The following is a 62,783-nucleotide window of genomic DNA, read 5'->3' as shown; positions in this document are numbered from 1 at the left end:
CCTGGAATCGAGTCCCGCATGGGGCTCCCTACTCGGCAGGGAGCCTGCTTCTCCCTCACCCACTCCCCCAGCTTGTGCTCTCTCGCCTTCCCCGACAAATAAATCAATAAAATCTTAAAAAAAAAGAAAAAAGACAGTAGCAGAGGTTGGAACTTCAGATTTGGAATAGACTGAATGGATGCCCACTGATCTTTTTACCACTATTTCCTGTTAAAAATTGGGACAAGCCTCTTTGTTGGCAAAACTGAATATTTTCCTGCTCAGCTTTATGGTCATCACCTCCTTTTAACCAATGACATCAGAACACATTACAACGCTGTTACTGAACCAAAACAAATTTTCATTCTTTTCCAATTTTTTTGGTGACATTTCCACCTGGATTCCCCAGTGGTATCTACAAACTGATATATCCAAACCAAACATTTCCTTCCCCAATCCTGCTTCTCCTTCAGTGATTACCTTGATAGGCTTCCCTCCAATTTTCCTATTCCCTTTGTGGTTGTCTACTCAAAAGCCATTTCCCCTTTTTCTCTTATTAATAAAGCCCTTTTTTGGGTTTGGGCACTAGTGTGCTCAGCCAGAAAACTGTATTTGCTAAACTTCCACGCAGCACAGTCTGGCCAATGGGATATAAACAAGATTGCTGGGTGGCATGTCTATAAAAGCTCTTTTAAAAGAGGTCAGCTTACCTGGCATGTGTTCTGCCTTTTGTCCATCTTCTTCCTGTCTGGAATAAAAAAAAAAGCTGGTGGGTGCAAATCCATCATTGCTGTAACATTAGGGACAAGCAGAACAAAACCCCATGTGAAGAATGCCTGAGCAGAAAGAAAGAGCCGGGGACCAAATTCAAAGGCTTACATACCAATCCGTTTCAGGGCCCAAGCCCTTTTTCATAAATGCACGATTTTCAAGAATTCATGACCCACTTGTGGGATTGCAATTGCTTCAGTATGGTTGGGACTGAAGGATAGAGTTTGAAAAGGTGCCTGCCAAGAGACAGGGAGGAAACTGAGGCAAAAATCATACCATGCTAAGGGTTTTGAATGTAATCATTATAGCACTGGGGAACCACTGAAGAGTTTTCAGGAACAATGTGAAATAATAAAAGGGGCATCTGGGTGGCTCAGTCAGTTAAGTGTCTGACTCTTGATCTCAGCTCGGGTCTTGATCTCAGGGTTGTGAGTTCAAGCCCCACATTGGGCTCTACGCTGGGTGTAAGCCTACTTAAAAAATAACAACAATTAATAAAAAAAAATGAGTTAAACAACATATTTTGACCATATATCTTCCACCAATTAACTTATGTTTATTATCTTATTTAATCTTCACAACGTTTCTTTGTGGTAGATACTATTATTAATCTTCATTTTTCAAATGAAGTAACTGGGGCTTAGAACTATTAAGTGATTGTCCGTAGTTACGCAGTCAATAAGAGGCAGAGTCAGGATTTGAACTTAGATTCATCCTAAGCTGAAGCCTTTATGCTTTACTTCTGCGTCGTACTGTCTCTTATATGATCCATTTGCATTTCAGGAAATCCCTTTGGCCACAGTGTGGTTAGGAATGGAGAAAGGCTGGCGGAAGGAAAACCATTAAAAGGTCGTTTTTTAAAATCTTGGTTAAAGATGACGAAGGCTTAAACTGAGACAGTCACCGCAGAACTGCAGTGGGCAGTGACAGATGTGACCTGTTTCAAGGACAAGACCATCAAATCAAATTGGATATGGGGGCTGATGGAAGAGGAGTTGTCGAGAATAAGTCTCAAGTTTCCTTGTGAGTGATTGGTATGAAGTTAATACAAGGGAGTAGATAGGATTAAGGCCAAAATCAGTGTATCTGGCTTAACTCATCAGAGTGGACGTGTCCAGTCGGCAGTTGGATATTTGGCTTTGGAGCTCAGGAGAGAATCCTGAATGGGAGATAGATTGTGAGTCATCGGCAATGATCGTGGCTAAAACTCTGATAATCAGTTTCATCACTGAGACAGAACCTGTGCAGAGAAAGAGTGGAGGGCCATAGATAGATTCTTAAGGAAAACCAGTATTTAAGGATTGGATGTAGAAAGAAAAGACCACAGAAAGAGTTAAAATGATGGGGGGAAGAAGGAGGAGAAGTAGAAAATACTGTATCGTGGGGGCGCCTGCGTGGCTAAGATGGTTAAGCATCTGCCTTCGGCTCGGGTCATGATCCCAGGGTCCTGGGATCTAGCCCCACGTCTGGCTCCTGGCTCAGTGGGGAGCCTGTTCTCCCTCTGCCTCTCCCCCTGCTCGTGCTCTCTCTCTATGTATCTATCTCTGTGTTTCGAATGAATAAATAAAATCTTTAAACAAAAAAAAGAAAATACTGTATCGTGGAAGCTATGGGAGGAAAGCAATCTGAAACTGAGTCACAGGGTTTAATGCAGTGAGACTTCACGAGAGGACAGAAAACAGCTCAGGGGCAATCAGGAAAGTTGGTGATCACCGCGCATCTGTTCAGGTCCTTCAAGAAGATGCCCAGACGGAATGGGACATACAAGAGGGGTAATGCCTGTGAAGGATAAAAGAGGAGGGAGCCGTAATCTAGCAGCGAAGGTCTTTGGACCATGGTGCGATGCAGATCTGACAGGTGTAAGAGGAGAGAGGGAAGGAAGGAGGGTGAGTAGAGAGCGACGCAGACCGTAGTCTGGGAAAGTCTTGGCCTGGCCAACGGGGAGTTTCCCACGAGGATTGCCCATTCCAGGAGTCCTGTAGGGAGCAGAATTTGTCCAACTCTAGTACCCCCACCACGTTCGGTCACTGACTGTGAGATAGGGAGGGTGGCTACTGAGCGTGGCTTCAGGATTGCAGACGAAAAGGTGTGGAAGCTAGAAGCTGTCAGCAGGCTCCTCAAAGCAAGTTCAGAGCTTCTTGTCGCAGCTCCGTAGTCATCACACTTAGGGAGGTTTTAGAGGAGGCTCGATGGTTGTGAATTGAAGAGTGGCTGGGGGATAAAGAGGTGGAGACCTTTCTTTCCTAATGATGTTGGAGGGTGGAAGGAGAAAACGCAGAATGATAGGGAGAGGGAACTAGGGTCAAGGGCCAATATTTCTAGATGGAGGAACAGAACCATAAACAGAGAGTAGACACTATAGGACAGAACAAGTTTCCAGTCTCAAAGGACATGGGGAGAGGGGGGAGTAAGACCCAGGTGGAGGAAAAACCTCGAAAGAGGAGAGGACTTTTTCTTCTGAGTCTGGAGTAGGGAAAGGGAGAAGAATGCAGAGAGAGACATTGTGAGACGTGGGGGTAGTATTTGGGGCATTTAAACCCTGTATTATTTTTATATTCCCAATTCACTGAATAAATGAATTAATGAATCCAAAGTTGTTAGCACATAGAGATGTCCAGAAAAAAGTTGGTAGGTGTAAGTAATGGGGAAAAGAGAACAAATTTTAAGTCTTTACCATCAAGTTAAAAATGAAAAGATCTTGAGGTGCCTGGGTGGCTCAGTCAGTTGAGCGGCCGACTCTTGATTTTGTCTCTGGTCAAGATCTCGGGGTTTTGGGGTCGAGCCCCATGGGATCCGAGCTCAGCATGGAGTCTGTTTCTCCCTCTCCCTCCCTCTCTGCCCTTTTCCCTGCTTGTGTGCACAGGCACTCTCTCTCTCTTTCTCCCTGTCAAATAAATAAAATCTTTTTTAAAAATAAAGCCTTTATTTTTATTTATTTGTTAGAAGACAAATAAGCTGGGGGGAGAGGCAGAGGGAGAAGGAGGCGCTGCGCTGAGCAAGGAGCCTGATTTGGGACTCGATCCCAGGACCCTGGGATCATGACCTGAGCCGAAGGCAGATGCTTAACCCACTGAGCCAGCCAGGCATCCCAAATAAATAAAATCTTTCAAAAAATGAAAAGATCTTAAGAGACTTGTCTTTTGGGGAATTCCACCTGATGCAAGTTTGAAAAATATGATCCATTATACTATGAGGAATTTCTAAAACTGCATATATTCTAACATTTAGTGGTTTTTTGTTTTTTGTTTTGTTGTTATTGTTAGAGAGAGCATGAGCAGCGGCGGGGAGGGGCAGAGGGAGAGAGAGAGAATCCTAAGCAGGCTCCACACCCAGCATGGAGCCCAATGAAAGGGGGGTTTGAGCGGGTGGTGCTCAATCTCACGACCCTGAGATCATGACACCAGCTGAAATCTAGAGTCTGTTGCTTAACCAACTGGGTCACCCAGGGGCTCCCTAACATTTATTGTTTTTTTTTTTAAATAATTTACAACTTGTTTGTTATTCCATACAATTTGAAGTGAATTTGATATAAAAAAAAGAGAACCAGTTCCTTGATAACACTCAATGTTTAATACATGGGAAAACAGACCCTCACATGGGGTTGGTGTGGATGTGTAAGATTTTAGTCTTTATGGAAGGGAATTTGGCAATACATTTATCAAAAACTCTTAAAAAGTATGCTTATCTATTGATAAAACAATTTCATTTTTATGACTTTATTTTAAGGAAATTGTTATACAAGCACTCAAAAATGTATTTCAAAAATGTTAATGGCAGCTAAACCGTTATAAGAGCCAAAAAAGTAGGAACAACTGATATGTCTGCAGTATAAGATTGATTAATGTATGGTACAACCATCACATAAAATACCACTTAGTAATTAACATGATGATGTGAATGAATACATATTAACATAGGAATCATTCAAGAATGTTATGTGAGAAAACATAGTACAAAGATGTATACATAGTATAATCTTGTTTTGGTAAAAAAAAAAGAAAGAAAAAGAAAGGCATATTTTAATTTAAATATCACTATAGACATTGAAAAGCAGCCCAGGGAACTTATATGAGTGTTCTGTCTGGATAGTGGGAGGATGGCGATTTTTTACTTTTTCCTATCGGCTCATTTCCATTTTCTACCACGAAAAAGTATTGTTTCTTTTTTTTTTTTTTGAAAAACTATTGTTTCTATCATAAGAAAAATAAAACCCGAATTTAAAGGAAAATCAAGTAAAACAAATTCCGATCCTATCATCACCTGCAGCCTTTAAGGGAAGGCCCCAGAAGTTTCCTTCAATGGGACAAGTCTGTATCTACTCATTCTTTTTCTGTAATTAAACTTGCTTTTCTTTTTTAAAAATCTTTTTTTATTTTATTTTTTTGCGAGAAGGAGAGTGAGCTGGGGTGGAGGGGGGAGGCGGTGGGAGAGAGAGAAACTTAAGTAGGCTCCACACCCAGTATGGAGCCCCGACTTGGGGAGGGTGGTGGGGTGGTGGCGCTCAGTCTTACCACCCTGAGATCAGGACCTGAGCCAAAATCAAGAGTTGGATGCTTAACCAACTGAACCACCCAAGTGCCCCAAGCTTGCTTTTCTTCAAGCATCAGTATATAAGATAAACTAGTCTTGTTCAACTCTATTTTTCTTGCTTTAGTTTTTAGGAAAAAAAAAAGGTATTATTTTGTTTTCTTTTAAAAACTGTTAACATGAATATTTCAGCTATACTATGGACTACATTGGTTGGAGCTAACCTGGAAACTAACCATCATTTAGAACATTATTCCAATGAAAAACGTCCAGAGTTCCAAATAACAAATTTATAAGTATTTTTTTTTAGATTTTTAAAAATTTTTATTTATTTGAGAGAGAGAATGAGACTGAGCATGAGCTGGGGGTAGGGGCAGAGGGAGAGGGAGAAACTGACTCCCCACTGAGCAGGGAGCCCTATGCGGGGCTCGATCCCAGGACCCTGAGATCATGACCTAAGCCGAAGGCAGACGCTTAACCGACTGAGCCATCCAGGTGTCCCTACAAGTATTTTTTAAAGGGCGAAATCTCTTGTATTTCATTGAGTTAGAGAGATCTGTAACCTGAGGTTGTACAGGAAGGAGATGACAGGTACTTAAGGTGAATCAGCTATACACAGATCCCTGCTGCCTGCCTTTTTTTTGTCTACAAAGCCCTTCTGTTCTGCTAATAGCAGGTCTCCCTCCCTGCTGTGAAACCTGCTGGGAGCTCCCACCCCTTTCCAACCTGCCTTTCATCCCACCCCCTCGATGCGCTCCATCCCTCTTGGTTCAGAGATACGAAAGCCGCCTATGGGGCTCAGGGTGGCCCTAAGTACACTTTCAGGATCAGCTTCATCTTCTCTGTTAGGTTGCCTCAGTGAAAGCCGACTTGGGGTCATTACAACTTTTGGTTTGGGAATACAGCCCTTTTGTGAACAGCATCTATGTACTGTTTTTGTCACCCTGTTAGAGGTATGTAAAAGTTACTTTATACCTAAGTAATCAGTTTTTGTTTGGAGTATAATGAAACCTGTGGAATTTTACTGGATTCAGCCTCATTTTCCTGTCGGTAATAATTTCCCATACATGCCTAAAAATAAAAAAGTCAGATTTATAAGACTCATCCTTTTCCATGAGACAAACTGACTTTATTTCCTGTCTATTGAATGGAACTGAAATTCAGCAATTTGCTTTTAACAAAACAATCTAAACTTAACAGTGTACTGCTTTCTGTTTGAAGTGAGAGGGAGGCACGCTATGGGGTCTGTGCAGTGGTAATTGTGCTGAGGACTGTTCCAAGTTTTTGGTTTTTTTTCTTCAACATATGCTAATTCATTTAATTTTAACCATAGTCTTTTTTTTTTTTTAAGAGAGAGAGAGGGTGTTCATGTGCTGGAGGAGGAGTGAGAGAATCTTAAGCAGGCTCCACGCCCAGTACGGGGCCCACTGTGGGGCTCGATCTCACAACCCTAAGACCGTGCCCTGAGTTGAAATCAAGAGTCCATCCAGCATTGAACTGACTGAGCCACCGAGGCGCCCGTTCACAATAGTCTTTTGAAGAACTATTATTACCTCTGTTTTACAGTTGAAGAAATTTGGATACAGAGAGGTTGACTTGCCCAAAGGCTCATAGTTCGTGGTGAGTAGTAGCCCAGGCATTCTAGCTCCAGAGTGGGGATTCGGAACCACTGTGTTATATCTTGCCTCACTGTTGCTTAGTTGTGCAATGACCATGACTGTGCCTAGAGGTACTAGGTTCTGGCTAGACTCAAGGATGTGACCTAGTGATCCCCCATTGGTAGATGGTTGTAGAAGTGGATTGGTGAAGTCGAGTGCTGGTTGAACTTTTTCTTAAGGAATCTTCAGACTAAATCTTGAATGAAAGCCTAAAACGAAAAACGGATGAAAGTGGACTGCTTCAGCTGAAGTAGGGGGACAAGGAAGGGCTCCATCCACTCAGGCTTTCTCACAAAACTTCTTCAGAAGACTCGAAGGGCTTTGAGAAGCATGGTTTCAAAACTACCAAGTGAACCAAAAAGAGCACAGGATCTGAAATCAGGAGACCTGGGCTCAAATCTAAATAAATCCATCCATTTTTAGGAGATTCAGTAGTTTTTCTCACCAGTAAAATGGAGGCCATTCTGTATTACTTTGTTGTTGAGGATTACATGAGATGGGGTTGGTAACAGCACTTTGAACTTGCAAAGCAATATAAAGTTTCTGTTCCTATGGAGCCTTGACTTGAAAAGGAGACCCAAATGGCAATGAGGCACGAGACAGTTTCTGGTGCATCTTGGGTAGCCTTGAGCATTCTCAGAAAGACAGGGAAGGAGTCAGAGGGGTCAGAAAAACTGGGTAGAGGCTTTGAGACAATCACCAAATTCCAACTAAGAAATTTTGTTTCAGTGATCTCCCCTCAATAGAATATAAAAGATGAATAAGGGACCAATGTCTATCTGGTTCACTACTCAATGTCCAGAGCAGCATGGCGCCCAAGCCCATAGTAGGTATTCAATAAAAACTTGCTAAATAACTTAGGAAGGAAAGTCATAAGGAAAATTTGGTGAGCCAATGAACCAAATATATATATATTTTTAAAGATTTTATTTATTTATTTGAGAGAGAGAGAATGATAGAAAGCATGAGAGGGAAGAGGGTCAGAGGGAGAAGCAGACTCCCCGCTGAGCAGGAAGCCCGATGCGGGACTCGATCCCGGGACTCCAGGATCATGACCTGAGCCGAAGGCAGTCGCTCAACCAACTGAGCCACCCAGGCGCCCGAACCAAATATATTTTGTTAGGGCATGTGGCTCTGCCTCACAGTGGGATCCAAATGTGGTTCTCTAAGAGGAAATGTCAACACCACATACAAAATGATGGGGTGACACAGGCACAGGCCTTGGTAATTTTAGTTCATATGCTATTCTAGAGTTTCATTTTGGACTTTAATTATTAAATGTCAAGCTCCTCAAATTCACAGGCAAAACAAGCATACATTTATGAGAGGTCTTGATCTAACTTTGAAGAGGTCTTTAAACTTCATTCCATTGATTTAAAAAAAATCAGGGATGTTGGGTCTCAGTTGTAATTGTGGGGAATCAATTTGTACTAAGATGTTTCAAAATAACATGCAAGTTTTCTTTCAGACTTAAATCTTACATGTACCACACACATCTGTAGCTCCTAGAGAAAGGGTCAATAGGGCCAACTGTTACCATTTCACAGCACCCATTCCAGACTTCTTGTCCTGAGCTGGGTATTTCAGGCTCCTATGCTTAAGGGCTCCAGGAGGCAACGGCTCCCTTCCAACGACATCCTCCTCCGTCCTCCCCCAGTAGCAGCGCGGCTGGAAGTTGCCTCTATCTTTAGAAACATTTCATATCACTTTAACTCCCAACATTGGGTGAGTATTACTTCTTTATACACTCCCACAAATCAGTTGTACACTATATTTATACTGGAGTTATAATTTATACTATTTTAAGAAGAGACTAAGTTCATTCCTTCAAGTTGAAAAATAACATGCAGTAGGTTAATACAACTATTTTGGTGCAAGTGTGAAGTAAATCATGAATACAAAAAAATCTCCAGGGCGCCTGGGTGGCTCAGTTGGTTAAGCGACTGCCTTCGACTCAGGTCATGATCCTGGAGTCCCTGGATCGAGTCCCGCATTGGGCTCCCTGCTCAGTGGGGAGTCTGCTTCTCCCTCTGACCCTCCCCTGTCTCATGTGCTTTCTCTCTCATTCTCTCTCAAATAAAGGAATAAAATCTTAAAAAAAAAAAAAATCTCCAGATAAGAATGATCAATTCATGAAGTTTACTTCCAGTTCATGAATCTGAACTTTTATTGCCCCTCTTGGCACTGCAAAAGATATTTGTTTCCTGTATTTCGTATGTTCCTAGAGTTCCGGTTTGCTTTTATTGACCACATTTCATCACCAAGAGTTATTTTTAAAGCAATACAAAGCATATTTTCCCACTTGGATACTGGACATCGATCCTGTGCTCTCAAGTCCTGGAGTTGGACACTCTCTGAAATGTCTCTTAAGCAGTTTTGCAAAATGATCACTAGCATAGCCTCTTGGCCTTTACCCGTATTTATGGGTATCAAATAACTCATCTAACTATGTTGGCCTTTTAATGACCTTGAGTATTGCTTGTTCTAAGAACAGAAATCTTAACAGCACAGAGATGCATGGGAGGTCTCCACATATTCCAAATAAACAAGCTTCCCAGGCTACTTTTTCATCATTTGTCTCTTTGTAGCTTCACTTTGCCAAACAGAATAGCAGCCATCAGCAGAAGCCAGAAAACATCCTTTTCTCCTTCCCTGTTTCTGTTACTAGGGGATCAAATACTAGCAGAAAATAAATGACAGTAGGCACAGGTGATTGACTTAAGGGGGCAATGTTTTAGATATACAAAGCCCATAATTCTGTTTTTCGTTTACATTTTATGATCTAAAATGTTTGTACTTCCTAATAGTCCTATCTAGAAACAGTAATTTGCCATTTACATTGGTTTTCCTCAAGCTTAATTCAGCCAAATACTAATGATCTCTCTCCTTGTCCTCTTTTGAAGGAAAAGTGAAAGTAAAAATGATGTCTTTGGTAAAATAAACCAAGGTCCTCATAATTACAGTATGCCAGTGTTAGGTGGAAAATCCTAGGTGTAAAGTTTGTTTTGTTTTGAATAACTACATCTCCTTAATTAGGGTTGGGAATCTGAGATACACCAGTACACCCTAAAATTATAGTTGGAACCCATGTTCTTTGGCTCCTACACCGATGTTCTTCTAATGATACCGCTATTGGTAGACTGTGCAGTAATGCAAAAATAGGACAAAAGATTTCCAAAGATAGTTTCAAGCACTTCGTATTAATATGTTAGAATTTGGCATGTAGCTATGGATCATGGCTATGAATCACCCCCAAGGTAATAGATTAAAAGCAGGCTTTGACATATTTTATATTGGGATAAAATAAGGAACTTGGATGTTCCAAACATTGTCCAAATGTCACATCCAAAAGTCTAAAATTGGTACTTTCAATAAAGGCACTTCGGTGGAAAAAAGAATTATGACTAAGCAAAGAACTTCCAGTTTTTATTTTTTAAACATTTAACAAGAAAAACATTCAACCAAATTTTAAAAAATTAGGATGGATTAATTTACAATAAAATAGTCAACTTAAAATATCAGCCCTTTTTATTTAGGGCCAAGGAGGCCAATAGTTCCTGTTTAAACAGCAGAATTGCACAATTGGTATTTTCACCTATATTTGATGGCACAGAAATATAAAAGTCACACAATTTCCATTGAGATCCTCCCTTCCCCCCAGAGTAGAATTCATACAATTGCTTCTTAGGTCAGTTCTCGGGCCTTTAAGAATCACCAGTTATATTTTGAAACATATCTACAACTATTCTGACAAGAACACTTTTAAAACAATTCTTACAGGAAAAACCTTAAAAATAATTTTGTGGCACATTAGACTGCTTAAAGAAACAGCAAAGATGAAAAATAATGTACAAGAATTATAGTCCCTTGCTTATAGAAATCACCTAAATAAAATATTTTCCCTAATTAATTATCTTCACTTCTTATAATTTATTAGCAGAGATGAATTACAAGAAGCAGAATGCACCATTTTTTGGTTCTTGGTTGTAGCTGCCAGCTTGAGAGTTCATGACTGTAAATGTAAAGCAAAATATGATTATGCTCACAAATTCTGGAATGGGAAAAAAACCAAAATATCTCTTTTAAAGTGTTTCTCTATCCTTGCTTTCAAGTCAAGACAAAAAATTCACAGCAGTTTAAAGGATGATGAAAAACTAAACATGGGCCGACTAAAATACATACTGAGAATAATTTTACCTATTACACTAAAATGAAAACTGTAATAAGTACGATATTATATTACCAAGTAACATTCTAGAGTATGCTGCTGGAGCAAATACAGCACTTAACAGTTTCATTTACAGGTTAGGCATGGTAGCCTTTAGACAGAACATTTTCACACTCTTGAAGGTGTAACCTTTAAAACACAAACACACATAAAGTAGTATGTAATTCATAATAGCTGGCCAGGCACTTGACTGGGGGAAAGAGACTTTTCAGATTTTGAGGTAAACTAGAATTGTTTTCAGCAATTACAAACATATTCTAAAAACCACACTTTATTTCACACCAACTGAAGTTATTCAGCATTTAACTAAGTCTGTCACTCTATTGTGCCAAAATTCACACCTACATGTAACTTCTTAAGAAGCTATTAAAAGAACATTGTGAAGTCTAAATTCTGGCCCCATTTAGATATACAACTGTGCTTAGAACATACTTGAAAAAACTAAAGGTACAGCCATATAAGGGCTAAAATGAGTATCTTTTCCCCTAAATTTGATATTAACAACAACAAAAAAAAGAGTCCTACTGTCACTCACACAGAGCAGAGGAGGAGGAGGTGGAAGACAATGACAAGGATGGAGGTGACAAGCCTCAATCTAGCCTCGAGAAAATTACAAAGCGGTGTTCCACAAGAAGCAGAAACAGCAGCAGAGTTTCTGTTTACAGGTGTTGACAGTATGTGAAAGCTCTCAAAATTAATGCAAAGGAACACAACTCTCTGGGTTTATTCCACTCTGGGCACAGTCTATGTTTCTTTCCCTCTTCGGAATTCATTTCAAGGCAATGTGGAGTTTACTTAAAGGAAAACTCATTTTAGAAGATGGAGGACCTCAGGAAGTATCTACACATCAGAAGACAAGAACAGAAAGCGGCCATTTTGGAGCTAGTCTTTTATCAGAAGTTATCCAAGTCTAATTTTCATTAGAATTACCATGAAATTATCTGCAAACAGAAAAGCCCTACCTCCAATCCTCATAACAAACAATTGATTCTATTTTCCATTCTCTTCTTAAACAGCAATTTCGGTAGAAAGGCGACTTCTTGTTCTGAACAAACTTATCAGCTTATTATCTGGTTTGCACAGACTAATTCATCAACATCCTGTTTTGCACCCTTCAAAGAACACTACCAATATAGAAAATTTTAAAAATTTTGATCTGAGGCATCAAAATAAATTTCTCACAATAATGAAAATAAAAAATTCAAAATTCTCAAAATAATGAAAAATCATTGGGTTTAATTCAAAGTTTCCACATGGCTAAAAAAAGTCTAAATACTTTTATTTATAAAAACCTCTAGGCCGACCCTCCTCAAGATGGCAAGTTTTTCCAGTCATGGTGAAGGACTTGTGCTAACTGACCTCTTCCTTCCTTGCAGGACTAACAGTATACATCTGGCAAAACTACTAGCTGGAGTTACTGGTGCAATGAGCAAACGTGGAAGAACTTCTCTCTCTGTGATGCTACCTGGCTTGCTCAAGTTTTGACACTGTGACCCTGGTCTGTCAGCACCATGCTTTACTCAACTGAAATAAGCAAGCCGCCACTGTGGTGGGATGAGGGAGAGGGTGGGGTGAGAAGGGAAATGAGGGCAATTATATACATCATTAAAATACCACGATATACAGTGAAAATGTGTCTGTTAATACATCTGAGACTTGAAAATCATTAATCTTAGCTATTAAAACTACATTCAACTATTACAATTTCAAATACCTGCAAATGTAGAGCTTTCAGATATGCCCTAAATTTAAATATGAATGGAAGTTCATTATCAGCAAGCTAGAAGAAACAAATTGCATACATTTTGTAAGTGGTAACCTACCCCCTGCCCCACCCCCCCAAAAAAGTAGAAATTAGGTAAAAATTAATTATTCATAATTGTTTCCAGTTTCACCTTTCTGTTGGAAGAGACCCAAATTGGGTCTCTGGAAATCCAACCTCATACATGTAAGAAATGGCATCTGCTATCACATCGGTAAGTCTTTCCCTCAAAGGTAGACAGGTCATAGATGTATCTCAGACATTCATTTCCATGTATAATGATTTTTGAGACATCTATTCCACTGAAATATTATAAATCAAGTCTACAAACCACTCCTAAAAAAAAAAGGCACTTTGCTGCGAGTTAGATTTAATTATGTGAAAGTCGAGAACACTAGGAAAGACTCAAAAGTCAGTATTCACTTGTGTATTTATGAATGCAGAGGAGATGCCAATTTATAGAATATAGCCAATGACATTATAAACAAACCAAATGGCAACTTAATTATATTCTCAGCAAAACAGTAATTTATGACATTTCTCCAGAAACCATCATAGTTCCAAGTTCAACAATAAAAAGCAAAAAAAAAAAAGTCACCAGCAGTTGCTACTTTAGAGCTCAAGACATTGTTTCCTACAGAATTTCATGTCTACAAGTTTGGTTCTGTTTCAGAGCATGGATTACTTTTCAGATGAAAAACCTGGGATGGCAGAGGTTTGTGTGTGTTGGGGGAGAACCCAGGGTGGACAAACAGTGGGGAGTAACAAGAGGTTCATTTCTCTGGTCAGACAACCAAGTGAGGAGGTAGTTATTCAGAGAACTTCTCAAATAGAGAATATTGTACTGATCTACGGAGAGCTGGGGAAGTAGCAGGAGCTTCTTTGTGAGACTGAAGATAGCAACAGGAATACTTCTCCTCCAGGGAAGTCAGGACCAGGGTGTCAGTGCAGCTAAAATACAGACAGAATTTGTTTAAGTGGCATATAGAAAATGTAAGAAAAACAAGGTCAAGAAATCAACATGAATGATAACATATTCATTTCCAAACTTGTCCTACCTTGACAGTGGCTCTTTTCTGATGCTAGAACTTTAAAAGTATCTATAAGAAAAGAACACACACCATGTCATTATAATCATGAGTTTTGATGTAGTGATTCTTCAAACTCCTAATCAGTGCCAAAAATAGGGTACGGTATGTGTACTTTTCACAATAATGCCTTCTAGTTTCTAATATTATTGAAAGTGTAATAATGTCTATAAAATACTTAAATGCTTTTTTTTTTAAAGATTTTATTTATTTGTCAGGGAGAGAAAGAGAGGGAGAGAACATGCACAAGTAGGCAGAGCGGCATGCAGGAGAGGGAGAAGCAGGATCCCCGCTGAGCAGGGAGCCTGATGCGGGGCTCGATCCCAGGACCCTGGGATTATGACCTGAGCCAAAGGCAGATGCTTAACCAACTGAGCCACCCAGGTGTAGTCTACTTAAATGCGTTGAAAACAGTTTAGACTTCAGTACTCTCAGAAACGGTGCCATAAGGAAAATATTTTACAACTGTACAGAAATAATAACAGCAATCTCCTCCAAATTGCCTGATGCTAAATAATAAAATTTATAATTATGTAAGGAGACCACATGCTCACCTTGTTACATCACCACACACGGTAACCCCATACAACCTTGAGTCCCATCATCATTGCTGTTGAGTTTCTTCATTCGGTACTGACGTATTTCTCTTACCAGTGTGTAAAAGGCATCTTCGACACCCTATAAAAGAACATGATAAGGATGGCTTAATAGACATAACCCAAGTTGTAAGCTCTCTCACTTGTACTTCCTTAGTGGATTTAAAATTCCAACTAGCTGACGAAATAGGGTGATTTAGGAAGAGGACACCAAACTTAGCATTCCTACTGAATCACATCAACAGGCTGATACACAAATGGCATATTCTGCAAAAATAACATTCAAGCACAGAAAAATGGGTAACGTGGGACATACAGAACTACCAGATCTAAAGATTCCATTCAGCAGAGCAAAAGCCCAAAACACTGGCTGGTGTTGATGGAGGAAGGTCTAATGTTTGTACTTATCTTTAATCAAGGGTCCTCATTTTAGTAATATTTAGTAATAGTAGCATGTTAAGGTGGGAGTAAAGTGCCACACCAGAATATTCATCAGCTCATTTTGGGTTTAAACTGAAGAGTAAAAAAATAGAATATTGAAAATCCCTAATAACAAGGAATGCGGCTCCTATTTCTAGCAGTCAAAACTTCTCTGCATTAAATAAACCCTTGCCAGATGCTCAAAGCTCTGCTATACCTGTCTGGTCTTGGCTGAGGTTTCAATGAATGGAATCCCATAACTCTTGGCCAGTTCGTGGGCTTGTTTTGTGTCCACTGTCCTTGTTGGCAAATCACACTTATTTCCTACTAGCACCATAGGTACATCATCTGAATCTTTTACTCGCTTAATCTGTTCCCTAAAAAAAAAAAAAAAAAAAAAAGGAGTATGTTATCATAACCTAAGAGTAGGTCTTTAGGAAGGAACGAGCAGCTAGAATAAAAAAGGTTCTAATGAATTTTATCTAGCCCTATTAGCTTCTAGTATGGAGTTTCACTTTTTCCCCCACTAAATATAAAAGACCATGCATACTGGTAGATTGGTTTAGACTTGATGCAGCAGCCACAGGGAAGCCAAGAACTGGTTCACCTTCCAGTGGAAATGGATGGCAATTCTATCTTTTGACACATATCCTTGTTAGGCTCCTTGATTCACGAAAGAGCTTAGCTCCGGATTTAAAATCACACTCTAGATTAAGATCTGAAGTATAAAAAGTAAAGCTTACTGCCTCAAAATAACTTTTTGAGGTTTTCTTGAGAGTGACAGTATTTAATGAAAGACAGTCTATCCACTTCTCTAGGTGGGTGGTGTCCATTTTCTTCAAACAGTATTATAGCTGGAAGTCCAAGATACAAAACAGAAAACACCAGACCTGCTCTTACTAAAGGGGACTGAAGGATCTAGAACTCCCAACTTACAGCACTCCCTTCAGAGACATGGAAGACACAGCACACAGCACTTTGGAAACAATTGCTCTAGATTCTCTTGACCAATACTTTCCAATAGAACTTTTCACGATGATGGAAAGGTTCTCTATCTGTGCTGTCCAACTATATCTGCTAGTCATATGTAGCTATTGGACACTTGAGAAGTCAGTTGCTCTGTGGTCAAGGAACTGATTTTTCAATTTTATCTAACTTTAACTGAAATAAGCACACAAGGCTGTGGCCACCATATGGCACAGTACCACTCCAGACCCTAGCCCTGGATTACACATGAAGTCGTGTGCTGAACCGGTGTCACACTGGCTATCTGCAGGACTGACCTTTGCTGTAATGGCAGTGGCCTATTTTTTTTTTAAGATTTTATTTATTCATGAGAGAGAGAGAGAGCACACAAGCAGGGGGAGAGGCAGAGGGAGAGGGAGAAGCAGACTCCCCACTGAGCTGGGAGCCCGACATGGGGCTCGATCCCAGGACCCTGAGATTATGACCTGAGCCCAAGGCAGACGCTTAACCATCTGAGCCACCCAGGTGCCCTGGGAGTGGCCAATTTTAAAGCATAATATAAGACAAAACAGCCTAAGAAGAAAAACGACTTCTAGAAATTCAACAAATATCAGATGCTTGACAAGTGTTGGACATTTTATTACATATTGCTATTATCTCCAGAGAGCAGATGGAAAGTAGAGCAAGTTTAGATGGAAAAAACCCCACTGAAGTCAGTTTTGGACTAGCTTGCTTCTGTGAGCAGACATCATTGTATGGATGGAGCACAATCCAGGACTGCAGGCCGTAGGAAGAACATCTGCATAGCGTTGACTACATGGTAGGCACTTTTCTGGGTGATTAACATGTTTATTAACTTGTTTAATGTTCAAAATAACTTTTGGTAGGTACTATTCGCTCCATATTACTGATAAGCAGAGGCACACACATTTGGTAGTTTGTCCCAAAGTCCCATGGGTAACAGATGATGGAGCCAAGTTTTAACCTGTTTTATTACTCTGCTCAAAGAACATGGAGCTAAGAAAAAGGAGTCCTGGGTTTTTGGTCCTGGATCTGCTACTAGTAACAACCATGACTCCAAAGACCTAACAAATCACTTCCTGCAGCTCTACTTCTGATTCCGTGAAACAAGGATGTTGTACTAGAATTTTTTATGGTTTGATTGAGCTTTGAAACTTTATGGTTCAACTGAGAAAGACCATCCTTCCTCTTTATCTACTGCCCATTCGTTTCTTCCTATCATCTTCTCTCTTCTATGACTTACTGACGACTCTTTCTCAGACGTGTTTTCCTCTCTGAAATTCCTGTGTGATCTCTCATACCACCACCTCTGGTTCTGAATCATCCCATTAGCAAGCTTCATTTAAGTATCATCACACGTTCTAGCCATGGTGTATTATATAAAATAAATACCAATATTAACTTTCAGTTATAACCCCAGAACCTCAATGTTAAACAATCTAAAACCAACTCTTCTCATAATTAAAAACGCTATCTTCCCTAGTGTGGTATCCTCATCCCCCCACAAAGCTTCAGAATACACTTACAGATCATCCTTTCAGAAAAAAGAATGTTCCTAGTACCTGTAGAGGTTAATATCTGCAAATGATTTGCTATTATTGATGGCAAATACACAGAGGAAGCCTTCGCCTGTCCTCATGTATTGGTCTCTCATGGCACTGTACTCCTCTTGACCAGCTGTATCCAGTATGTCCAACAGACAGGTTTCACCGTCTATAACCACCTGTTTTCGGTAAGAATCCTGGGGGTGCGGAGGGTGGGGGACGGCAGGGAGAGAGGAAGATTTCATTTTTATTAGAAACCATAGGGAATGCAACGCTATTGCCAAGGTTAGATAAGCTCCTACCTAAGTTTATTTCCATCTCTCTGGTTTGTCCCTCAAACTCCTCATATATAATCACAAACAGAAAGTACTTAATGTCACCCTAGGGAAAAAAGCCCCAAATCCTATATGCCTCCAGAAAGGAAAATGTGGTCACTCTGTTCCTGGAAAAGATAGAAAAAATGTGGTAATTCAAAAGACAGCTCTACTGCAGTTAGACTAGAGATTAGGTTTCACAGTGTATTTTTTACTAAGGTATGAACTAGATTTTTCTTACTTGTTTATTGTACATTTAAAGTTCTAAACATACCTCCACCAATTATACCTGGCCCTGGATACAGTGTCATTTTGTGTTTATGACTTATTACACAAATAATTTTTATTTCAGACAAGATTATAACACAAATACACTTTTCTCATCATGGTGAATTTTTTCCTTTGGGAAATATTACTGAATCAAATTCCTAAATATTCCAAACGAGGTATACAGTTATAATTCCTCAAGAGGAAAAACATGCATAATCACATATATTTACATTTTAAAAGTTTTTAATTTGGCTCTAAGGCAAAAATTTTACTTGTATTTTAACACTTATATTTTGGAAATTCAGTTCAAAGAAAATAACCCATCACACTTGGTAAAGATCTGGCTCCAGAAACAGAATGTGACTTGGTTTCCCAGTTCATTGATCAGTGCCTCTGTAACTCAACTTCATTGTGGGACCGTAATACACTTTCAAATTAACATAGAACTCGCATTGCCAAAACTTGCTTGAAGCATGAAATATGGTTAAGTGTATGAATGTTCTGAGGAAATGAGTACAGTTAAAATTATAAAGATAGGTTTTAGTCAAACTAATTTATAGTAACAGAAGTCAGAGAAGTGGTTATTTCCTGGCAGGGTGGGGTTTACTGACTGGAAAGTGGCATGGGCGAACACTGTGGGGCACTGGAAATGGTCTATATTTCTGAGTGGTGGTTACATAAGTATATACAAAATTTTAAGTCACCTGGCTGTAGATAGACCATTTTTGTATTTTACTGTATGTACATTATCCTTCAACAAATAAAACTCAGAAAAATATTAAAAGGTTCTAACCATTAATACTAAAGCTGTTAAGCTTAACATGAAATTTCTGCCAAGGACTAATGACTAATTTTTAATAATGGCTATGTTAGTTAGCTTCCATTAAACACTCAGTGGCTGGGGGTGGCAGTAGGAAGACCAGGGTGTGGATTAAAATAAAATAATCTCTAGTCAGACATTTCTAAACTGAATACACAAAACCTTTTATTTAAAGGACCTTAGATGCTATCATTCAAGCCAATTTATAACATGAACTCACAAAAAACACTTATGCTGATTTTTCTCAACATCCCTGTGTGATAGGCAGGATGTTTATGGTAATTTAATAGATGAGGAAAATGAAGCTCAGAGAGTTTAAGTGATTTGCTCAATATAACATAACTAAGTAAACAGCAAACAGGGAGTGAAAGAAATCTAGGCAGTGACTCAAAATCTCATATTCTACTCCAGCCCAGTCTCAGCTGCTTCAGCCAGCTAATTAAAATTGAAGAAGACCTAGATCTTTGAATCCTTTATCTCCATCCTATTATTCAGTCACTCTTCCTATGGACTGTGTTTAATAGAGCTGTCATAGGAGTTCAACAGTGAGTATGCAAAAGTTTACTGAACTATTAAATTGTCAGTTTTTTAGAAAAAAACTTCAGCAGCTAATAAAAATGAACTCTTCTCCACAAACATGGAAAGCTTCGTTATTGTATTACTGACCCCAAATAACTTTTACTTTCTCTCTTGATTATTCCTTTAGCTAAAGAACAGCTAAAGGATAGGTGTAAGGGTGAACCAAAAGCCAGAGGTAGGGTCAGCGCACTACCACTGGGCCTCACCTCTATGGTGGGATCATACTCATCTACAAAGTGGTTCTGGATTAGCTGGATTGTCAATGCGCTTTTCCCGACACCACCTGCTCCAACCACCACCAGTTTGTACTCAGTCATTTCACACCAGCAAGAACCTGTGGGAAAGCAGCAATTAGGTTTAATGGGAAAGCCACAACTACAGTACTTCAAAGCCTTCTATAATCAATAGTAACCTAAAGCCTGAGTTTGAAATGTATAGGTTCCATACACGTGACCTTCCACTTGGTTCTCAAAGTGATTCAGGAGTGCAAAAACATTCGCAGGTTACTGCAGGCCTCAGAATTAGGGTTAGTCGCCTGGCTACCCCCACCCCGCTCTATTTTTCAACAGTCCGTGGGCCCCGCCCTCAGCCTAAGGTAAAGGAAACCCCTCTTCCTACTCCTCCCGCAAGTCTCCTCAGCTCCGGTGGGGCAGCCTCCGGGCCGTATCCTCATCTTCTACCCCCGCCAGCCACCAAAGATCCCCCCCGTAGGGCTCAAAACTAAGGACCCCCGCCCAAGGGCCTTTGTCTCCAGCCTGCTGACTCCGTTCGATTCCTGACAACAAGGAGGAGCCTGTATGCGCCAAAGACGAACGCTACACAGCACAGAACCTTACCTCAAGCTTCGCTGCCTCCGCTTCCGACGGATTTAGGACCACAACTGGGAAAAATGTTGGAGACCCCGGAACCGCCATGAACAGCCCCCACTAGGGAGCGGCACTTCCGGCCCCGCCCGCTACGTAATCAGTCGGCGCCCCGGGCGCCCGAGTCCCCGCCCCGGCCACGTGGGCACCCGACCCAGGAGTCACGCGGCGGGCCGCACCCACACCCGCCCCTCCCACACAGGACGTTTCAAAAATGAAAGCGCTAGGTGCTAGAGTCTCAAAAATCAGTAAAACTTTATTCGCTTCCATTCTTTCGCCATTAACAGAAAAGTGGAGAAAGCAAAAATGTTTTATGTTTACAAAGATAAACGGCCTCTTTACCCAGAGAAGATCAAAACCTCAAACGACAACGGGGAAGATAAAAGCGCCCTCCCCCACATCCCCTGAGCTGCCCTTGTCATCTTAGACAAAGCCTTCAGTCCACTGGCCAGGGACCCTGGATGTGGCCAATTCAAGATGAGGGCCAAGAAATCAGACCAATCCGTTCCCGTGATATAAAGTCGAACAGAAGCTACACCAAGGGTCAAGTGCCTGTATTTCACAGGACACAGGAACCAGGCGGCTACTTATAAAAAAAACAAGATTCATTTCAGGCACAACTTTTTTATTTTTTTTTGTTTTTTGTTTTGTTTTTAAATCAGTAAAAGAAACTGGGTCCTAGAAGCTGCAGTGATCTAAGCAGCAGCAAGTTTGTGCATTCGTCTTTTTTTGTTGTTTTTGTTTAAATACGATTAAATTACCACACTGCTGGCACACCTCATTTGCATGAAATTCTGCACCATACATACTAATTGTAGTAAAATTACCCCCCTCCCCAATCCCAGGAAAAAAGAAACTACTCTGGAAGATAATTTTCACTGAAATCTAACCAAACTTCGTTAAGTGGACTGTGACAAGATTATAAATGATATGAAAAATAACATTTTAACATTTGGCCATCAACTTAAGGAAATGGTTTGCCTATACAAATTTTTATAATTTTTGTAATTTTTAATATATTCTACCTTCATATGGTCCTCAGGATTAAAGCATAATGAACAGGAAAGAAAAGGAAAAGAACGCAACTGAGTGTTAAGGCAGAACATCTTGCCAGATAGTAATGAAGGTAGAGTATATGCTAAATACCAAGTGCAGAATTTCATAGGGCCAACAAGATAACAGTCTATATTTTTCACTTACACAGGCGAAGTGGAGTTTGCAATTACCAGTTGCGTTAAATGCACCAAATAAAGCTCCTAAAATTGATACTATAAGGCGCCACCTTAAGTTTTCCAGGCTGCAACTGTGCATAATTTTAAAATGGTTTTCTTAAATTTTATTTTTTTAAACATAACACGAGGAAGGTGTTAAAACTGGTGTAATAGCTCAATAGAATAAGTATTCCAGAATTTGGGAGGGATGAAGAGGGAGATATTCAGAACCCTTCACCAGAATCCCCCCAACTTGATCATAGTGGATTAATGATGTGCTTTGTGGATGTGGTTAGTCAATGACACCAGCTTGACGGATCTTTCTTTCTGCACCAAATCCCTGTGAAGAAGTAAAATTGCAGTTAATTACTATAAAAGCATTACTTTCAATCATTGTAACCACCACTGTATTTGTTTCCCAGAGGAGGTAATTCATATTAAGCCCTCCCGATCTACTACCTAAAATCTACCAAAAGATCAGGAAGACCAAGAAATGTGTTTCTTACTGGGAGCAACCATTATTGTTAGGGGCTGAACCAATGTGTAGGGAGTTTTAACTAATTATAAGCCTACTGAATGTTGAAAGAGAATCCTGAAGTTGCCTGCTTCATTAAGCTCTGAGCTATGCCAAAATAGGACCCTGAGTAGCATACTGTCAGCTGCCCCTACCCACCCCAAAACCTTGTATGCTCTCATACCATTGAGTTATCTGGTCCCCTTGGTTGACGAAGAACCATTAGGCGAGGAGCACTGGCATCATCCAGGGTGATGTTCTTCAAGCGATTGACCAACCTATCAGGTCGTGGAGCTGCAACAGCCTTGGGGCCCTCGCTGTAATGAAGTCAAGAGGTGAGAAGAAACAACTCTTAGTGGGAAGAAAGCAAGTACCTGCAGAGGAGTAGGTTTTCTAACTACCCAAATGACTCAGTTTTAATGAGGGGACTCTTGCCTCATCTAGCCAGCTAGCTAGCAAGACAGGACAGACAAGTTTGTTTATGTTTTTATTCCCAACTCAAGGTTTATTACTATGGAGGAACTGGAAGAATTATTTGGGTGAGGGTCATCCCTGGACTGGTCTGCAACTAGAAAAACCAGTTCCACAGACACACAAAATGAGGTAGGGGATGTGAAAAACCTTAGAAAAGTTAAATATGAAGAAATATTTCTCAAGAGACTCCCAGCTCCTTTCATGGTAACGTTACGGATTTAAAACATTTAAAAAAGCAGAGACAATATTGCTAAACTAAAAAGCTAGAATTTTAAGCTGCATATAAATGGCTTAATGGAAGAAAAAGCTAAACAGAATCCTTTAAGAACAAGGACTACATAATCTTATTATAGTTAAGTTCTAATACATAGAATGTACCCAATTAATGTTTCATTGGGCCAGATTGAAAAGACCATAAAATTTAGACAATGAAAAGACTCGAGGTAAAAAAAAAAAAGACACAGAAGGATCAAGAAATAACCAGAAAGTGGCAGGATAAAAAAAAGCAGTGATGAAAAGTGAAGAACTGTGATAAACCAGAGTTTACAGAAGTTTAAGGACAGTCCAGAGAGTTTACCAGCCCAACAACAACAAACTCACCAGACTCGCCAAACATTACAAGCGCTGCACTTGCCAGTGCGCTGATTAAGAATCACTGAGAATTCCACCTCATCTCCAGCCTGTAGCTCAATGCCATCTTGAACTTCTTTCACATGGAAAAAGAGCTTCTTGCTATCTCCTACTTCATAGTTAATGAAGCCAAACTGGAGGAAGAGGGAAGGGAAAAAAAAAAAAAAAAGGACATATTACAAGGGGGAAAAGTACCTCACTCTGAATGAAGCACAATGCCTGACCCTAACTAGAAGAGGATTTATAAAACATGGTATTAATGCTGATGCTCCAGTTTAGCTGCCCGTGCAGCTAGAATGTAAAAGCATATGGGTCCGAAAAACTTGTCAGGGAAGAAATCTATCTTTGAAATCACTGCTATTCAATCTATCATAGCCTGAAACAAAGGTTGCTTTGTGTCTTCATGTAGTATACGGGGTTTCTGAATTAAGCAAAAAAATCATACTGAGATCTCAATATGAGGAATAGTTTTGTTTGCCCTAAATGTATTTTATGAACACTTTCACACATGCTTGCTTTCTTTGTGTGGTCTGCAAAAGCAGCTCTGAGCTAAAGTACACAAAATCTTATAGTCTTTCTATTCTGAAAAATCTCACTCCAAACTTATTTTCCCTGTCATGTAATGTTATCAGTAATACTCTTAACTTTCTTTTTGCTCATATCACCATTTTCTTCATGTGGTTTTCTTCATACAAGCTACCTCAAATCAGTGAAAAAGGGGTGGAGGAGAAATAAAAACCAAGGTGAGTATTGATGGTTCTTTCTTGGCTGAAAAAATTTCAAGGTTTTGGTTAACACTTGTTTACCAACTCATAAAAGGAGCAAGTTCAGATCCAGAGATACTACCACTTACCTGATCCTTCACACACTCCACTGTGGCCCTACGCAGGGGTGTGATGTTGTAGGCCATAGTCTGTGCATTTTGGCCCAAGACACACAACTGGAACTTGACACTCTCCCCTTTCTGCAGGCAATCCCCTTTGTTGGCCATCCCAACTATGCCAAATGGATAGACCTCACCTTTCATATCCCCTGTAAGGAGAAATTAGGTACAAAGTCTAAAAACTAATATTTCACAACAGTCCTATGCTGATGGTCCTAATAAATTTTTAAGTAAATTGCTAAAAATGTATTATGTTCCTAGAAAGATTTTTATACCTGAGAAATTCTACCATAAAGCTTGAATGAAATACTATCATGAAAACAAGTGAGAACTTGTAGTACTTCACTAGCTAATGAACAGTTTTAAAGTTTATTATTTTTTTTAGTAATCTCTATACCCAGTGTGGGGCTCAAATTCACTACCCTGAGATCAAAAGTCGCATGCTCTTCAAATGGAGCTAGCCAGGTACCCCTAATAAAGTTTTTTTTTTTTAAAGATTTTTTTTATTTATGACAGCGAGAGGAAACACAAGCAGGAGGAGTGGCAGAGGGAGAAGCAGGCTTCCCACCGAGCAGGGAGCCTGATGCGGGACTCAAACCCAGAACCCTGGGGATCATGACCTGAGCCGAAGGCAGATGCGTAACGACTGAGCCACCCAGGTGCCCCCCCTAATAAAGTTTTAAACTACACTTACGAAATTAAAAATAACACTATCACTCACAACCTCATTACCTAAATATTTGGGTGTTTTAAGCAGAATGGGTTGCTAACATGATCCACTAGATTATCTTCTTCCCGAGTTCACAATGTGAGCCAACCAGTCAAAAATATTTCTGACCCACACCTAATTGGGCATTAAGTCAGGAACAGGCAAAAACAATGTGGATAAATTTCTTTGGCATTCTACATCTTTTCTTTGTTCTGACTGTGGCTCCCTCAAACCAACAGGTACTTTCCTGAGTTCAGAATACTTTTTCTTAAAAAACAGTAAACACTTTGTCACAACTACTCAACTTTGCTGTTGTACTGAGAAAGCAACCAAAAACAATATATAAACAAATGGCTATGACTGTTTCAAGAAAACTTTCTTTACAGAAACAAGCCATCGTATTTTTGTAGAGCTCTTCCCTAGAGTAAAAAAGTTGGCTGGGACACCCGGGGGGCTCAGTCGGTTAAGCATCCATTCTTGATCTCAGCTCAAGTCTGGATCTCAGGGTTGTTGAGTGCAAGCTCTGCACTGGGGTCCACGCTGGGTGTGGAACCTACTTAAATTTAAAAATAAACGAATAAGAAAAATTAAAAGTAAATAAAAAACGTTGGCTGGAGGTCAGTGCAGGCTAGGAATAAAAACCACGCCAAAGGTTTAGCTGCTTATCAGTTCGCTTGGATGGTGAAGCCACTGAATCAACAAAAATGAAGAGGAGAAAACCATCAGGTGGAAGAGGAAGCTTCAGAATTGGAAATGCTTTTAACAATTCTCTTGATTGATTATAGGGTGAGTGAAGGTTTTCTTTTCAAACATACAGGAACCACAAACTTTTGGATATACTTCCAACAGATAAAGTCATGCAGAAGGATATGAGACAGCTGGTCTGATGTAGCTGTGTTAATACTACCATTTATTAAACACCTATAGATTCATATTTAATCTTTCCAGAATCTTAGATTGAAGTTATTGTCCTCATTTTAAAGAAGAAACTGAGCTAGCAGAGATTTAAGTAATTTGTGTAAGATTCTATAGCTAGGAAGTGGAAGAGCTGGTGTTCAGATCTAGGCCTGCCCTACTTCAAAGTCCATGGTTTTAATACAGAGTTGTTGTATTTGTGAATAAAAGAGCTGTTCTCACCAACAAGTAGGAAATGTGACCTGTGTCTAGTCTCAAAAACCTCTAGGCTTACAGATTTCAGTCAAGTTTCCTTTTCCATAAAATCCTTGCTTTGGACTGTATCCTAGAGCCAGTGTTGAAGAATAAGTGGATTGGGGACTGGGAAACAAAAAGAAGTGGCATGTTACAGAGGAGGAAGAAGGGCAATTCAGTAAGCTGCTCAGCCCTTTAGTTTTTAGGGTTCTTTTAGGAGTATGGTATAATCATGGCATTGGTTTAAAATACTGATTTGCAAAAAGGCCAGATTTATACTGAGTGACTTAAAAACAAAACAAAACTGTGTTTAATAACCACCACTGTTAGTAAAGGTGGGAAAGTAGAACAAAGTAAGTTTATTTTAAATATGAATTAGCTCTGAATTAACAAAAGGAGTGATTAAAATAAAAGCTTGATTTGCTGTAAAATCTATTCCTATTTGGAGGGGCATTGGTGTGGCAGGGGGGTGGGGGGAGATGGTGGGAGATACTTAGGAGTATGTAAAACAAACTCCTAAGGACCTTAGGTGGTAAAAGGAACATGTTATCAAGGTTCATTTCTTTCTCTCAAATGACCTGTCCTTCCCCACTTCATGCTCTTTGACTCCTACATGACACAAGATTTATTCTCTTTGTGACCCAAGCTGTCATCTTTGGTTGGAAATTCAAACCCTCTCATCAACCCCATCATTATGGTGACTTAGCTGTACTAATCGTCCAATGGTTCCTACTACCATTCCTGTTGCACACTTATTTTATGCACAAAGTAGTCTTTTTTTTAAGATTTGAGAGAGCTAGCGTACATGAGTGGGACGGGGAGAGGGAGAGAGAAGCTCAAGCAGACTCCACACTGAGAGCAGAGCCCAACTTGGGGCTCGATCTCATGACCTCAGCCACCCAGGCACCCCCAAAGTTGTCTTTTGCTGGGGGTAAGGGGTGGCACCAGAACTCAAGAGAATTATTGAAGATGGGGAGAAAAAAAGCATAAAATGAAAAATATAGAGCACTCTGGCCCAGAGACACATAGTAGGATCCACATGGAACCCTAGCTATTAAGGAATTTATACAGTACTTTTACAGAAAGCAAAAATGTTCATACAAGTGAATGCTACTAAGAAAATTTGTTAATACTCATGTAAATAATGAGAATAATACAGGAAAACTATAAAATTGTACTAAACACAGTCAATGTGAATATCTGATTATCACACATTAGATGCCTATTGTTAGTGTGAGATTTTATTCTCAGTCTATTTCAATATAACTCAGTTCCTCACCTATCATTTGTTCACAATATAAACCCAGGCTGATCTAATTTCCAAAGCATATAAAAATAAAATCCAAGAGATGGGGGTGGGGTGGAGTCACTTTTCCTTAATTTCAGTTTTTAAGGAATCAAAAAACAAATGCAACACCACCAACGTATTTTAAAACGTTCAAAGTAGTCATGTGAAAGTAAAAACAAATTTCCAACCATCTGATAGGGCTGCTCTTACCTTCCTCCACAATCTCAATCATTCCTTGGTACTCAGTCTGTGTTGGATCAACACTCCTCAAGGGGCGAATGACTTTACCAGAGTAGACGGTGGGATCAGCTTCCTCAGTAATGCCATTCACTACAAAACAAAAGCATGTTGTAACTCTTACTCATCAATTTTAACTCTATTCCAGAGGAAAAGAAGCAAAAATCATTGCAACAAATGTTAGAGGGCTGACTGCTTGTCTGCTACTCTTGAAATATTTCTAAACTACCTTTAAAATAAAGAAAGTTAATTTGTTTAAGGAATTGGCAAGTATTTATATTTAAAACACGTCTTGTTCTCTTCATCTTTTCTAGGTGACCAAATATCACTTTTAGCGGATGCCTTCCCTGGTCTCTAAAATGGCAACCCCAACACTTATATACTTCCCTGTATTTTAATCTTTTTTCTTTTTAAATGGGGGGAGGGCAGAGTTTGGAGAAGCAGGCTCCCTGTGAGGCAGGGAGCCTGATGCTGGACTCGATCCCAGAACCCTGGGATCATGACCTGAGCTAAAGGCAGAGGCTTGACCAACTGAGCCACCCAGGCGCCTCCTTTATTTTAATCTTAATAACATATATTACTGTATCTCTAAACATACTACACACAATATTTTACTCATCTTGTTTGCCCGTAAATACATAATACAAACTAAAAAAACAAAAACAAAAAACAACTCAACAAAGGCAGGGATTTGTCTGATTTCTTCACTGCTATATCCCCAGTACCTAAAACAGAGCATGCACTTAGATATTTACAGAATTGAAATGAACATTCACGGCTGTCCTTTCTCTAGGTCTCACCAAGAAAAAGTGTTACTTGGGGAGCTGAGATGAAAGCCAAAAGTTGCAGGTTTTTTAAAAGTTAGAGATCCTAAATAGCAACAATTTTCTTAAGTTCCCATTATTTTTCATATTAGACTCCTTCTCCAAAACAGTCTCCTAGAGGAATGCCTCTCCCCCCATCCCCATGGATATCACATCTTGGAGTTATTTTTTAAGAAAGAAATACTAAATTGAAAATAAGCATAAAGCCAATGACCTAAACCATCTATCTAGTGGTTCTCAAACTTGAGTAGACATCAGAATTATCTAAAGTATTTATTAAAACAGATTGCCTGTCCTGACTTTAGTAGGTCTAGGATGGGGTCAGAGAACTTATTATTTCTAATAAGTGGCCAGGTGATGCTGCTGGATCATACCTGGGGGACCACTAATCTAGAATGATTTTTTGCTCCCTCTTGCATACTACCCCTTATTTCATATCAAAAGCAGAGACTGAGTAAGTAGAAATCACAATTCATTACCTGAGTGTGTTTTGTTCACTTTTTCTGCACTGACTTTGTTGCCTTTGCCTTTGGACAAGCTGTATTCAACCATGTCCCCCAGTTCCAAGCTATCAACATCACCAGAGAACTCACTGGGAAGAAAGGAAACATTTGAATAAGCAATCACCACAATTATCAAGAGTAGCAAATAAATTTTATTTCTTCTATAACAACATTCATGGTGTGCTTACTTATGCTGGATACTGTATTAAGCACATTATAGGCACTGACTCATTTAATCCTCAGAAACAACCCATTAAGATGTTACCATTTCCCCCAGCTTCAAGACAATGAAACTAAGATACCAGGAGGTTAATTAGGTGGCAGAGTCTGGATTTAAACCTGAACCGTCTAAGAGTCCACACCCTTAACTAACACTATGCTATATTAGAACACCAAATCAGAGGTACAATTCTCTGGTAGCAACATATGTAACGTATTCTTTCACCTAAGCAGAAAAGTTCTTGTCCAATGTTCAAAGCAGGTACAGGCCTTTATCTTTTGGCCACATGTTCTCTATACAATTAACTTTTGTTTATACATTGCCATAATTCTACCAATGTGAGATTTGGATGTAAAAAATATATAACCACCCAATACTAAATGTTTTAGACTCCCAAACCAAAGAACGGATAGTAAGCTCTAAGTTCTACAAGGCATTCCTCACCTGTAATGGAAAAAGATTTCCTTATCATGATTGGCTGTTTCAATAAATCCAAAATTATCCTTCAGAGTTGCCACATAACCCAAGAGCCTCTTGGAGTTGGAATTACGACCTAAAAGTCGCACACAAGTTGCAATCTGTTGTCCAGGCCTCTGTTTGTCACTAATACTAAATTCAACCTGTGAAAAATAAGGATGTTCATTAATACCATGTCTTACAAGCTCTTTACCTCAGGACCTATTAACTTCCCCAGACCATGCTTTCCATTCCAAATATCCTTTGTGTTAAATATTCTGATGGAATACATTTTCACCAAAACACTTCTATGTCTCATTCCACTTTTCATAAGGGATAAAGTTTTGTTCTCCAGTGTGTATTTATTCCTTATATATTCTCAATTTCTCTAAAGCAGGGCTATCAGAAAACCAGACAATGTTAAGTATGAGAAAAATGCACAGCAATATAAAATCTTTGGTGTGATTTTACTTTGATAATGTTTCGGTGGCTGTTTTAGCTTGTAATATTATTACTTTTATCTAACTGACTTAGGCATATCTTAGCTAATGTTTAAATACTGACTTCTCAAAAAGCTTTAACAAAGGGCTTCCTAGACCCTCTTCTAATTGAATAAGCTGCTTTTAAATGGGAAGCTGTTCCTATATTAACCTCATCAGCACAAAGCAATTTTAGCAAAATTTGATAAAATTAGAAAGAAACCACTGTGCAAGACTTATAATTTAAGATGACAACCTTTAACCCTCCTCTCAAATAAACAGAATTATCTTGCCTTATCTCCTATTTGAGGAGAAGTAGATCCTTCCACATCCTTGGCTTGAAAAGCAATAGTCAATTTCACCCCACAATCATCATAAGCAATAACACCATCCTCAGCCTCCTAAAAAAGAGACAGAATACAATGAAAAGAATCAAGAAAAAGGCAATAAAGCAGCTACAGTTTTTGCAGACCCCTGAGCTAAGGAACTGGCACAGCTGTAGAAATATCCTATTCTAGGTTTCCCTAACAGTAAAAGATCTTTTATATGAATAAAACGTGGTTAAAAGGTGGTCTTGCCTTAAACCAGGACTGACTCAAACTGCTGTAACTAGGTCTTTTGGTCTCAAGAACCTAATTTTTGTTGTTGAGGAGGGAAAGCTTGTTGAAAATTTACCACACACTCATTCTATACTTCTCATAGACCATCAGCAATTAAACTGAGCATGTATTTTTAACAAAGTGGAAATTCTGTAGGGCAAGAAGCTTTTCTATCACCTATTCTGAATCTCCCATAGTACCTTGTAGTGTTTTGTATGAAACGTATTTAACTAATGAACAAGAATTTAATTTGGTATAGGATCTAGCGCAGTTCAGAGCATGTGATATTCAAACAGGCGATTATACCGATGTTTCCAAAGTAACACTTAAATCACTGTTGAATACCAGAAAGATTAGCTTTTCAAAAGTCTTAAGAAATTTCAGATATGCCACATAGAATCATACAGTGAACAACACTATACAGCAACTACGTAAGTTAACACTGCTCCTATGGTTTCAAATCATTCCTATAGGGATTACTGCCCACATCCCTCCTTTCCTAAGCTCCAGAATATATTACCAATTACTAATATTCAAAACCAATTAATTTCTACTCTTTTACCATTCATATTCCTTGTACAACTGCTATATAATTATACTGAACATTTAACTTCTATCAGACATTATGTTAGGCACTTTATATTACCAAATTTAATGTTATGATAAAACCATCTTCAAAGTTACTCTCATCTCTATTAGGAAAGTCTTAGGAAGTTAAAATAAACTTGACCAAAGTTATACAGCCAATACAAAATGATGCTAAGAATCTGACTTTGGTTAAATGAAGAAGGAGGTCAGCGAATTCAGGTCTGACCCTGACTCTTTTGCAAGTCAACCACACTCAAAATCTCAGCATTTGATTTTGCTCTCAACTCTAACCCATTAACCTCAATCCAGTCATTATCTGACAACATACTCGATAGCAAGTATAGGAAATAGAGATAAGACAATCCCTGCTCACGAAGAGCCCAGTTTAGCAGAGAACACAGATTCATAAACAAGTGTAATACACTATTATAAATAAGCACAATGACAGAAGGACTCACTAGGGTCCCGTGTTGGCCAAGAAGAAAAAAAACAACAAAAGGGCAGAAAAGTCTCATACAAAGGCTGTCTTGATCAAGTCAGTTTTGCCAGAGCCATTTGGGAAGCAGGGCTTCCAAGAGCTAAAAACCATTAAAAATAATCCCCACTGGTTTTCTTTTGTTTTTATTATTTTTAACAGCAGCACTTGGGAAATTCCTACTATGGGCCAGGCCCTGTGAGAGCTTTTTCAATGAAATAGAAGACTGATTTTTTGTTTAAAAACTTAAGCTCAGAGGCGAAGTGATTTCCTAAGTTACAAAATAAATGGTAAACAAGATGCTATTCTACTCTTGGGAGGCCTGGGTGGCTCAGTCAGTTAAGTGTCTGCCTTCAGCTCAGGTCATGATCCCAGGGTCCTTGGACCAAGCCGCCTCCCTGCTCAGCAGGGAGTCTACTTCTCCCTCTCCCTCCAACCCCTGCGCCCCGCCCTGTTCCCCCACCCCCCTCCGGTGCTAATAAATAAAATAATATTCCACTCTTAACAGGCTCCTAGTTATTTCTAAAATTACGTTACCTTCTCTCTGGTCTACATTCATGATCTCTGTCCCCCGCTTCAAGGACTATCTAAATGTCTTATTAGGCCTCTTCATCTTTTGCCTTTCTCCACTCCCATCTAGGGTTTATACTATTGCCATTTCTTCCTGAAGTACATTTCTACACTTGATTTTAGCCAAAAGGCCGAGAAGCGATCCTGAAGTACATTTCTGATGACACTTTCCAAAAGAAATCTTCTGAGTACAGAACAATGTCTAAAATCTTTAGAGTAGCAATCAAACCTTCTTAATCTAGCTGTATCCTGATTTTTCACCCTTATTAGGCCCCATCAAAGAAAAACCCTATCTTCCTATTTAATACTTAGTGCTTTCTAAAGAAACCCTGATTTTTATTTGTACCTCTATTCTGTGAGGAATGTCCTTTCCTCATTTATCTCTACCTATTAAATGTCAGTGCCTTAGTGAAACCATCCCAGACCCCCCCAATTTAGAATTCATTTTCGCCACAGCACTCTTATTGACCGTTTATGGCAACATTTTATATTTTGTATGAATTACCTGCTTCTATACAACTCCCAATTTATTATTTACTTGAGAGCAAAAGCCATGTTAGACTAGACAGCTTTATATCTCTAGTCAGTGAACTAGTCAATAAATGGAGTTCAAATGTGGGAACTGAGTCTACCAAAATTTGAAAGTTTTAAACTGCTTTGGAAGACAAGTACTATCATTTTAGATGAGCGATTCTCAACCAGGAGTGGTTCTGGGACATCTGGCAGTATCTGGCAACACTTCTGGCTGTCAGAGAGGGGGAGAAGAAAGATAATGGTCTCTAGTGGGAAAAGCCCAGGGACGCTGCAAAACAGCCAACAATGCACAGAACAGCCACCCACCTCCAAAGTCAATAACGCTGAGATTAAAAAACCTTTTAGATTAGTTCATCACTGTTAATATTACAGAGAATTCCAAAAGAGACAATACTTAACTCCATTATTGTGTGGACAGTGGTTTCCTTGAAGCAGACTAATAAAGAGCTACATATATCATGGGCGCCTGGGTGGCTTAGTTAGTTAAGCATCCGACTCTTGATTTCAGCTCAGGTCATGATCTCAGGTTGTGAGATCGAGCCCTGCATCAGGTCCCATGCTCAACTCGGAGTCTGCTTCTTTTCCCTCTCCCTCGGCCCCTTTCACCACCACCCCCATGCACCTCTCTCTAAAATAAACAAACCTTAAAACAAAACTACACAAATCATCTTGATCATGTAAAACTTACCTTTTCTTTGCCTTTATTTGGGCTAGTGGTTTTAGGGTTGGAGAAAGTGGCTTCTTTTTCTACAGTGCCCAAAAAACGATGATCTGAATGGGAGTGGAATGAAACCGTGCCCTTGGGAAGCTTTTTAATCCTAACAGCATGATTTCTTTGGGCAGAGAGCATATCCTACAAATGATAAACAAAAGTAACTTTAAACTGAAAAATGAAGCACCAAAAAAACCATCCCATTCTTTTCTCAAAAACTACTCACAGGAACCACAGTAAACTCTACTTCATCTGCAATATGGAGCTGGTTCCCATCCAGAATTTCACTGAAGTGGAAGAACATACGAGCATCACGATCCACACACTTGATGAAACCAAAACCATCTCTCACGGCAGCAATGACACCCTGAAATCCAGATAATATTTTCACTGGCTGTGAAGCTTGTCAAGAAAACAACACTCAACTTTGGAAGCATCAAAGTTGAATTCATTAGGAATTCTCTATATTAATGACCCAAATTCTGTATCTACATTTTAATTTCTCCATTTAAATACAAACTCATTGCTTTCAGTCTTTCAGTAAATTAACCTCTAAGCAATTGTGTGAGATGCTACTCCTTGGCCGGTATGCACAGAAAAAACTATCGCATTGGAAAGTAAACATGCACACAATGTATTCCTTTTAATTCTCAAATCTGTGAACTCGGTATTATTACCGTTTTGCAAGATGAGGAAATTCAGGCTGAGGGAGGTTAAGCAGTTTGTCCAAAGCACACAGCTAAATAACTGGTAGACTCGAAGATTCCAAATAAGGCCCAAGCTTTATGACAACATCCAGAAATTTTAAAAATCTATACACTAATACTTCAAATACTTCCGAAGTCAACTAAAAGCAACTTTTTAGTCTCTATCTTAAAAAATTTTATGTGAGTTTAGGCACAGGAAAGGCTTAAGATTTAGGTCTAAAGGATAAATACAGGAAGTCATTTTTTATTTCTCACGCCCCCTTTTACTAAATTATCAGCTCTGTGAGGGGATTATATCCAGAGTTAACTGGCACACGGCAGGTACTCAAATGTTTACTGAGACAATTATTATCAACCTACCAATGACTTATATATTGCATATTGATTTACATCATTACTGATGATGATTCTATAACCAGTTCTGAATATAGCACAAACAATATTCTGACATTTAATCCTTGCTATATCTTAATGACAGCCAAGATACTCTACGATGTAGTCCATACTATAAAAAGCAAAATAGATGCTACCTGAGAAGTTCTTAAAAAAATCATTCATTTGGTTCTCAAAATTTTTAAAGTTAAAAGCACACTGCAAGTGTCAAATAAGATCAGATCTCCAAAGGTAAATGTTTAAAGTTCCAAGAAACTTAAATTTCCACTGAATGTACCCAGTTCCACTGACAGCACTGAGATACACAACACGTTATGACCCCCAACAGAACTATGAATTACATCTGAGAAAGTTAATTTATGAAAACCAAGCTTGTAAAATACATTTGGAAACAATTCTGGTACATGTCATTTCTGGATTTATATCCATTTAAAAGAATTTGCAAAGCCCAAAAAATCCAAAACCTATTTAACTCTGTTTTACCCAGTGTTTACTAATTATTTTATGGAACAGTTTGGGAAAATCTACTTTCTACAATGATAGACTTGAATTTTCTCAGTCCGGAGAATCACCGACTCTCAAAAGATCTTAGAAATCATCCTGTACACGTTTCCTTTTCTAAAACTTTTTCAGGGGCACCTGGGTGGCTCAGTTGGTTAAGCAACTGCCTTCGGCTCAGGTCACGATCCTGGAGTCCCGGATCGAGTCCCGCATCAGGCTCCCTCCCTGCTCAGCAGGGAGTCTGCTTCTCCCTCTAACCCTCCCCCCTTCTCATGCACTCTCTCTCAAATAGATAAATAAAATCTTAAAAAAATAAAAATTTTTCACATCTACTCCAAGATAACTGGCAGAGTCAGATATCAAACCCAGACTGACTCAAACATCTGTGTTCTTAATCCCTTAACAAGGTAACTGCCCAATGTCGTCATTACCTTAAAAACTCAGTACAGCATTACAAATTTGAATATACCATTGACCCCCATGATGAACACAAGTATCAAATAATATCCAACACTTACCATCTCTCTGGCTTCATTAGTGAACTGAAACGTATTTGATAGAACTTCTATGTTGGTTGCTCGTTCTAATTTGTCACGTCGGTCTGTTGAAATATTAAACCTAACATGGTCGCCTTCCAGCAGGGTCACCTTGGATTTTGTATCTTTGTCTCCAAAGGGAAGTTCTTTAGGAATCACAAAATCAACTTTGATGCGTCCTGGCAATGGGTCATTCTGATGAGAAGGAAAAACTATTTTAGCTGGAGATTTCTCATCCTTCCTAGTTCTAAGTCAAACAAGAAGAACACACAGCAAACCCATGTTATTTATAATAAACAGTTCCCTACAGAGAAAAAAGATGTTGATAACATAAGTCCAATTTGAAAGCTGTGTTCTATGGTCACATGATACAATCATAAAATCACAACACTGCAGTTAAGAACCTCCACTCTGACACAAAGATATTTTATTTAAGGAAAAGAATTTCAAGTCTTTTATGTTTCACATTTCTTTAGCAATGACACCACTAGTCTCCTCTCCTCACCTTACCTCCCACACAAATGAAAACAAATGCGGGGGCGGGGGGCCTAGGAGAGAACCCCAATAAACATACACCCAAACTGGTTTTCCAATTTAACCAGCAGTTTTGTCCCTTTGTCCTTATCACCCAGTAAAAAATAAAACATATTCGTGGATACATCACTGGTTTCTCAGTTTAATTATATATATATATTACACACACACACACACACACACACACACAATTGTTCCACCATCATAAAATTACATTAATCGAGTAAAATTTCTGTATACCAAATTATTCTACTACTGATGAGACAAAAGAAAATGCTCCTGAAAAAGACTACTTACCTGGTTTTTACTGGGTACTTTTGGGATTACTTTGGTTACAGTTCCTTCAAAATGTTCAATACTGATATCTTCAAAAATGACTGTTCCTTGAGGCAATAGTCTGACATCTGTTGCAACTTCTTTACCCTAAATCACAAAAGGGGGGGAATCATTTCAAGTGTTTTCTAAAAATTTAATTCATTTCTGATCTTAAAAGAAGGCCAAAGATCAAGTTAGTCAACTATCTTACATTTCTGTCCTTGATTGTGAATTCCACGTCATCTCCAGGCTGTAGGGTTTCTAAGTCACCCTTAAATTCACTATAGTGAAAGAATATCTCTTTTACAATATCACCTCTTTCAATAAAGCCAAACGCCTCCTAAAGACAAACAAGCAAAACCCAAAAAATAATAGGAACGTTAGGTACTTTTAAGTGTACATACTTATGATTACAATTTGCAATCAATAAGCCTTTTCATAAAATTATACTGTACCGGAAACAATATATTTGGTTAGGTCTAATATTAACAGTTATCAATTACATGGCCCATTTTAAAGAACATAATGAATTAGTAACCAAGGAATTTTAAGCGATTTCTTCTGATGTTAACAGTGAAATATTTTTAAGGGGAAGATAAGGAGAAAAAACAAAAGGTTCTTGGATACTAAAAGTAGTCAAAGAAAAAAACCTCAAGTTTCTCATATTTGATGACACTTACCTTCATGGCACAAACTACTCCCTGACAGCGGGCTTGTTTCTTTTTCAACAGCATAATATTACGAGCACTTACAGCACCAGTACTAGAAAGGAATAATTGGGTGGGGTGGGGGGGGGGGAATTGAAGAGGGGTGAAAAATGCATTGGTTTGGTTAGGTATGATGAGTCCAGAGAAACAAACTAGTTTTCTGAGGCCTCAAGAATTTTATGTCAACATGAAGAGCAAATGTAGTTTAGGGCACATGATCCTTTTCATATGGCTTCATATGTAAAGGATTTTTGCTCAAATTCCCTAGCCTTCTAAACTGGACACACACGTATGTACCATTTTCCTCTTAGACTCTTAAAAGAGTATCATGGACACTCTATGCTTTTCTATTGCAACAAAAGAAATAAAATCACAAGTTGAATGCAACCAAAGATGGGGAATCTAAAGTTTTAGGAAGGTCATTTCTTGGATAAACATTTGAGTAGATATTATATGCTACAAACAAAGGTACTGCGGATACAGAGATTAGTAAGAGATGGTCCCTGTTTTCAATGAGTGCTGAATTTAGTAGCTATCCCATCAATTATTTCTGATTAAACAGCCATAAAAGAAAGCTGAGTAAATGCAGTGATTAAAGGAGAAATTTTCGACACTCTAAAAATGACACTCACCTTCAAGGAAAACCAATTAGGCACCACATATTACCCTGTCCCCATCTTTGAGCAGCAACAATGTGAAACTGACTTCATTTTAAAGATGGTACAGACTGTTGGTGTAGTTGTTTTAAGAAAAGCTGCAGACTAAGCAATTACTTCCCTTAATTTTTCATGGACAAACTATAACCCAATTGTGCTTTTTATTTCAAAAATTAACAGGATAATGAAGGCACTGGAAAAATCCTACTTGCCTTTACAACTTAACTACAGTGAAAGGCTTTAGAGCCAGACTGGGGTTCAAATATCTGCTATTTCAAGGCTCTATGACTTCAGGCAAGTCACTTTAACTTTATGAGAACGTACCTCAATTTTACAGATGACATCAGGTGAAGCTGTTCTCAGCTGTTCTCAGGATTAACTAAATACATAAAGTATTTAGTACAAGTGCTTGACACACACAAACTTAATAAATGTTAAATAAAGCCCTTTCATTGGCTCCACCTTTAAACTCAAAGCCCTATTCCTGCGCTTCCGGAGATCAGATTGAGGCCTTTAGACTGGAACTAGTTACATACCGACCAACTCAATCTGAGTCCTTTTATTTTTTAAAGATTTATTTATTTAAAAGACAGACCGTACACGCAAGAGAGCACGTACGGCGGGGGGAGGGGCAGAGGGAGAGGAGCAGGATCTCAGCTGGGCACGGAGACTGACATGGAGCCTGATGTGGGCCCAGACCCTCTGATCACGACCTGGGCTGAGATCAAGAGTCCGACACTTAACCAACTGAGCCACCGAGGCGCCCCTCCATCTGATTCCTTAAAACGAATAGACTAAAGTCTTACAAGAGGTAAGGTTCAGGGCTAATAATTCTGTACATGCTCTTGGGACTTTGCTTTCTCTGTCCTGTTGGAAAGTGCATTCCTAGCATTTTTTCCAACTTCCTTTTAACTTCCTTCTGTACTCTTATAATTAACCCTGGGGGCACCTGGGTGGCTCAGTTGGTTAAGCGACTGCCTTCGGCTCAGGTCATGATCCTGGAGTCCTGGGATCGAGTCCCACATCGGGCTCCCTGCTCAGCAGGGAGTCTGCTTCTCCCTCTGACCCTCTTCCCTCTCGTGCTCTCTCTCTCTCATTCTTTCTCTCAAATAAATAAAATCTTTAAAAAAAAATAATAATTATCCCTGGACTTAACTACACTTTCCTTAAACTGCTTATGCTGATGAATTTCACAGCTATATATCCTGTCTATTACTAGCTTGTTTCAGACTTATACATACAACTACATGTTCAGTAGCTTCACCTAGATATACCCAGACACCTCAAAGTCAAAATGCCAAAATAAGTAGAATTCTCCCACACTTAATACTTTCTTCTGTATCTTCTTAGTCTGGTTAATAAGATCACCATCTGCCTAGTAGCCAGAGAAGTGGCATTTGGGACTCCCCTCTCATTAATTCCAATATACCCCTCTACCTCATCAATCACAAAACTTGATTCTATCTTCTCAGTGTGGCTTGACTTCCCCACCTGACCACCCCTGGCCTAACCATATTAGTATGTTAGATCTTCATCTTGCATATTAACTCTCATGTCACTGCCTGGTACTCCTACTGTCCAAATGTCTACCATCTCCATGACTTTCAATGATCTAAACTGATCACACCTCCATCCCTGCTTCCACCCACTTAAAATCCTTCAAAGAGTCCTAGGACTATGGGATAAAGCTCAAACTTCATCTTCCGATGATTTAGTCAATTCAATCAACGCAAACTTTTGGCCATTTCCTCAAAATGATACTTCTACTCAGAATGCTTTTTCACCCCCTCTCATCTCCCTAGTGACTTTATACCCTTCCCTCAAAACTTCTGACTTCTGAAACAGCTCTTTGAAAGCTCTGACCATATTTTAATTATATTCCTATTTTTGACATCTGCACAGTGCCCATCATAGAATAGACCCTCAAATGCTTAATGAAGTTTAAAAGATCATGAAAATTATCATTAAAATTATCCACATTTACAAGTTAGGTTTTTAACTCATTTCAAATTTCTTCTTCTTATTGGAGGGGGTGGACAAAAAAACAAAAACAAAAAACCCCAACTTAAGTAGAAAAAAGAACTTACTGTTTATTGTTATCAATTACAAAGTTTATTTTATCTCCAGTTTCCAGCTGAACATTCCCTTCGACATCTTCAGGGGTGTAAGTCAGATAAAACACTTCCTGTGAATTAATAAATTATTATTACTATATTGGCAGGATGCACAGAGTTCTCTGTATACTGTGATTTACTTCATTAAATACCTCTTAAACTGGCATTTTAAGCCAAATTTCTTAAAAATGCTTTATAACAAGTACATCATTTTATTCATATAAACACACACTTCCCCTCCAAGATGCTGATGACTTCTGCGAGTCCACAGCTGAGCAGCAATCCAACTTCAAAAAGCTTACACACGTGGAAGCATTTGCCCAGAGACTGTAGTTACATTTCAAAAAAAACAATTTTTATATAAGGCATTCCAAACAAAAAAGATGGAGTTAGTGCTTAAAAAGAACCAGAAAAAAAGATCCCCTCCCACAACCCCCAAAAAAGCGAGTAAAAGGAACATTTTACCTTAATGTTCTAACTAAGGTCACACTTGGGCAAGCTAAGACACTTGGAAGTCCTAAGGATTTTTTCTTTTTTAAGTTTTTGATTATGCTGCACTCGAAAGCCTCTTAGAAACCAAATTTAAAACTGAATTTATCAACTGCAGCTTACGTTTTCTATTTTGAATTTTAAAGTACGCTTATAGATCACATGGTGGATCAGGCAAAGGTTTAAGAAAAATACACAAGTTTACCCCATTACGTTCGTAGCATACACTCCCTGTTGGACTCTGACCCGGGGCAGCTGGAGATTTACTCTCTAAGTTGTGAGGAACAGCGCACACAACCTACCAGTCAAAAAAAAAAAAATTTCCATTGCTAATCATTTCAGGAGCAGCACTGTGCAATATTAACTGAATTTTAATATCCTCTATACTATACATAGGGATGCATTTTAGTATGATCCACAAGAGGATGTCATGCTGCCAATTTTCAAACTTACAGTACGTAAACTGACTGTAAGTACAGACTTAGGGTTATATATAAAAACCCAAATCGAGTCTTGACCATATTTTATATTGAGGTCAAGAAATGCCAGTGCTTCTGATAGAATTTTAAAATAATAATCTTTATATACTATAGCTCTCTTGCGTGCAAACTGAGGAGATGGGGAGAATCTTCCTTTTCTAATGTGAAAGATATGCAAATGCAGGGCCCTAAGAAAACACAAAGCATCAAAGCCACTAACTTGTCCATTTATTCGTTCTTCAGGAAGGATTTCTGGTTTTATCTTCACCAGTTTAACAGCAATGGGTTTCCCAGTCCGCCGGTCAGATGATACTTCAAATTCAACATCATCTAAAATAAAGTAAGTATCGTATTTGTTGGACTAATTTTGACAAAATAGTATCTCACTTTCAAGCCAAACTTAACGTAGCATTTGAGTTGCTATAGACCGGTGATCTCAAAGTGTGGCTCCTGGACCAGCATCAGCAGCATCACCTGAGAGCTTAGAAAAAATGCAAATTCCTGGGCCCCACTCCAGACCCATTGAAAGACAAACTCTAGGCACCAGGTACAGCAATTTGTGTTTAAACAAGCTTTCCAGGTTATTCTCATACATACTAATGCTTCAGAACCACTGCTTTAGACGAAGACAGGAATACCTTAGTCTTAATTTTCATAGCATTTACATATACTGCAAATGAGGCAATATAAAGATCATGACTTTTGGCAAGTTTTCTTTTTTCTTAAGCTTCTCTGTACCTCAGGTTTCCTCATCCACAAAATAAGGATTAACCAAAATAATGCTCTTGTAGGGTTTAGAGTATTAAGTATGCAAATACTCATGTTAACTACTGTTCTGACTTTCCCCCCAAAGATATTTTAAAAAACACACACTGAGACCTTATAATTTCAGTCTTCTACTAACCCATACATTTTCATATGTGGAAGTGATTTCTATGGTGTAAGCCAAGATGAACAGTCTAAGTGGTGACTTTTTTTTTTTTTTTCAGGTACTACCAAAAGTATTACCTGGTAAAACAGTCAAAACTAACATTATAAAAGTTTAATATTTTCATTGGCTTAAAATCTAATATATAACTAATGTCATGAATATAGAGAAAAATAATTAGATCTTCCAAGTATCTATTTAAAAAAATATTAAAAAAAATTCAATCTATCTTTAAAAGTCAGTGAGTCTTTCATCCCCCAAAAGACACCACACCACAAGAGAAATCAGAATTCTGCTGGTTTATGGAGACACAACTCTGTAACTGGGACAACTAAAAGGCCAAAAATATAACACTGTCTTGAGCAAGTTGACATGCAAGAGAAATGTGTGATGAATTATTTTAAAAAGGATAATCAATGACAGATTACCTCCTACTTTTAAGTCCTGCAGGTTGCCATTATACTGTGAACAGTGGAAGAAAAGTCTAGCTTGACGTTCTGAACACTGAATAAATCCGTAAGAGGTTAGCAGTTTTTCAATAACCCCAGTTTCACGCAGTGCTGCTGAAGTACCATTAGGGTACCCATTGTGTCCATTGTTATGGAGAAGGTTTGGATCAAAGCTCATCTGTTTTAAAAAGAAAAAGAACTTAAAATATTCAGATCTGGACATTATCTTCATAGCACAGTAAGTCCAATTAACAAATCACTAAATTTTTAATGTAAAAAGGCAAAGAAAAGTAAAGGGAAGTTTATGGGATTTTATCACTGATATATTAATTTAGCTAATAAACCATTTCAGAAGACATAATTTCATTTATTTTAGGGAACTGGCCCAACTTATGGTAGATTTTCACTTACCAGCAAAGAGCAACTACGTAAGTAAAAGCTGCTTTTATGTTAACTTTAAATTACTAAACAGTAATTTCAGAGAAAGGTAAGGGATATCCAAGGGATGGCAACCCAAACTACCAGAACACTTCCTTGAGAAATTAAAATCGACTTTGAAACTTAAATAGAAAGCTTAATACTATTTGGTAAGCCATGCATCCGAAAGCAATTATTTAAATTAGTAGAGATGAAAACAAAAGAAACTTTGTATGCAATACTTATTTCAAACTAGAAAATATCAGAGTAATGCATACTTAGATTCTTCAATGGAAAACAGGCCAAAACAGTGAGTTGGAAAACAGGATTTTTCTAAGACAAAACTCCAAGACAACAAAAGCTCTTCAAATCTGAAAATTTTTAACCATTTCACAGGTATATTTAAAGAAATCTTTTCATCCATTTCAGACACTGATGAAATCTCTAAATACTGCCATTTGCTTCTATGATCACATAAAGCAAAACAGAAGTCTTCAGTGAAAACTGCTATTTAAATACAATGCAGTGGAGCCTGTTTACATCAAATACTGTATCACATTCGATATTTCACTCTACGTTGAGTAAAATTATAAAAACAAATTATTTCATTAATGTAAGTGATGAATTAAAGAGGACAAAATCCCTAGCAAAGGTTAGGTCTGTAACTAATTTACTATGACAGCAACATATCCACATCGTTACTAGTTTTAGACCCTTTCATTGAAAATTTGACTTATTAATAAGCATTTTAAGTGTGAATTTGGCATTACTAATAAAAATATTTGTCACTAGGAAAAAAAAGAATGACAAATTCTAAAATAATAAACCCTTGGGTTTCCCAACAAAGGTTCAGTGTATAAGATGGCCAGATCAAAGCCATCCAATCTGTAGGTGGTTAAGTTCTAGTTCTTTCATGCTAGACATTGCTCTGTTTACCATGTATTAACTCATTTAATTTTTACAAAACCCACGAGAAAGTAGTATTATCACCATTTTATACCAATGAGGTAACAGACACAGAAAGGTTAAATGACCTGCCAAAGTCAAATGGTAGAGGATTCAAACTAAGAAGGCCTACCTCTACAATTTGACTCTAAACTAGGGCTTCCCAAACTTCAACTACCTGGCAATCTGGTTAAAATACAAAATACTGATGTTAGTGGGGGCAGGAGTTTTGAGATTCTCTACTTCTCACAAGCTCCCAAGGTTAATACCAATGCTTTAGATTTTTGGACTCACTTTGAGTAGCAAGACCCTAAACTACTAAATTTATCTTTTCTGATTCAAGATGAAGGAAATGCCTAGGGAAGTTAGAAAGTGAGTCTGCAGGTTATTTCAACCGAAGTGAGCGGCCCTCTTAAGTCATGCTCTTAACACAAAGCAAAATAAGCTGGGACGACTGTTTTCCTGACTTACAGATCTTTGATACGTGGGGGTCCTCTTTTGTTTTTTAGTCCCAGATGAGGTAGAAGACGAAGATAAAGGTAAAGAATGTGAAGGAGGGGTTGCAGGAGGGGGATGAGAATCTGATGATGATACAGTAAAAGTGTTGTCCATCTCAAACAGCTGTGATAACATAGCACAATGTTTGTAACTATGATCAAGAACAATTTAACACACACTTCAACTTCTTTATCTTTTCAGATTTACAAGTAGGTTACTTCAGCAAATTATACTTCATTCAGATTTCTATTGACGAAAGAAATTAAGGCGTTAACATTAAAAGGTCAAGCTGAAAGGTATTTTTAAAAATCCTTTTACAATCCCAAATCCCCAACATTTACAATTCTTTAAATGCCATCAGGATTCTCTGGCGGTTGCTACAGTGATACAATTCAGCCCAATTTCTTCTCAGTGTCTCACAACTTTACAAATAATCCAAAATTCTCTATCAACTTGTCTCCCCAGAGTACACACAAGATAATCCAATGGGGTATGGGAAGAAAATATTACAACTATGTATTTTGTCCAGAGATAAAACAGCTTTTATAAATAAGTACTTTCAGAGAGGACTCACTGAGTTGGTACGTTAGATCACATCACATACCACACACATTACTTAGGTGGTCTGAGGGAAGGGTGAGGAAGAAGTTGGCAAGTGAAGCCCTCATTAATTAACTTACTTTCAGCATATTACAGTTCATATTTGCCCAATTAAGTGGACAAATTTAGCTATCTAGTTTAAACTGCCCTCAAACACAAATGGTTGAAAAAGACTGCTGCAGAAGAAACAGAAGATAATGCTAAATAAGGCAAACACATGCCAAGAAAATGGGACCTGACACTTCTCATCCTAGTTCTAGCTCTTTGACCCCCGAATCGTAACGTAAAATGACCATTTAGTAAGATCTGACAAATCTGCCAGAGCGTTAGTATCAAGACTATGTAGAGACTTATACTAGAAGCAGTAAAACATACTACACGTATACTGTTCCTCACAATTCAGGATGGCATAAAGTTTTTAAACACTTAAAAACTAAGCATTAAGACAATATTTTTAGTGAGAGTGGAAAGTTTCTGCACTGTTAATAGGTGAACTATTTTTATAATATTGCTTATTTCATCTTTATCTTATTTGTAGCACTAGCTTTTACAACACAAACATAGCATTATCACATGATTTCTAAGTATATACACATGTGCACACTGACCATACATGCTATTACATTTACTAACACTTTGATGAAATTAATTTGAAGAAGACTATTCTAGGTCCAAGATATGTTATGACTTTTCAAGCTGAGCTTCTCCCATATGTGGACCATAGTTCTTATTAACATACAGGTAAGAACATAATACTGTGATTTGTAACACATAGACCATGAAGTCACAAAAACCTCAAGTCTCCAGTCCTACCCCATATTCCTGCAGACACGAGGTAAGACTCTTGTTTTTCTAAGGGAAAATGAAACAGAATTACAAGGAATTAGAGCTATGCTTTCCTAAGATTAAATTGTTTCCCAACAAAGGTTCTGGAATTTAGGCTGTACTGGTCATTAAGTCTCACCTCACCTCTAAATGAACATCAAAACACAACTGAAAAAGGGCCTTTCCTTTCTCCTAGCATCTTTCCTGAAGTTTCTTTCTCTAAAAGAAGAGGGCCCCCCCTCTTCTTTTTTTAAGGAGAAACATATTACTCAAGCAACTTTAGATAAAGCAGTAGGTTAACACCCTTCCCTTCAAAGAGTTCCTTACAATTCAGACTAAACTACATTTTTATGGCACTGTAAAATTTTCTTAACCAGCACCACTAAAACTTTGTACCATTAAACAAAATAAAAGTTCATTAAAAAAAACCACTAATTACATAAAAGTGTAAGTCCAATGGAAAAAGTAGATGGCTCAAGAACAGATGCTAAATAAAAAATTAAGATAAAGACACACCAAAAAAAAGGGGGGGAGGAAAGGACCAATGTATAAATGTAATTTGGCTTTTTTTAAGTAGGGGGAAAAACCAACTTATGTGCCCACCTTATAGCATACAAAAATATACTCAAGATAGATTGAGTTAAATACTCTAACATCAAATAAAAACATACTATTAATCAAATTTTTGGAAGGAAGACTTTCTAGATTTGAAAGAGAAAAAAACTGCAAAGGAAAGGATCAATATTTGATTATATGAAAGGGACAAGCTTTTATACTCAAACTTAAGGAAAACAAATGCAAGTAAGTATCTCAGTGTACTAGTAAGGAAATTTAATCAATAAGAACTGGAATAGTCACCTCTTTTCCGCATTTTGCTTTCTGCAATTTGTTACCTCCCTCCCCCCAACAGCAGTCTGGAAGCTGGTGATTCCTCCTGACATATCCTTAGAAGGTCAATAGCAGCCTCACACTGCGTCACTGTATGTACATCATTCATCACTTCATCACATCATGTAGGCATTTTATCACATCATTACAAGGGCAAGTACAGTACAATGAGATATTCCCAGAGACACATTCACATAACTTTTATTATACTGTTATAATTACGCTACATTAATATCTTACTGCACCTAATTTGTAAGTTAAACTTAATCACAGGTATGTAAGGAGAAACATAGTCCATATAGGGTTCCCTACTATTCGCAGTTTCAGGCATCCACTGGGGTCTTGGAACATAGCCCCTGTAGATTGGGGGAGGGGGGCCTACTGTACTAGAATATAAGCTCCATGAAGGCAAGGACTTTTTGTTCAAAGCTAAATCCCTAGAGTTTAGACAAAACAGTTGTTGGCACATATTAGGCGCTCATTTGTCAAATACTCAAAGTATTAAGACAAATAAATTAGTCTTAAAGACCATTCATTAAACATAAAACACAAGAAAAACTTCAGTTTTGTCAATAAAAAATTTCCATAAAGCACATGAGCCGTTTATCAAACTACCAAAGATAAAAGATTTAAAAACAGTGAGAAAGTACGTTAAAAACAGTGTGCTCAAATATTTTTATGGTGGTAAACTGGCGCAACCTTTCTGAAATGCAGTTTAGCAACATGTATCAAAATGTGGAGTTGTTTTCCTTAATAATTCCAATGCAGGAAACCTATCCTGGAGCAATGTGAAATGTGAACACTTTATGCATAAATGTATTCTCAGAAATGTTTTAACAAGTGCCTGGAAACAATCTAGTCTAAAAGCTGGTTCAGGAAAAGTCACAGTAGGGCGCCTGGGTGGCTCAGATGGTTAAGCATCTGCCTTCGGCTCAGGTCATGATCCCAGGGTCCTGGGATCGAGTCCCGCATCGGACTCCCTGCTCCTTGGGAGCCTGCTTCTCCCTCTGCCTCTCTCTCTCATGAATAAATAAATAAAATCTTAAAAAAAAAAAAGTCACAGTAATTTATATAAATGCTATGGAGTCATTAGAAAGGATGTATGAATATGCTTATACTATAATATGAAATGACAAGAGAGAGACACCTATACAGTATGATTTCAAATGTATTTAAAAAAAGAAAGACCAGAGGGGCGCCTGAAGGCCCAGTCGTTAAGCGTCTGCCTTCAGCTCAGGTCGTGATCCCAGGGTCCTGGGATCAAGCCCCGCATCGGGCTCCCTGCTCCTCGGAAGCCTGCTTCTCCCTCTCTCACTCCCCCGGCTTATATTCTCTCTCTTGCTGTCTCGGTCAAATAAAGAAAATCTTAAAAAAACACAAAAACAGACCAGAAAAATCTAATTTAATGCTCACAGATTTCTCAAGAAAACACTTAGAAAGTATCTTAAAATGGTAAATGGGGATAGAATCCAGTACTCACTCCATGGCTTGCATTCTTTTTAAGACTTACTTGAGACAGTGAGAGCAAGCACAAGAGTGGGGGGATGGGGTGGGAGGTAAGGACAAGCAGACTCCATGCCACAGTGCAAAGCCCGATGCAGGGCTGGATCCCTGGACCCTGAGATCATGACCTGAGTCGAAATCAAGAGTTGGCCCCTTAACTGACTGAGCCTCCCAGCCGCCCCTCCATGGTTCACATTCGTAACCACTGCCTTATACATTAAAGAACTTTAGTACCTAAAATACATCAACACTGTTCTGGGCTTTGCTCACAAAGAGAACAGACAAAAATCCCCAACCTCACAAAGTTTAAACTTTCTACTCTTTTCTACATATTTATTTTTAAAATTGGAAAATCAAGTCATTAACAATGTTAACTCATTCCTTTAAAAAAAGAATTAGAATCAGAGGTCAAATTTAAACTTAATTCCTAATCCAAGAAATCGACTAAAGTTCCCTGAAGAACACAGATCTAGGATCCAAAGACCGGCTTTTAGTCCTGCTTCTCGTACATGAACTTCTCTAGGATTACTTCCTCAAATGTAAAGTGGGGGCCTAAGGGGTCTCCAAATTCCCTTGCAGGGAGGAATCAAAATTCTGTGCTTTGTAATTTCTTTTTGCAACATCTGAGTTGTTTCTTCCGCCTTTTTCCTAACCTAGTCTGCTTGGCAGCTACTGACAAGGAATTAAGTCTAGAAAAGGCAGCCTATTTCACTTGAAGGCAGTTTTAGAAAGTGACTTTGTATTCTTTCTCTAAACATACCTTCCCTTAACTCCCATTGATCCTTTCAGTTTTCTGAATGCAACTGTTTTTCTCAATAACTGAAGTTCTGGAGATGTTCCAAATAATTACTCATTAAAGTGCAGTTTACTACTACTCTTACTGTATCCTGACAAACATTCAGAAAGCATGGAATGATTATGTTTGATTTTACAGACCTAACTTTCAGTAACTTTGTATAGTAAAAAATCTCCACATTGTTTCTTAACTAATTAGTAAAATCAGGTTTTCTCCTTTTAGTGCTTCTGTAACTCATTCTTGTTCCTGAAGAAAAAGCTAATTGAAAACTACATTTCCTTTGTTGGCTAACCTGGAGTTCCAATTCCAACTTAGAGATAATTTTAAATCAGGCTTTGTAATCGGTTTTTTTTTAAGCATTCTTCTATGCCCTTCCTTAATGCCTACCTCACAAGGTTGTTGGGATGGTTAGATGAGCTTTCCACTATAAAGCCTATAGTAGTGCTTAGCACGTAAGTGCTCACATAACTATTTATCAGGTCCTTTTCAAAAGCAGGGCAAGGAGGGAAATCTGGCAACACACACTTGGAAACCTCTCTGAAAATCAGTCCATTAGTTAATACCTTTTAATGTATTATACTCCAACCTACATTTCTCCAGAGTGACCATATCAGAGTATCATGAGATCCTCTGTCAAATGTCCTTATTGAAAAGTCTTTTTTTTTTTTTTTTTCAAATTCATTTGCTCTTGGATCTTGCTAGGGATAGAGGGTAAGCTCCAAAGTTCCCACACCTGACTGAAAATCAGTCAAGACCTGTATAGGTCTCCATTAACTACTACCACACTCCTAGAAAGTTAACAGAGTTATAGTCTCATTCAATCTGGGGCTTTAGTTTTCTTTTAATGTTCCCACCTTTGCTTTCCTTTTGTCACCTTTAGACTGCCTTGAGCAAACAAATCCATTTCACATACCAAACTTCTTAGAAGCTTTATTCTTGATTTTTTTTTCAGGCCAATGTCTCCCATATTTATTATTTTTTTTAAAGATTTTATTTATTTGGCAGACACAGCCAGAGAGGGAGCACAAGCAGGGGGAGTGGGAGAGGGAGAAGCAGGCTTCCCGCAGAGCAGGGAGCCCGATGCTGGGCTCAATCCCAGGACCCCGGGATCACGGCCTGAGCCAAAGGCAGACGCTTAACGACTGAGCCACCCAGAGTCCCCATATTTATTCCTTCTTAATTATGTAATACCTTTACCACTGTTACAGAAGTCCCTTTTAAAATCTGGGGTTCTATTGTATTATCAGATGTATTTCCTTTGCTGTACCCCTTTTAAGTGGAATACTTTACAACTACATAATCAGAACATGTTTTTTTAAATCAGAACATATTTTACTGTATCTCCTACTCCAATTGTTATTTATCTTTTGTAAATTTTCAAAGCTATGAGCACATATATTTATATATTAAAAATGGTCACGTTGGGGTGCCTGGCTGGCTTACCGGATGGAGCATGCAACTCTTGATCTCCGGGTCGTGAGTCTGAGCCCCATGTTGGGGGTAGAGTTTACTTAAAGAAAATAAAATTTAGGGGTGCCTGGTGGCTCAGTCTGGTTAAGCATTTGTCTTTGGTTCAGGTCATGATCCCGGAGTCCTGGGATCCAGCCCCATGTCAGGCTCCCTGATCAGCTGGGAGTCCAGCTTCTCCCTCTCCCTCTGCCCCTCAGCTCATGCTCTCTTTCGCTCTCAAATAAAATCTTTAAGAAATAAAATAAAATTTAGGGCGCCAGGGTGGCTCAGTTGGTTAAGCGACTGCCTTCGGCTCAGGTCATAATCCTGGAGTCCTGCGGCAGGCTCCCTGCTCAGCAGGGAGTCTGCTTCTCCCTCTGACCCCCCCCCCTCTCATGCTCTCTCAAATAAATAAAATCTTTAAAAAAATAAAAATAAAATTTATAAAAATGTTCAGTAAACTAATGTAGTAAACTAATATTCAGAATACAAATTAGGCTAAAAAAAAGCACTTCTACTTTAAATCCATTTCTACAATTCAATAAAATGAAATTGAAGCTTTAGTTCTAGTCTTTCACCTGCTTTCAGTCAAGATAAAACTGTGCAGTTTCAATCTGCATTATCTTATCTAACCCAGCACAATTTATAACAGCCTAAAATTAATTTTAAAATCAGATGAGGAGGTATGAAGAAACAAACAGAAAAAGCAAATAGTACAGCAGCCTTAAGACTGTTTATGGGAGAGAGACAGATAAATTGGTTATTATTGGTAGTTTTCAGTTAAGGAGTAATTTTGGTCCACAGTAAGGTCATTACCACAGTAGGCTCCTCAGCCTCTAAATAAATTGCAGATTAAAGGCCCAAGTGCTTCTTGAAATGGTGATGAAGCTTTTACAAGACATCAACCTAGGAATGACCTAGTATTTTCATTCCTCATTCTATTTGATTGCTGCAGCATTTTTAAAAAGGTTTACCACCAAATCCTCCTTGAAATTATCTTCCTTGGTATTCCCTCCTGGCTACCCATTTCTCTGAACATTCTCTTCTTTGGCACTTCTTCATTTATTACCTATAAAGTGAGGACTCCTTTCTGAATACAAAGCTTTTATTTATTTATTTTTTTAGAAAACCTGAAGATTAAAAAGGAGAATTGCCTTTCCTAATCCTCCCTTCCCAAAAAAACCACTGTTCAACATTCCATGCTAGCGTATTTCCTCAATTTTCAAATTACTATCTAATGAATGCAATAGATTTCCACAACATATTTTGCTTTGATCAAGTCCCCACATAAACTTCCCTATTCCTATGAACAACAAAGGTTTTGAACTTCTACAACTGGATAGACTAGGTCAATTCCCTCCAGGCTCATCTTCATATTCAATTAATTGGTTATCAAGTCCTATTACTTCTACCACTGAAACACCTACTGCCTCTTTCTCTGCCTATTCCATGGCTTTTATCTTCCTTATATTCTATCCATTGCTCTTAACAGGTCTTCTCATCTTCAGCCTATCCCTTAAAAGTTGCACCATTTGTTTTAAAAGATACACTTCTGAATATGTAACTTCAAGTGTGTCTTTAAAATCTGGAGCAAGGGCGCCTGGGTGGCTCAGTCGGTTGGGCGACTGCCTTCGGCTCAGGTCACGGTCCTGGAGTCCCGGGATCGAGTCCCATGTCAGGCTCCCTGCTCAGTGGGGAGTCTGCTTCTCCCTCTGACCCTCCCCTCTCTCATGTGCTCTCTCAAATAAATAAAATCTTTAAAAAAAAATAAAATCTGAAGCAATAAAACTATCCCAGTTTTGAAATAAGAAACCCATTAAGCCCTTGCTTATAAATATGACTTCTCCACAGAATAAAGTCAAATACAGTGGGCCTTCAGAACCTGCCTTCAGCAAGCTTCCCTAATTACTCTCTCTACCCACAAAACTGTATTTCCTACTCTGTTCATAATGGACTTACCTTATACCATGTGCTTTCAAATTTCCCTGAATCTGCTCATTCTGTTGCTACTAGAAGTCTCTTCTTTCTCTCAAAGCACTACTCACCTTAAATGTCCCTTCTCTCTTGCTTTACCCCTTTAGAGAGACCTCTGAACATAGCCTCCAAAGGGCATCCATTAACTGAAACCCTAACTTTTAAACAGTACAGATGAGAGTTTTTCTAAGAGACCAATTAATTGAGATCCACATGTATTAGCAAATGTAATCCTGTGTGAAAAATCCCATAGTTTGGCCATAAATATTGTCCTTGTTTAATAAGAAACAATAAATTAATCTAGTTTTGGTATTTTCAGACTAGTTGAGAATGTAAATTGTTTTCAGAATATCTTTAGAAGAAAACAGATTAAGAACATTTGATATTTGACCAAAATAATGAGGAAATCCAAAATTATAAGCTGATTCTTGCTGACAGAAAACTATAAACCTACCTCGCAGTGATAATCAAATATTGCACTTTCAGTAGTATTTGCTGATTCTTCTTTTTCAGCACACGTTTCAAAGGATGAAAGTTGCTAGTATTAAAAAAAAAAGAGCGAGAGAAAATGATCTATCAAGCTAATAAAGAATACAACTGCTGCTGCACCGGGCAATCTCACAGTACAGCACTGAAGAAAACAAAGACTACTAGCAGCGTTGGGAAGTGCTCTTTCAAAGCTGTTGAGTAGGCACAAACTTCTTGTTTCAGATCAAGTGTTGTGTCTTCAACTTAAGTGTACTCTTCTTTGGTCTTGTTGTTTGTTTCGAGGTTTGTTCCTTGCCTGATCTGAACTTGAAGCAGCAGTTTCAGGTGGTAAAATCTGTTCTGTTACACTTCATACTAGAGATAAAAAATGAAGACATTAAGTATAATTTACATAAAAGAACCAGGACAGAGGGTGGGTAGAGGGACAGGCTCATTTCATAAACTCAGAATCACTGGTTAAACAAGTAATGCAGGAAACTTGGAAGCACACTCATTTGATGTTATTTGAGCAATCTCTCAAGTGCTAAAGGATACCACCTCCTTTGATGTCACACACTCAAAATGGGAATTTCACATTCCTTGGTGACACCTCCACACCATAAGTTCTAAGTTTCAGAGCATAATATTCAGTTTAATACAAGTGTTTTATAAGCATCTAGCACTGTGGTAGGTATTGTGGAAAATACAAAAGAAGTTCCTGCCATCAAGTAATTTACGTATAACAAGAGTTATATGTGGAGAAAAACCAGAATATAGAAAATGCCAAAAATAATTTGCTCAACTAATCTTGAGTACTGTCATATACTTTGTATTAGAACTACTACTTATTGTTTATTCACCATTGTATATACATTGAAACAACATCGTGAGCACAGAGAAGGCTTTTAATCAAAGGTGGAGACTTAATTTGGTGAAATAGGCAAAATTTTGAGAGAAATAAAACAGCCAAGTATCCTAGGCACATCACACAAGCCAAGCCAGGGTATGCCACTAAATTCTAAGTTCCTTGAAAGCAGGGACCACGTATATGATCTTCTATGCCTGACATCAAGGGAGGTTTATTACATGAAGGACTGTGGCAACAAGTGTGGCTTGTTTCACAGGAATCAATAAGCTAGTCTGGCCAGAACAGAGTGAAATGGGATATGTGGTGTGACAGGTATAGTGGAGCCAGATTATGAAGTATTTCAACTTGATATAACAGGAAACAGCCTTAGTTCTTGATGAAAGGGTATTAAGTCTTGAAATCCTATGGGAGATGACTGAGTGAAGAAAACAGAAATCTCATTTGAGCTGTTGCCAGAAATAGATGAGAGAAATGGCTATAAAAAAGAAACAATTAAGATGAGAAAAGATGGGAAGTGAAATATATTTATAAGTCAAACCACAGAACTGTGCTTTATATTGGCCATAAAAATGATTCTTTTGCACTGACTGAAATATTAACTAAACTGGTGCTATTAGCTAAGTGATTTATATAGGGAGAAGAAAAAGGTAGATTTGGTTTTAGAAATGGTGAAAAATGAAGTGTGTTTATTTTAAAAACATCAGAAATAAGAATGACTATATGGTGAGAGGCCAGAGCTTGTGAAGTTTATAGACTAGGAGAGCTCAAGTTCATTCACTGACACTCCCTAGTAAAATGCCATGAACAAGTCACTTCATCTCTCTAAATTTCAGTTTCACATATGCAAAATGAAAACTTATCAACAGCTGATCTGTGGCTGTTTTGTGTGTGTGTGTGTGTGTGTGTGGCAGACTAAACATTCCCTGACTTTATATTATTACTTCAAATACCAAATATTACATTTGTCCCATCTTTCAGATTTTATTTGAATCATTCTATTTCCCCAGACTAGATACTTCTTAGAGCAATGGTTGCAGATCACTTGGGAAGTTTTAATAAATACTTATGCCCAGTCCCCACTCAAAGAATAATTTAACTGGCCTGAAGTAGGGCCATTTCTGTTATGATCTTTGACTCTTTTCACTCCACCTCCACACCCTATGTTGCAAGTCTTTATCAATATTTCCTTAAAGAGATCTTTTGTCCTAAATGACACATTTTAGTCCAGATATCTAACATATCTAACTTCCAGTGTCAACCCTTTTCATTTTCTGTCACAGAACACCGCCAAACTGATCAATCTGTAACTTCAATTTCATCTCATTTCATTGTCCAAAACCTCAGTGATTTTTCCAGCATTCTAGATGGGAAGTTCTTAATCCTGGCTGCATCCCAACCCGACTACCTGGGTAACTTACACACACACACACACACGCCTGGATCCTACCTTGAGATTCTAATTTAATTTCACTAGCCTTAGGTCCCAGGAGTTGGTACATTTTATCCTCCCCCCGCCAGCCCCGGCCCGTTTCTGACTTGCAGCCAGGATTTAAGAGCCACCACTTAAGATGTTCTCTATTCTACCTTTCCATCTTTACCTTTTGATGGCTCTCCAGTTCTTCTCCTAGATCGGTTTATTTTCCTGCCTAATCCTCATAACCCCTGGGAGATGCCTGAATTCTAGTCTTCTTTGTGCATATATGGGTCTTCTCACAAAGAAGATAATTTTGCCATCTTCAAAGTGACACAGAAGTCTTTTTTGACCATTCCAGTACAGACTTACTACCTTAATTTTCACTGTGAGGCAGTAACTCCCACTGTCTGCATCATTCTTTCTGATACCAAATCATTTCTGCCCTTTTCTTACTTCATGTTTTTATGTATCTTGTTCCTCCACTTTTTTAAAAAAAGATTTTATTTATTTATTCGACAGAGAGCGCGCAAGTAGGCAGAGTGGCAGGCAGAGGGAGAGGGAAAAGCAGGCTCTCCGCTGAGCAGGGAGCCAGATGTGGGGCTCGATCCCAGGACCCCAGGTTCATGACCCGAGCCGAAAGCACCCACTTAACCGACTGAGCCACCCAGGCACCCCTGTTCCTCCAATTATGAAACAAACTCAAGTTTATTTATCACAGCCCCCTTCAGCACTAATCCAGCACTGTGAAACTTAACCATAGCAAAACTACAACAGCAAAGAGGCAGTTAATCCATAATAGGAAAACAACACCAAATTTAAGTGCAGACAGTTCTACTAACTTCTAAAAATTCTGTTTTGATTACCTGTATAGTCTTACTTATCCCATCAAGAAATAATTTCTTTTTAAAAATACAGACTCAATACACTGGTTTAATCTTACTATCTTACATCTATTTACGAACCCAAAGACCTCAAAATTGCTATCTGGTAAAACAGGCAAGAATTTCATCAAACTAAGGACAAGACTGTGTGTATCATGGGGGGAGGGGAACCTATCTTGAAAAACTTGAATAGGATTAACCTAGTGTAGGATGTTGTATTAAGAACTGTCTATATAGTAACAGAGAAATGAGACTTCCAGAATCTAAAATCTGGAGCATTGCAGAGCCAGTCTTGGGCACTAATGAAGCTTATTAGGATCTATTAAAGCTCAAACACACCCACCATCATGAAAAACCCCAAGTGGTGGAATTTCACTTCATTAGTACCTTCACAGCTATGAGATTTCTATGGTTAAACTAAACACTTTTCAGTCAAATTAACACTTAATGAAACCCTTAAAAAGTACCCACTGGGCATTTTAATAAAATGGGCTATGCACTCATGCCAAGATTATCACCATTCATGGGTGGTACTGACAAGTCGTCTGCCTTACCCCTATGAGCCCTCTGAACACAGCGCATTCCCTCTAGCCCCCAAAGGCTAGATACTTAGTCACAAGAAATACAGAGTAACAACTAAAATATTTAGGCAATTTAAATGTTGATCTGAGAGTCTCCCTGATTGCTAAGTTATCTACTCAGTTTGGAAACAGTAGCATCCCTAGTTAATTATCAACTATTATGTTGTTTTAGTTGGGAGTTAAAGCTAATTCCTTAAACTGATAACCCAATTAGTCATTCCCTATTTCACCTGTCTTAAAATTATCATCACCTGTTTTATTTAGTCCCCCCTCGTTCGTTGCTTTACCTCAAAAGGACTACTAGAAACCAGGCACAGTAGGCACTAAATATGTGCTGAACTATAACTTATGTGGCCAGCAATCCATCTAAAATCTGTCATTTTGACAAATTACTGTCAGAGTTTGTACAGCACTCACTTGGGGAGAATGTTAATGAAAGGCTAAACCAGTCTATAAGTCTCCCCACCTAACTTACTTTCTTCAGAAAGTTTTTTTGTTTTTTGTTTTTTTTTTTTTTGAGAAGAGCAAAGATCCAATTAGGCAGCATGGGACTGAAAAGGTTCTCTATTGTTGCTTTATATGAATAATATTCTTACCCTAAGTTCCTCCTTCATATTTTTTGATTATAACTCAAGTTTAAGTATGTCATGTTTTCCTATAACCTGTATAACTGAAGAGCTTAACAGGTTTTAATTCACTTTTACTTTACAATCTATGGAAAATGATAAAGTTCAGATAATTAACCAAGTCAGCAACATGGCGAGCAGAAATTAAAGAATATCAAATTGCTGCAACTATCTTTTTGTATATGTTTAGTAATAGCAATTATAATGGGCTGTTAGTTACCCGAACAGTTATTAAGACATTTAAAGTTACTTATCCATTTATCACTTAACTGTTTTTACAATATACTAATACTTTGAAATAGGACAGATGCCAGTGTAAGAAGCTGAACGTTCCAGACACAAAATCAGAGAATAGTGTAGACCAGCACTGTCCCAACAGAAATACAGTGTAAGCCATGTATGTAATTTAAAATTTTCTGGTGATCATATTAAAGTTGAGAGAAACAGGGCGCCTAGGTGGCTCAGTCAGTTAAGCAACTGCCTTCGGCTCTGGTCATGATCTCAGGGTCCTGAGATCAAGCCCCATATCGCATCCTGAATCTCGGGCTCCCTGCTCAGCACGGAGCCCGCTTCTCCCTTCCTCTCCCTCTGCCTGCTGCTCTCCCTGCTTGTGCGCGCGCTCTCCACCAAATTAAAAAAAAAAGTTGAGAAACAGGTGAAACTAATTTTAATTAAGTCTATTTAATCAAATATACCCAAAATGTTTTCCATATGTAATCAATCTAAAAGTTTTCTTTGAAATCCAATGTTTATTTTACAATTATAGCACAGTTCAATTCAGAATGTACACAGTTTAAATGCACAACAGCCACACGTGGCTAGCGGCTACTATATTGGTCACAGCAAGTATAGGCTTACCAGGGCAAAAGGCTCTGGCATGCCCAATAAATAGTAAACAAAAGGCTCCTGGGCGAAGACTCTGAGATAAAAGGAGGCAGTTATCTAGCAAATCTGATCATAGCAGGAGCTTGTACATACTACATTTGAGAAGCAGAAATGCAAATAACTAGCTGGTTATCTACTGGCTATAGCTACAAACCAATGGATAGCCTACATGTTAACTGTGGAGAAACTGCTAATCAGTTTATTTTCAACTACACAGTTTTACCTCAGCATTAAAGGGCACATTAAATATAAAAACACTCCAAAAATAAAATTACCATTCAATACCTCTGAACAGAATACTGCCTAGATCATATTCCAGTTCAATAACCCTAACGAAAAATGTAGCACAATTCCTTAGGCTTGGCAGTATGAACTGAAAAAAAGTTTTGCATTGTTTTTAACCAGGTACTCACTCATACATGGAAGTGGAAAACATTCCAATATCTAGACAAAGGAATGTTTTAAAATCCTGACTTGGCAAAAAGAATTTAACATCAAGAAATGATGGAATTCAAGAAAACAAGTCACTTCTACCAAAGCAGTTTCACCCCTGGAGACATTCTAGCCACGAAGTCTTAGAAAAAAATGTTTTTTTTTTTTTTGTGGCTATAATTCTCTATTATGAAAAAATCCTACAAGTTTTACAGCTCTCCCTAAGACAGTTTGAGTCAAAGATCTCAAAGTAGGTATCCTTTTGGTTTTTGAAAAGACAAAGCTAAGAAGGCATCAATTCTGTGTTTATTTAACGAAATCAAGATTTTTATTTTATTTCATAATACAGTCCTAAGTTCAGCACCTTAAAAAAATCTGTCCAAACAGCATTTCCATGTTTCAACTACCTTGTCACAAGTATGGCCCTCACAACGTGAATGAATTTAATAACTCTGAGCCATACACTTAAAAAAGATTAAAATGATAAATTTTATGTAACGTATATTTTAAAAAAAACTAATTTTTTAAAAATGTTGAACGGCCCCGCACAGTGTATCTTTAGATGGCTGGAGGGGAAAACAGAAGCGGGATAAAGCAGGACTAAATGTCAGCTTTCATGATCTCATTTTTGAATTGTAGGAATTTACTAGAATTTTCAACCACACTCTAAAGGTCATACTTGGTAAGTCAGAACTTAATTACAAAAAAAGAAAACCTATCTTCTGCGCCTCAAATACTTTACTTTTCAACTCAGCTGCTATAAATACTCATCTCAATGGTAAACATCCAGAGCAGCTGCAAAATCACTCAAACCACTACCATCTCTTTTATTTCAGGCCTAAGGCTAAAAGGAAACAAAAAGAAACAAGGTTGAATATTTATCTAGATATTATGACTCAGGTATATGTCCATTCAGGCATATAAACCCTCTCCTTACCCACACCAAGAATGACTATTATTCATTAGTATCCCAAAAGCACCAAGGTATTGCACTACCCCTCAATGTAGTATTAAGAATGCTTATCTTCTAGAAACTCAAAATGAAAATTACTCAGCATTTTGATAACAGAATAACTTACAAGCTGTAACTTGGTACCTAAATTTTACAGACCGGTGGCTCTGGCCAAGAGCTGCCAGTTCATATATCTTCCTCATCAAAAGCAAAGTCTATCAAAGGAAATTTAACCCCCACAGTGTCTTCGGGAGTCCTCCCTCCCTCCCCAAGCCTGTCTCCAAACTCTTTAAAGAGGACCACATTTTTTCACTCATTTTAGGTGCAAAGCAATTACCTCCTCCTACAATGTTCAGACTTTTGTGTTTGCAGATTGATGGCTGTTTTTAGGGAGCGTTCCCTGCCTCACTTTTGAGTCAAGCAAGAAAGAAGCCACCTGGGTGTTTCTAAAGGAAAACCTTAAAGCAAAAGAACCGTGGCACTAAAATTTCATATTGACAAAATATCGGATGGTTAAAAACCTCAAGTGTCTCCGACCAGGGCTCTAAAAAACTAACTCTACAGAGAATGACGAAGCCAAGTCGTTCATTGCTCAACGTAGACCAGGCTTTTGCACCGTAAGAGCCAGAGATGGCGGTTAAGGACGGCTCCACTGAGCTCTAATAGAGCACGCCCTAACCCCAGGATAGAGCAGTGAGAGACACGTGCCGAAGATTAGGGGCTGGTTTTCTTTCTCAAGAAGCCGAAGGGAAAGCAAGAAGGGAAGGCTGGGTGCGGGGACTCAAGACAGACAGTTCCAGGTGAGTGGAAGTAAAGATGACACTTCAGCTGAGCTACTGTTTGAAGTGTCTCTTCAACAGGAAAGTGGGCTTTCAATAGGAAAGGAGGTGTCTCTAAGCATTTAGATGGAGCGGGGTCTCAGTCCATACACAAAGGAGGCGCCACTACCGCACTGCGCTCTGGTACTCGTAGTCAGACCCCCAAGCAGGTGACGGACAGTAAGCTATAAGGTCCAGAGTGAGAGTAGGCCCCTCTCCCTCTGCCTCCGGCTCCTCCAGCTTCACACAAAGGACCGCGCCACCACCCCCTCGCCCCGCCCGCCGGGACTTGTAGTTCCCGTTCCCCCCGCCAAGCCGCAGAGGAGGAAGTGGCTAGACTACAATTCCCAGCAGCCTCCGCGCCCAAGCCCCGCACCCCTGCCTCCATCTTGGCTGCGGTCGGAGCCTCCATTTTCGCTCCCTCCCCCCACTGTAGTCACCACCACCACCACCACGCGCGGCTGCCTGGCCTCGACTCTTCGTTTCGGCTCTGCGGCCTGACGTGAGGCTTAGACAGTTAAACGGAGGCCAGGTGGAAAAGCCCAGGGTAGAGACTAAGGGCGAGATCTTCCCTGCCCGGAGCTCTAGGAGTGCCCACCTTGACTCAGGAGTCTCTCCCTTTAGTCCTTGTCTTCTCATTTGCCCCTAGCCTGGCTTCTTGCTACCCCCAATTGGACCCCGAGGTCGTACTTACCCCAACAGCTCAGCGCCCCCTCTCCAGCGCCGCCATAAGCAGCACGGCCCGGTACGTAGGAATAAATCTCGCTTCTCTCGCGAGAGTTGCGGGCTCCGAGCGCGTGCACGGGAAGCGGGGTGGGGGGGGTGGGGGCGTGTACTCCTAATACGCCTGCGCATGAGGGCTGAGTGACGCCAACTAGTGCGCTGCTCTTAGCCACTACCAAGATGGTTGCCCACGTTACCCTACATTCCCTCCCCCGTGAGCTGCGAGAAGCAATCTCGGTGTTTACTGACTCCGCTGGGACGCATGGGGTGGGGTGGCGGGTAACTTTCGGCGTCTCTGATCTTTGCAAACCTGAATATGACTATGCCTTAAGCAGCGAGACCAGGGTAAACTTTGAGGGCGAACAATTTGGAGGACATTTCCAGGAATGTCATCTAAAGGATTTCGCTTTTTCTCAGCGATAATACAGAAACCTCAAACCCCAGTTTCTCCTCATAGTGCAAGTCTTTTTTTCCTCTTGTTTGCTATAATATATTGGAATTTTCATTAGTATAGAGTAGATTTTTAGTAAGGTAATTTGAAAGTTTTACGTGGTACCTTTGTCTCCCAGAAACTATATTGCTTGCAACAGACGGACAAGAGTGAGCAAGGCAGCATAATCATTAAAAAACAACCAAAAAAACCCTCCTTCATCTGACCTTTGCAGTCACCACAAGATAATCGTGGTCTATCCGGTAATCAAAGAGGCTGAATCAGTAACCAAAAGGTTGAAATCAAGGCAAATGGATGATTAATCCAACGGGGTACGAGGAAGGAGGAAAATAGTTAATTGTGGCCACAGAAAAATTCAATGAATTTTCCCTTGTCAAACAATGGAGCAGTACCCTCTGGTGAGAGGAATGCGTTTCCCAGATTCTGTGGCTCTCTCTTTTGACAGTATTAGATAAACAATGACCAGTCACGCTCCTGAGAACTCTGCTACCCACTTTATTTTCGCTTTCAACACATATTTATCCTACCTCTCTTATGTGTCATCGTTGAAGTGTATACAGTTCTCAAGACAAATGGATGTGGTTCTGTCCTCAAGGAACTTTCAGTCTAGCATAATTCAGTAATCACAAAAACAAATTTAAACGTACACAGTGAAATAAGTGCAATGAAGGAAAGATGCACAGTGTTAAGAGAGTAAGCAGCCTCCAATTCTGAACAAATTTTCTTGAATTCTAAGAGGCAGTATCCTACTTATGATTTTTAAAAAGATTTTCCTCTTACCTCTGTTCCAATTGGTACAATTCCATTCCACCTCCAAGCTGCCTCTTTGTTCTCTTTGATGCCTTCCCACACTTTTCCTAGGCACAAGATAACTTGCTTCGCATTTGCTTTCAGTGCTTTCATAGCTCACTGTAATGTAATTATTAGTTTATACTAGCTATTGATACTTTAGTACAGAGCCTATGACATTCATCTTTGCATCCTTTGTCCTGACAGTGCGTGGTATAGACAACTCTCAAAAGCTTGTTGAATGAATAGCACTGAACAACAGTGTAAGAAGTTGTTAGAAATTGGAATGTTCTGTTGGGGCAGTACAAATCATTTAATATATCAAACCAGCTGTTTTGTTTCCTTTGTCCATTTCTTAAATTGAGATCTCTTCTTAGGAATAGATCTAGTCTGGATAATCCAATCTAATGTTACAGAGAAACTGCCTTGGGCTCTTGCACTAGAAACAAGGTCACGTGAAGCTGGGCTAAAAGTAGAATTAGGTCTAAGCACACCTTCTCAAATATCATAGTAATGGGAAATGTAAAAAATAATAGTCTCATTAAATTCTATATATACAATCCCAATTAATAAGGAAAAATAAGTCTTGATTTCTACCATGACACATAGTTTCTAAATACCTTCTTAAATCATATAACCACTTCATCTTCATCATTCTGATTGTCTCAATTGCCTTTAAATTCCTCCTCAGTCCATAATTAGTATCAGTTTACATTTAACAGAAAATGCAA

The 62,783-nt window shown here is 38.8% G+C and overlaps 2 protein-coding genes across 3 annotated transcripts; both read right to left on the bottom strand.

Annotated features, from left to right (window-relative positions):
* Positions 1–10,348: 10,348 nt before the first annotated feature.
* NRAS (NRAS proto-oncogene, GTPase) lies at positions 10,349–20,503 on the bottom strand. The gene is made up of 7 exons (XM_028101996.2): positions 20,380–20,503; positions 19,750–19,877; positions 17,579–17,757; positions 15,247–15,406; positions 14,568–14,691; positions 13,984–14,025; positions 10,349–13,876 (listed from the first exon to the last, which is right to left on the bottom strand). Exons 2-5 carry the CDS (start codon positions 19,858–19,860, stop codon positions 14,572–14,574), a joined length of 570 nt encoding a protein of 189 aa, XP_027957797.1. The 5' UTR covers positions 19,861–19,877; positions 20,380–20,503; the 3' UTR covers positions 10,349–13,876; positions 13,984–14,025; positions 14,568–14,571.
* Positions 20,504–20,637: 134 nt separating this feature from the next.
* Positions 20,638–60,868, bottom strand: CSDE1 (cold shock domain containing E1). Of its 2 annotated transcripts, XM_028101929.2 has the most exons (20): positions 60,784–60,868; positions 52,619–53,007; positions 42,249–42,447; positions 41,113–41,222; positions 40,619–40,711; positions 39,898–39,995; positions 37,128–37,209; positions 36,659–36,787; positions 36,430–36,555; positions 35,581–35,793; positions 33,688–33,828; positions 33,438–33,602; positions 30,277–30,384; positions 29,493–29,668; positions 28,805–28,917; positions 27,475–27,594; positions 24,089–24,267; positions 23,206–23,369; positions 22,316–22,448; positions 20,638–21,957 (listed from the first exon to the last, which is right to left on the bottom strand). In XM_028101929.2, the coding sequence occupies exons 3-20, from the start codon at positions 42,445–42,447 to the stop codon at positions 21,910–21,912; spliced, it is 2,397 nt and encodes a 798-aa protein (XP_027957730.1). In that variant the 5' UTR covers positions 52,619–53,007; positions 60,784–60,868; the 3' UTR covers positions 20,638–21,909. The 2 variants fall into 2 exon arrangements, with proteins under 2 accessions (XP_027957730.1, XP_027957731.1); XM_028101930.2 differs by lacking the exon at positions 40,619–40,711.
* Between the last annotated feature and the right edge of the window lie 1,915 nt (positions 60,869–62,783).

This window comes from Eumetopias jubatus, unplaced genomic scaffold, assembly GCF_037043125.1.
Source record: "Eumetopias jubatus isolate StellerSeaLion01/CBP00866 unplaced genomic scaffold, mEumJub1_p1.0 scaffold_4, whole genome shotgun sequence".
In the NCBI taxonomy this organism is placed as follows: Eukaryota; Metazoa; Chordata; class Mammalia; order Carnivora; family Otariidae; genus Eumetopias; species Eumetopias jubatus.
Note: the sequence above shows the minus strand (reverse complement) of the source record. Positions and strands in the feature narration are given on the sequence as shown.

What these genes read in the sequence shown, in the direction of transcription:
- NRAS (XM_028101996.2), bottom strand. Translation starts at nt 19,860, where the DNA reads ATGACTGAGTACAAACTGGTGGTGGTTGGAGCAGGTGGTGTCGGGAAA. An exon ending in AGTATGATCCCACCATAGAG is followed by an intron (nt 17,758 to 19,749) that starts GTGAGGCCCAGT and finishes CCGCACCCCCAG; the next exon opens with GATTCTTACCGAAAACAGGT. An exon ending in GCAGATATTAACCTCTACAG is followed by an intron (nt 15,407 to 17,578) that starts GTACTAGGAACA and finishes TTTTTTTTTTAG; the next exon opens with GGAACAGATTAAGCGAGTAA.
- CSDE1 (XM_028101929.2), bottom strand. Translation starts at nt 42,447, where the DNA reads ATGAGCTTTGATCCAAACCTTCTCCATAACAATGGACACAATGGGTAC. An exon ending in CTCCTCAAATAGGAGATAAG is followed by an intron (nt 29,669 to 30,276) that starts GCAAGATAATTC and finishes TATTTTTCACAG; the next exon opens with GTTGAATTTAGTATTAGTGA. An exon ending in TGTAATGTTTGGCGAGTCTG is followed by an intron (nt 22,449 to 23,205) that starts GTGAGTTTGTTG and finishes ACTTCATTACAG; the next exon opens with CGAGGGCCCCAAGGCTGTTG.